The sequence below is a fragment of the Oncorhynchus masou genome, chromosome 28 (assembly GCF_036934945.1).
Source record: "Oncorhynchus masou masou isolate Uvic2021 chromosome 28, UVic_Omas_1.1, whole genome shotgun sequence".
Classification (NCBI taxonomy): domain Eukaryota; kingdom Metazoa; phylum Chordata; class Actinopteri; order Salmoniformes; family Salmonidae; genus Oncorhynchus; species Oncorhynchus masou.
In genome coordinates this window covers 39,015,983-39,088,071 of record NC_088239.1, presented here as the reverse complement: position 1 = coordinate 39,088,071, position 72,089 = coordinate 39,015,983, and the positions used below count along the sequence as shown (strand labels likewise).

At 41.3% G+C, this 72,089-nt stretch overlaps 2 protein-coding genes and 1 long non-coding RNA gene across 3 annotated transcripts; all 3 read left to right on the top strand.

Moving 5' to 3' along the window:
* Positions 1-23,953: 23,953 nt before the first annotated feature.
* Positions 23,954-34,368, top strand: psmd5 (proteasome 26S subunit, non-ATPase 5). The gene is made up of 10 exons (XM_064941973.1): positions 23,954-24,153; positions 25,258-25,402; positions 28,956-29,069; positions 29,156-29,284; positions 29,632-29,741; positions 29,875-30,017; positions 31,823-32,014; positions 32,144-32,253; positions 33,388-33,528; positions 33,874-34,368. Exons 1-10 carry the CDS (start codon positions 23,981-23,983, stop codon positions 34,129-34,131), a joined length of 1,515 nt encoding a protein of 504 aa, XP_064798045.1. The 5' UTR covers positions 23,954-23,980; the 3' UTR covers positions 34,132-34,368.
* An 8,668-nt stretch (positions 34,369-43,036) lies between these two features.
* On the top strand, positions 43,037-44,635 carry LOC135516983 (beta-1,3-galactosyltransferase 9). Its single transcript, XM_064941033.1, has 3 exons — positions 43,037-43,042; positions 43,229-43,935; positions 44,251-44,635. The coding sequence occupies exons 1-3, from the start codon at positions 43,037-43,039 to the stop codon at positions 44,633-44,635; spliced, it is 1,098 nt and encodes a 365-aa protein (XP_064797105.1).
* A 16,732-nt stretch (positions 44,636-61,367) lies between these two features.
* On the top strand, positions 61,368-71,785 carry LOC135517561 (uncharacterized). Its single transcript, XR_010452050.1, has 3 exons — positions 61,368-61,457; positions 61,584-61,643; positions 67,888-71,785. It is a non-coding gene; the product is annotated as an uncharacterized LOC135517561 (long non-coding RNA).
* Positions 71,786-72,089: the final 304 nt, after the last annotated feature.

Below are 72,089 nucleotides of genomic sequence, written 5' to 3'. Positions count from 1 at the left end.
CTCGGAGTGTGGTGTCAGGAAAATAACCTCACACTCAACGTCAACAAAACAAAGGAGATGATTGTGGACTTCAGGAAACAGCAGAGGGAGCCCCCCCTATCCACATCGATGGGACAGTAGTGGAGAGGGAAGGAAGTTTTAAGTTCCTCGGCGTACACATCACGGGCAAACTGAATTGGTCCACCCACACAGACAGCATCGTGAAGAAGGCGCAGCAGCGCCTCTTCAACCTCAGGAGGCTGAAGAAATTTGGCTTGTCACCAAAAGCACTCACAAACTACAGATGCACAATCGAGAGCATTCTGTCGGGCTGTATCACCGCCTGGTACGGCAACTGCTCCGCCTACAACCGTAAGGCTATATAACATATAACATTATAACATACATAACTAACCACCATGCTATTCCTAGGATTTCAGCTTCTTCAACTTGTTCAATGGTCTCACTCTTTATGAACAACTCCAGTTGAGGTTTGGGTCTAAGAGAATGCTTTGAACCAAATACAATGCTTTTGGTTTTAGATATATTTAAGGCCAGTTTATTGTTAATGACCCATTCCAACACTGACTGTAACTCAATGATAAGAGTCTCAGTGAGCTTATGTGTAGAGTGAGTAACCGTCAGCATACAAAGTCATTTTACATTTGCGTAAGACAAGTGGCAAATAATTTGTAAAAATAGAGTAACAGCCTAAGGGAACTGCCCTGAGGGATACCTCAATGTACATATCTGATGTTAGAGAAGATTCCATTGAAGAACACTCTCTGAGTTCTATTGGATAAGTAATTCTTCAACCATGTGATGGCAGGTGATGTAAAGCCATACCAATAACATCAAAGGCTGCACTGAAATCTGACAATGCAGCTCCAACTATCATCTTATTATCCATTTATTTCAGCCAATCATCAGTCATCTGGGTCAGTGCAGTACAAGTTAAGTGCCCTTTCGTATATGCATGCTGAAACTCAGTTAACTTGTTCTTTAAAAATTTCTCTATCAGTTTACTTAGAAAAGTAATATTAACAGCAGTAGCAGCTGCGTATGTGGTGAGTGTGAAAGTATGTGTGTGAGTGTCATCAGTTTGCATGCGTGTGCATATTGTGTGCGTGTGCGTGTGCGTGTGTGTGTGTGTGTGAGAGAGAGTTAGTTCAAAAAGGGTCAATGGAAGTAGTTCGGGTGGCCATTTGATGAGCTATTTAGCTGCCTAGTTTAGCAGTCATATGGCTTGGGGGTAGGAGCTGTTCAGGGTCCTGTTGGATCCATACTTGGTGCACTGGTACCACTTGCCATGTGATAGCAGAGAGAACAGTCTATGGATCTTAATTTGATCACTATTTTTTGTGAGGAAATGCACATTTGTAGTGTATTTGAGTTTTGAAAAGGATCTAAAGTTTGTAATTTCCACTTTGAAATGTCAGACTTTATTTGCCTAATGAAAATGCATCAAACCTTACAAAAATATCCATGAACTATAATCTACATAATATTGGCCATTTCCTGTTGCTGCATGATTATTTTCCTGCTGTAGCAATCTGGCTATAGTATAACTCGAAAGAATGGCAATGTAGACATGCATTCACTCTAGCCTTTTGGGGGATCCTAGCAACCCTTACGACACCTCACCCCACCTCACGACACTTGCTTATGAATATTTCTATACATATACAGTGGGGAGAACAAGTATTTGATACACTGCCGATTTTGCAGGTTGTCCCTACTTACAAATTATGTAGAGGTCTGTAATTTTTTATCATAGGTACACTTCAACTGTGAGAGACGGAATCTAAAACAAAAATCCAGAAAATCACATGGTATGATTTTGAAGTAATTTGTTTTCATTTTATTGCATGACATTAGTATTTGATCACCTACCAACCAGTAAGAATTCTGGCTCTCACAGACCTGTTAGTTTTTCTTTAAGAAGCCCTCCTGTTCTCCACTCATTACCTGTATTAACTGCACCGGTTTGAACTCATTACCTGTATAAAAGACACCTGTCCACACACTCAATCAAACAGACTCCAACCTCTCCACAATGGCCAAGACCAGAGAGCTGTGTAAGGACATCAGGGATAAAATTGTAGACCTGCACAAGGCTGGGATGGGCTACAGGACAATAGGCAAGCAGCTTAGTGAGAAGGCAACAGCTGTTGGTGCAATTATTAGAAAATGGAAGAAGTTCAAGATGACGGTCAATCACCCTCGGTCTGAGGCTCCATGCAAGATCTCACCTCGTGGGGCATCAATGATCATGAGGAAGGTGAGGGATCAGCCCAGAACTACACGGCAGGACCTGGTCAATGACCTGAATAGAGCTGGGACCACAGTCTCAAAGAAAACCATTAGTAACACATAACGCCGTCATGGATTAAAATCCTGCAGCTCACGCAAGGTCCCCCTGCTCAAGCCGGCGCATGTCCAGGCCCTTCTGAAGTTTGCCAATGACCATCTGGATGATCCAGAGGAGGAATGGGAGAAGTTCATGTAGTCTGATAAGACAAAAAATATAGTTTTTTGGTCTACACTCCACTCGCCATGTTTGGAGGAAGAAGAAGGATCAGTACAACCCCAAGAACACCATCCCAACCGTGAAGCATGGAGGTGGAAACATCATTCTTTGGGGATGCTTTTCTGCAAAGGGGACAGGATGACTGCACCGTATTGAGGGGAGGATGGATGGGGCCATGTATCGCGAGATCTTGGCAAACAACCTCCTTCCCTCAGTAAGAGTATTGAAGATGGGTCGTGGCTGGGTCTTCCAGCATGACAATGACCCGAAACACACAGCCAGGGCAACTAAGGAGTGGCTCCGTAAGAAGCATCTCAAGGTCCTGGAGTGGCCTAGCCAGTCTCCAGACCTCAACCCAATAGAAAATCTTTGGAGGGAGCTGAAAGTCCGTATTGCCCAGCAACAGCCCCGAAACCTGAAGGATCTGGATAAGGTCTGTATGGAGGAGTCGGCCAAAATCCCTGCTGCAGTGTGTGCAAACCTGGTCAAGAACAACAGGAAACGTATGATCTCTGTAATTGCAAACAAAGATTTCTGTACCAAATATTAAGTTCTGCTTTTCTGATGTATCAAATACTTATGTCATGTAATAAAATGCAAATTAATTACTTAAAAATCATACAATGTGATTTTCTGGATTTTTGTTTTAGATTCCGTCTCTCACAGTTGAAGTGTACCTATGATAAAAATTACAGACATGCTTTGTAAGTAGGAAAACCTGCAAAATCGGCAGTGTATCAAATACTTGTTCTCCCCACTGTATATGAACACCATTTGGAAGTGGACATCAGTGGACACCATTTGGAAGTGCTTGTTTCTCACTGGGGCTCTGAGTCCTGTACTGATGTTTTTGTGAACAGGCCCACTGAGATTCTGAAACCGCACCATAGCCTACATCAGTGATTAATTGCTGAAATTCTGACTAAGATTCTGGTGTAGTTATTTAGGCACTAAACCTGGGTCAGTGATGTTTTATTGTTTTCTCATTTATCAGACTGGGTGCGGCAAACTAACAAATAGTGAAAGTTATTTGGTTCAATGTTATTCAGTAATGTAATGTAAACAAACTGGACAAATGGTAGCTGCTGATGTCAGTCTTTCTCACACATATATGCGTATGCACCTCTGAAGATAATCTGCACGTTGCTCTTTTCACATGACATCTCCCGGAGGTGAGTTGGCAGTTTGTGTATGAAACCACCTGGACGTCACCTTGATGGTCTTTATTTTAAGTCTCAAGATTTGGTCAGGAAATTGAAACAGGCAGACACACACAAACACACAAGGTGTGACCCCACCTACTGCATTCCACTGATACACACCACCCGTCCCTCTCCCTCCAGTACAGCTGCTCATCAAAATAATGTTCTCTTCTCACTATTCTCCCAAATTTGAGACTGTTTTTGTGTTCATTTCTCTCTCTCTCTGTCCCTCCCTCCCCCTCTCTCACTCTCTCTCACCATGTGGCTTGATTATATAGGTCGCAGTTGTAAATGAGAACTTGTTCTCAACGAGCCTACCTGGTTAAATAAATGTGAAATAAAAAAATAAAAAAAATCACTGGTCAGTTCTCTGGATAGTGTGATTGAGCCTAGACTGAATGACTGTATTGAAGATGAGATGGCTCTTTCCAGTGCTCATGAACTCTGGTGTGAAAGAATTTCCCTGCTGAATATAGCTGCTTGTTTAAGGACCACTGATTATGCCAGCTGGACCATCTCTCTCTCCTATGCAGTCACAGCAGGCAGGTCTTTTAGTATAGAACCCCAATGGAAATGTATTACTATTAATACAAACAAATGTCTCTGGTTCTCTGGAATTACAACAATAGTGAATTCCCAGACACTGTTGTCACTGGATACAAGTGGCTCTTAAGTGGTTTCTTACGACACAAAATCATAGGGCAAGCTGTCACAACCTGATCTGTTTCACCTTTCTTGTGCTTGTCTTCACCCCCCACCAGGTGTCTCCCATTTTCCCACATTATCTCCTGTGGACTTATACCTGCGTTTTCTGTTTCTGTTGTCAATTTTCCCGCATTGCTAGTTTCTGTTTCTAGTCCCCCCGGTTCTGACCATTCTGCCTGCCATTCTGTCCCTGATTGATGCTGCCTTGGATTACTGACCTCTACCTGCCCTTGACCTGCCATTTGACTGCACCCTGTTATGTAATAAACATCTGAGATTTTTTATGATGGAAGTAATTACAACAAATGTGCAATTGAGAGCATTTAGAGTAAATATGAGCACATTAAAGGCATTCCTCCAATGCAGTATGGTCTGCAGATTTGTTTGAGTTATACAAACCATTGACAGTTGAGTTTACTAATTATTAAAATTGCTTCTTTCTACTAGGTGGAATTAGACTGGAGTGGCACTACAATAAACAGTGCAGTCCTCTGGCTGCTAAGCCTGCACCATCCACCCCTAAACAAACAACCCGGCCCACCTCAGTAATAGCTGAAGTGTGCCATGAGCTTAGTAAGCAGCTTCAGTAGACTCAGTAGGCCTTTTTACACCACAGACACAGACATGAAGTGACAGTAGGGGTGACACAGGTGGAAAAATAGAACATGGTCAAATCCTAGACCCATCCCTTGCTGCTATCCCTTGGCAGGCTGTTCTTATATTGCTGACCTACCCTGTCCAAAATATAACTTTTTTGAGATAAGGCATTAAAGGAAGCCAAATAATATTAATCATGAGGTAGTTCTGACTAATTAAACAAACACCACCTTCAATCTCCCAAATCCTACCGCAATGGCATTCCTGGCCCATAACTGTCCCTCTCCTAGCCGGATTTTAACTCTCTATCCTTGAACCATCTACTGCTTACTATCTCTAACTTACCATCTCTAGCAACCCCCATAAACAATACATCTCTGTCTCTATCCCACTTCCTTCAGTCCAGACACTCTAAAGGACAGGTCGTTATGGAGAGGGGCCAAATTAGATGAATCAGGGCACTGGACCAGACAATATGGATCCACACCCAGCATTCCTCACATATTGGCTGACCCTCCAGCAGTGAGGCTGGCCACAGCCTTTTCCAGCTTTCTCAGAGGCATTCCACCTGGAGCCATGTGAGCGAGTGATTGAGAGCAAGTGAATAATAGTGACTGATGACACTGTTCTACCTAACATTATAAAAGTGACCAAAAAAAGACAAAACATAATGGTCGTCATGCCAGTCTGCTGGTATTTCATCCAACAAACAGTAAACTGTGTTACTAGGGCTTGTATAATTCAGTCCAGCATGTAATGAGAGCAGTCATTACAGAGGAGCTGCTTCTTCTCTTCAGACAATCAGCCATGACCATTGTAGTCTAATTTAGTCTCAATTATAGCTTTCTCTTCAGTTTGGAATCCAATGTTGCCTTTCAAGAGAAAGTAACCACCATTAAATAATTTAGGTAAATGGAAAATCATATTCACTTGTGTCACTGAAGATCCAGGTAGAAAGGTTTCACAAGAATTTCAACTGTATAGGTTGAAACAACTGTTTCAGGTTCAGGCTGCTCCTGTGAACTCCTTACAGAAGGGAAAGCAGCATATTGCTGCTTGTCTCGCTCCTAGCTGCTTGAAAGGGCCCTGAAAGAACTTAATTCAGGTCTGATGAAGATCACATTCTGAAGGACAATGAGAGCACTGATCTTGGTCCAGCTGAAAAGAGAAGATTGTTTCTCTGACCCACAGACTGCAAAACACTTCAACTTAATTTAATAATTGTAGGCCAAACGGAAGACATGACACTTTCTATAGCCTAATCTTATCCAGGACACACATACTAACCCCATCTGACATACACACAGTCTAGAATAGGCTATCTCAAACATTCCTCTTATTCTCGATCACACTTTTTCTTAACATATAAGAGATATTTTATGGGACGAGACCTTAATATCACTTATGAAATGATTATCACTGTAAACCATGCCATTATTGCTCTCCGCTCACTGAGATGAGTCAAACAGCTGCTTGTTATTTGTTGTTTATGCTGTAAGGGGCTGCCAGCAGCAAGAGACACATATCTGTTCTCCACAGGTCTAAGCTACGGCCTACTGGACAATTGAACTCCCGTAGTCTAAATTGTAAACACATTTAAACATGGCTCTGTATTTAGGGGCCAGTGGCTGACCTGTCTGCCTGTGCTCCATGTGTCGCGGGGGTGTCCCACAGCCTCAGTGACTGGAGAGTGTATCTCTGCTTGATTTTCTGGAGGTGTCGACGCAGCCAGGCCTTTCCTGAAGGTGCTGAGTGAAGGCTCTTAATAAGCCATCACAAAACTCCAGTGGTGGTAGAAGTTGCACTTAGGTACAGACCTAATATCAGCTTACGATCCCCAATTCCTAACTTTAATGTTGTGGGGGATGCAAAACTGACCTTAGATCAGTGTCTTGTGGAAGCTCCTTTCTTGAGGGAAACTGGAAGTACTTATGTAGGACTCCTGAAAAGAAACGTTTTAATGAGATCAGTTGCATAATGAGGTCGCTTTAATGGTCAACCTTGCTTTGTAATTACTGGCAGATTTTTTTCTCTCCAGCAGTTTTCTATTTTGTCTCTGCTGGACTCCCCACCTTCCCTAGCCAACTGAATTGATTAAAGGACAGTGGTTACAGTCACTCCCTCTGTACTGGGATAGCTACATATCAAATAAAATAAATGCAAATCGTTTGGGCGGCCATTTTGATTAATTGTTCAGCCATCTCATGACTTGGGGGTAGAAGCTGTTAAGGAACATTTTGGACCTAGGCTTGGTGCTCCGGTACGCTTGCTGCGGTAGAGAGCAGTCTATTGACTTGGGTGACAGTCTATTGACTTGACTATTTTTTTGCCTTCCTCTGACACCACCTGGTGTAGAGGTCCTGGATGGCAGGAAGCTTGGCCCCAGTGATGTACTGGGCTGTACGCACTACCATCTGTAGCGCCTTAAGGTTGGATGCCAGAGCAGTTGCCACACCAGACAGTGATGCCTGTACAGGGAGTACAGGAGGGGAATGAGCACACATTTTGAGAGAACCATGTGTTGAGGATAAGCGTGGCAGATGTGTTGTTGCCTACCCTTGCAACCTAGGAGCGGTCTGTCAGGCAGAACAGGATCCAGTTACAGAGGGAGGTATTTAGTCCCAGGGTCTTTAGCTTAGTGATGAGCTTTGTGGGCACTATGGTGTTGAACACAGAGCTGTAGTCAATGAACAGCATTCACACATAGGTGTTCCTTTTGTCCAAGTGGGAAAGGGCAGAGTGGAGTGCAATGTGAGATTGCATCATCTGTGGATCTGTTGGGGAAGTATGTGAATTGGAGTGGGTCAAGGGTTTCCAGAATGATGGTGTTGATGTGAGCCATGACCAGCCTTTCAAAGCACATCATGGCTACCGAGGTGAATGCTGTGGGGCGGTAGTCATTTAGGTAGGTTACCTTTGTGTTCTTGGGCACAGGGACTATGGTGGTCTGCTTGAAACGTAGGTATTACAGACTCGGTCAGGGAGAGGTTGAAAATGTCAGTGAAGGCAATTAACAGTTGGTACACATACTGGTAATCCGTCTGAACGCGCGGCCTTGTGAATGTTGACCTGTTTAAAGGTCTTGCTGACTACGGAGAGCATGATGACACAGTTGTCTGGAACAGCTGGTGCTCTTGTGCATGCTTCAGTGTTGCTTGCCACGAAGCAAGCATAAATTATATTTAGCCCGTCTGGTAGAATTGTGTCACTGGGCAGCTTGCAGCTAGGTTTCCCTTTGTAGTCTGTAATAGTTTGCAAGCCCTGCCACATCCTACAAGCTTCAGGGCCCGTGTAGTAGGATTAAATCTGTCCTGTATTGATGCTTTGGTTAATCTGAGGCCCTAGCTGCATTTCTTATAAACGTCCGGATTAGTGTCTCACTCCTTGAAAGTGGCGGCTCTAGCCTTTATCTCGGTGCAGATGTAGTCTGTAATCCATGGCTTCTGGTTTGGATATGTACGTATGGTCACTGTGGGGATGATGTCGTCGATGCACTTATTGATAAAGCCGGTGACTGAGGTGGTATAGTCCTCAATGCCATCGGATGAGTAACGGGAACATATTCCAGTCGGTGCTAACAAAACTGTCCTGTAGCATAGCATCCGTGTCATCTGACCACTGCCATATTGAGTGAGTCACTGGTACTTTCTGCTTTATTTTTTGCTTGTAAGCAGGAATCAGGAGGATAATATTATGGTCAGATTTGCCAAATGCAGGGTGAGCTTGTACAGGTCTCTGTGTTAAGTAAAGGTAGTCTAGAGTTTTTTTTCCCTCTGGTTGCACATGTGACATGCTGGTAGAAATGAGGTAAAACAGATTTAAGTTTGCCTGCATTAACTTCTTGGCACACCCATCCTGTTAGCGGGATCATTTTCGTCAACATCTGCTGAATTGCAGAGCGCCAAATTCAAATTTAATTACTAAAAATATTTAATTTTCATGAAATCACAAGTGCAATATAGCAAAACACAGCTTAGCTTGTTGTTAATCCACCTGGCATGTCAGATTTCAAAAAAGCTTTACAGAAAAAGCTATCCAAGCGTTTATGTTACGACATCTCTCTCAGCAGTCAAAACATTACAAACAGCTAGCAGCAAAGTAGATTGGTCACAAAAGTCAGAAAAGCAATGAAATGAATCGCATACCTTTAATGATCTTCGGATGTTTGCACTCACGAATTCACATTTTTCCGGCTTAACGTACAGATGGCTGTCCAGGAGGCGTTTGAGTACTTGTCTGACATGCTTAGTGTGTTCTTGAAAAAAAGATGAGGATGTCATCCAAGTAAACGAACACAAATATGTTAAGCATATCCCTAAGCACATCGTTTATGAAACACCGCTGGGGCGTTGGTCAGGCCGAAGGGCATCACCAAGTATTCATAGTGACCAGTAGGCGTGTTGAAAGCGGTCTTCCACTTGTCACCAGGTCTGATCCGCACAAGATGGTATGCGTTCCGCAGGTCAAGCTTAGTGAAAACAACTGCTTCCTGGAGCAGCTCGAAATAAGGGGTAGCGGGTAACGGTTACGGACGGTTATGGCATTGAGTCCCCGGTAGTCGATGCAGAGGACGTAATCCACCGTCTTTCTTGGCCAAAAGAAAAACCCTGCTCCCGCCGGGGAGGTGGATGGACGCATGAGGCCTGCTTCCAGAGCGTCCTTGATGTAATCCATAGCAGCTTCTATAAAAAGATCCGACCCCTGGGGGCAAGTGCCCGGAAGCAGGTCGATGGGGCAATCGTAAGGTCTATGGGGTGGTAGCATGGTGGCCCTCTGTTTGCTAAACACCAGTTTGAGGTCATGGTAACACTCGGGAACTCGGGTCAGGTCGATGGATTCTAAAGACTCGGGAGTAGAACTCGGGGAATTCTGGAAAATACAAGTAGCTTGGCACGTAGGACCCCACTGCTTGATAGGGCCCACAGACCAGTCGATGTGAGGGTTATGGCTGTGAAGCCAGGGGTATCCAAGGACGAGAGGGAACTCGTAACAGGAGATCAAATGAAAGTTCATCAATTCCTGGTGTTGTGAAACTGAAAGTTGCAAGGAGGTAGTGACATGAGTGACAAGTCCAGATCCCAAAGGGCTTCCATCCAATGTAGTGACCCTTGGGTTCACTTAGAGGTTCAGAGGGAACGCCATTCTCCTTCGCCCAGACACCATCCATGAAGTTACCTGCGGCTCCAGAGTCTACCAAGGCTTGAAGGTGAAGCTTGTGGTTGTCCCAGGAGAGGGTGACTGGAATGAGCAGACGGGAGTTGGACGGATGGGAGGAGGTTATGTTTCCCGTTACAGTTCCCCCGGTCTGTACGGGACAGAGCGTTTCCCTGGAGCCCGGGACACGTGGAACGGAAATGGCCCGGTTTGCCGCAATATAGACAGCGTCGCTCCCTCATCCGGCGGTCTCTCTCAGCCTGGGAGATGCGTCCAATCTGCATGGGTTCCGATGGAGCCAGCGAGGATAAAGGTGGGGACTCGGAGCTGGGACTGATAGGGGCTAGAGGTCTACGGTTGAGTTCTCTCTTTCTCAGACGCTGGTCAATGCGTGAGGCCAACTTGATCAGGGACTCGAGATTGTCCGGTGGTTCCCGAGTGGCCAATCTTGGATAGTGTCGGAAAGGCCTTTCAGAAAGCACACCGTGAGCGTCTCGTTGTTCCATCCACTTTCTGCTGCCACCGAACTGGATGGCATAGTCCGTCACGCTGCGCCAACCTTGGTGGAGAGTCAGGAGCTGTTTGGCTGAGTCAGAATCACTGCTTGGGCCTTGAAACACTGTTTGAATTCCTCAGCAAAGGCAGAGTAGCTGGCACAGCAGGAACTATGGGCATCCCACACAGCAGTAGCCCAGGCCAGGGCTTTTTTCCGACAGCAGGGTGATGATATAAGCGATCTTAGACCGGTCGGTGGGAAACGACGAGGGTTGTAGCTCAAAGGAGAGAGAACATTGGGTGAGAAACCCTTTACAAGCACTTGGATCACCTGAGAACCGTTGGGGAGGTGGAAGACGAGGTTCAGCCAGGGGGTTAACTGCCATGGGTACGTGAATCTGAGGTACTGGGACGGGAACTGTTGCCGGGGTAAGACGATCAGATATTTGCTTAATGGAAGTCAGCATCTCCGACAGAAGATGAGAATGTCTAGCCATTAAGGCCTCTTGCTGAACCAGGGCGGCTTCGTGGCGTTGGACAGTCTCCTGGTGGTGGGACAGCATGGCAAAAAGGTCCTGGGAACTGGCTGCCTCTGGGTTCATTTATGGCTCTGTGTTTCTGTCAGGACCCGGTTACGAACCTGGGTCTCCGGAGTGAGAAACAGTCACTTAACCAACTGAGCCACGAATAGTCAGCAGAACCCAGAAGATGAGGCAGACACAGCAGTACTTAAGACGGTGTATTTAATAAAGTAAAAAGGAGAAATCCTTCAATACAAAAATGGTAAATCCAAAAGGTGGTAGGAATAGCACAAAAAAGCCTTAAGAGATACTCAAAAACAAAAACAGAATTCCACAAGAGCATCCACCGGAATCGACAAGAATACACAGAACACTAGGGCTGGGTGCTAACATACAAACACAGAGCACAGAACTGAGGGAAACTAAGGGTTTAAATACAATCAGGGGAAATGAGGCACAGGTGCAAATAATAATGGGGAACAAGGGAAAAAACATAAGGTCAAAAAGCACAATGGGGGCATCTAGTGACCAAAACCCCGAACAACCCTGGCCAAATCCTGACAGAGAGATAAAGAAATGTTTGCTCCAAGCTCATTTTTCAGAATAAAAGGCTGAAACTATGTCTAAAGACTGTTCGCACCATGTGGAAGTTGATATCCCTTTAAATGGAGGGAAGGCATGCAATGGAACAGGGAGCTTTCCAAATAAGAGGCACTTCCTAGTTGGATTATCCTCAGGTTTTCGCCTGCAATATCAGTTCTGTTATACTCACAGACAATATTATGACAGTTTTGGAAACGTTAGAGTGTTTCCTACTGCTTATCATGAGGTACTCTACCTCAGTCGAGCAATACATCGAAACTTACTTAATATTAGACATCGCTCATCAGCTGTTGACAAATAGACACACACCACCACCCCTCCACCGGAGGAAGCTGTTCTGTCTTGTCGATGCACGGGAAAACCCTGTCTATTATCCACATTGTTTTTCAGCCACGACTCGGTGAAACATAAGATATCACATTTTTTCCCCCCGTTGGTACAATAGTCTTGAACGGAGCTCATACAGTTCATTCTCTAGTGATTGCACATTGGTCAATAGAACAGATGGTAGAGGCGGGTTACCCACTCGCCAACCAATAATCACAAGGCATCCCATGCATCTCTGTCTTTTCTTATGCGAATGACAGGGATTTGGGCCTGGTCCGGGAGCAACATGATATATTCTTCACATCTGAATCATTAAATAAAACATCCTTGTCCAGTTCGAGGTGAGTAAGCGCTGTTTGATATCCAGCAGCTATTTTCGCTCATGAGAGAGGGTAGCAGAAGCATTATGTACAAAATAAGTTACAAACAATGCGAGAACACTCAAAATAACACAATTGTTTAAGAGCACATAAAATGGCAGCCAATCCCTCCTGGGCCATTCTCAGGTATTCATTAACCTGGTGACTAATATGGACACCGTTTGTATTTCTAGCATATAAAACACTTCCACCTGACAGTGACATAGATGACCCATCAAACATAAAATGACTCTGCTAGTGTTATTTAGAGCATTCTTGAACCCTCCCTCTTAGAATTAGCATGCAACTGTTCTCATATCATCAGACATGTTAAAGACAGTCACTTTAGTCAGAGCACTGTAACTGTACTGATTGATGAGCACAGTGAGCCAGACCTCAGTGCTACAATAACAGTGGGAACCCAATCCATAGTGAGTAAGTGTTCAACGGCCAAAGTCATGATGTGATAAATGGGCTTTCTAATGTCCAAACCTTGGTACAACTCAAAAAATAGGCAGCCACATGTTATCTGGGCAGAGCCGAGAGAGGTGCACAACCAGCTGTCGCATCATCTTCCATCTGAGTTGTGGAATCATGGAACCAAACAGAAACAGATTACCATTTAAAATGTGTGATATAAAGGTTATAACTAAAACAGAAGTCAATGGCCCCAAAGCCATGCTACTGGGGAACAAGATATAAATCCTCTGAGATGTTAAGTTCCCTAGATGGGTGATCTGTTCTGGATTGACTGACATTTTGGTGTATAAAGTGCTCCGTGAATGCCTCAGGCTCCTGTGCCTTATTAAAACCCAATCTGTCTGCTCTCCCTTTTCACTCTCTTAACTGACTTGAAGTGTCAGGTTTCAAAGCCCACATTTGCAAAGGGAGTGATGTGTCACATTTCCTGGACTATCTAGACAAGTTAATCAGTTTGCTTTTCCTCTGAGTGAGCCCAGCCTGTGAGATGGCATACAGTATGAACGGTGTCAGTCTAGCGAGTCCAGCCATTGTGGTTTCATCTTGCTGTGATATTCTCAGCCGGATTTAGAGCTCTCAACATGAAAAAGTACTAAATTATTTCATATAATTGAACCCATACGACTTTCTCTTGGTCACAGACTGACCAAATCCCTTCGTGCTTAAAGCTGAAGTTGTAACGAGTCTGCACATATTTGAATACAGTCTCTAGGCCGCTCAGGGTATGTTTAGGAGAAAATGATTTGTCAGAAGTTATATGAAATAGTGCCAATATTGTACTGTCACTAAGTGTGATACTATTTTACAGTTATAAGAAATTTGAAATCTTAAGTAATTTACAATTGGATTATATATTTAGAAAGCATTTCAGTCATTTCAAGCCCTATTGCCCCGCTTTTGAATAATTGGAAAACATTCATATGGTTTTTCATATTTTCCTCAAAAGTGAGTACAACTCAGCATTTATTTATTACCAGAAAGGTGAGTTCCACACCTTTCTAAAACAATGCAACATTACCAATTATTGTTTATAGCTATCTCATGAAAAATAATTACGTTTGGGAATGTCTATTTAGGCGGAGATCAAAATGTTACCCTATGATTCATTTGAATGGAAACCAAGCAAGGATATTTGTAAGTTAGAAAACAAATTCATTTAATAACACTTTTACACTGTTCAAACACTTTAACTCACAGATACTTAGCTTGGGTTCATTTGAGGGTAAGAGGTCCTAAGAGAGGCAGTGCTGATTTAAAATGATAAACAAATGGTTTTGTTTTTCGAGAATTTAATTTTTTTGCGGTCAGATAAATGTCTGATGGTCATTTAACATTCTGATATAATGGAGAACAGGTGTCTCATTCAGGTAGCCTAGTGGTTAGAGAGTTGGACAACTAACCGGAAAGGTTGCAAGATCAAATCCTCAAGCTGACAAGGTAAAAAGCTGTTGTTCTGCCCCTGAACAACGCAGTTGACCCACTGTTCCTACTGTTCCTGTTTTTAACTGACTTGCCTAGTTAAATAAAGGTAATAAATTAATAGAAATCATGTAAAATACTCACATGGTGGTGTTTATGGGGGCAACAGTACCTTTATCTGCAGCAAAACATGAGTTACAAAATGTGTAGAATTGCAGGAAATTGGCTTTAATGTGTAGAAAAGCATTATAAAACTGCTGAGGGATACAGTAGGGTGCAATGGTATAAAGTACTATTTCAGTAGTTTTTGGGGTATCTGCACTTTATTATTTATATATTTGTCAACTTTTACTTTTACTCCACTACATTCCTTAAGAAAATAATGTACTTTTTACTCCATGCATTTCCCCTGACTCCCAAATGTACAAGTAACATTTAGAATGTTTAGCAGGACAGAACATTTTTTCAATTCACCCACTTATCGAGAGAACATCCCTCATCATCCCTACTGCCTCTGATCTCGCGGACTCACTAAACACAACTGATTAATTTGTAAACTATGTCTGAGTGTTGGAGTGTGGCCCTAGCTATCCGTAAAATAAGAAAACAAGAAATTGTGCTGTTCGGTTTGCTTAATATAAGGAATGTGAAATGATTCATACTTTTTAAGCATATTGTTTTGGATTTTATATATATATATAGTGTTTACTTTTGATACTTAAGTATATTTAAAACCAAATACTTTTAGACATTTACTCAAGCAGTATTTTACTGGGTGACTTTCACTTTTACTGGAGTTATTTTGACAACTGGGTACTTTTTCCGCCACTGGTAGTGTGTAATTGATATTCAGACTAGTTGGCCAAATGTTTACTTTTACACAGTAGACATGCATTTACATTTCATGGAAACTTCCAAACCTAATAGATTTTAAAAGCTTCTGTGCACACACAGTAAAGACAGCCAAAAGCTATAGAATAAACCATCAACATAGAAATAATCTGCAGGTACTGTTTGAGCTGGATTGCTTAAAATAAATGTTTAGCATGGTAACCAAATTACAAATGAAAGACTAATGAGTTTGTAAAAAAAGGAAAAATGAAAACCACAGTTGTCATCAAGAAGAGATGGGTTTACTTCTGAGGTTACCTCCTGTACTTAAGGGGGCAGGAGGGCCAAATGAATAGTGAGCTTCAGCTCCACCTCCCTGGGAACTTATAGAGAACACTCACGCACACACACAGCCCACAATGAACCCCCCAACAAGATGAAAACCACAGAAAAGAACAGCTCTAATCAGTCCAGTCATTGATTGCCACTGGCACTGCCCCAAATCACAGGCAATTCAGCCCCATCGTCCCTGTCGGCAGAGCAAACAGAGCCTAAATAAAACGGTGTTTGTCTTGTTTTGATGTGTCGTCTCTCTCTCTCTTTTCTCTGCACACATGCAGCTCTCTGAGTGGAGTCATTCATTAGAGACCCTGAGCTCTGCACCACCCACATTCAGTTTACTGACCCCTAGACCTCACATTAACAAGCCCAGCAGGCGGTGAGGGTCTGGGGGCCTACAGGTTTTCCTCTAATCCCTTCTCTCTCTGCTTTCTCTTGGACAATCCAAACATCTTCTTTTAAAACATTTTTATTTCACCTTTATTTAACCAGGTAAGCTAGTTGAGAACAAGTTCTCATTTGCAACCGACCTGACCAAGATAAAGCATAACAGTTTGACACATACAACAACACAGAGTTACACATGGAATGAACCAAACATACAGTCAATAAAACAGTAGAAAAAAAGAAAACAAAGTCTATATACAGTGAGCACAAATTAGGTCAAAAAAGGGAGTTAAGGCAATAAATAGGCCATGGTGGCGAAGTAATTACAATATGGCAATTAAACACTAGAATGGTATATGATACTGTGGTGCAAAAGGAGCTAAATAAATAAATACAATATGGGAATGAGGTAGATAGATAGGCTGTATACAGATGGGCTATGAACAGGTGCAGTGATCTGTGAGCTGCTCTGACAGCTGGTTCTTAAAGCTAGTGAGGGAGATGGGAATCTCCAGCTTCAGTGATTTTTGCAGTTTGTTCCAGTCGGTGGCAGCAGAGAACTGGAAGGAAAGGCGACCAAAAGAGGAATTGGTTTTGGGGGTGACCAGTGAGATACTGTAAATCTGCTATAATTTGACCAGACTGACCCATTTTATAATGACCTATAGGATCTGCTGGAAACTCTGCTATTTTGCTGAGCCATGGGAATAAAACAGATCTTTCAAAGCTTTCACTGAAGTGATCAATGTTCTAAGACTCCTACACCATACAGTAAGGCAGTGAAATTCAGGTTATTCTAATCACGTAATCATTCTTCGCTCTGGCACAACTCCATGGTTTGGTTGGTATCCATAGCAAAACATTGCTAGACCACGGGATGAGAACCAAGCCGCTTCGCACCCTGTTTGCTGAGCTGTTGACAGACTTCCTAGGTGGCTTCTCCTTAGTGGAAAATATGTGAGCCCAACAGCCAAATAGAGTCTGCAAATGTAAACTGCTGTTCATGGAGAGGGATCCTCAGTACCTCTGCTGCAACGGTAGGTGTTCAGCGCTTGTTTCTCCCTGCAATTCATGTCATATATTGGCTAGTGAGGACACACATACACCTGGTTAGAAAGCAAGGGCAATAACTGGCAGACACTTCTCCCATTGAGGATCAAAAGTTGTGCACCCCTGATGATTATCTACTCTATCTGCACTTGACGACTGTGGGGGCCAGTTTGAGCCTGAAACTTTAGAACTCATCACATTGAGTGAGAAAACTGTCACAACATGACATTGACCTAATGCTGAAGTTCCAGTCGAGTTGGTCTGGACTGCTGCGGACGAGGGGCTGAAGAGCGTGCCGTGTCAAGGCCACGAATGATGGGTGTTAATCCAAATTATGCCAAATGAATCCTAGGGAATGATCCGAGTGCACACTGATAGCATGCCAGCCACATTTTTGGGCTAATTGGTCAGGGGCCAGGATGTATAGGCACGCACAACCCTTGTATTCTGCGTAACCAGTATTGATGTGGGGCAGGCTTTACCCACATGCTGGGCTGGGGCCAAGAGGGAATTTAATGAAAACTGTGACAGAATCTCTGGCAGAGAAGCAAGCAAGAAGAAAGGGAATGATATTTGTTTAAGCAGATCTTGGTTGAATCAACGTTGTTTCTACGTTATTTCAATGAAATGACGTTGAACCAACGCAGAATAGACATTGAATTGATGTCTGTGCCCAGTGGGTAGTGTCGACATGTGTTTTTGCCAAGTATATTCTATTACAGACACCTTAATGCATATTTTGAAATTATATTATGTGAACCGAACAAAATCATTAAAAAATATTTTTTAAATAAATTCTTTACTTTAGAATTTTTAGAGAGTACTAATGTTACTGTCCCCACTACAACCAACAAATACTTAACTGCATGTAATTTTGTCCTTGAAATATTATATTGAAATACTGTAGAATTACATTCATTGCTATAGATCGGGCAAGAGTTCTACCAAAACCCTGGGGTACTGTTACGCCTTTCCCCGCTCCCCCTCTCTGGTGCTCGAGGGTGCCAGACTGCCCATCATTACGCACACCTGTCACCATCGTTACGCGCATCAGCGCTTCATTGGACTCACCTGAACTCCTTCACTTTATTGATGGCCTCCACTGTGTGTATTGGTTCCTGACTTCCCTGAAAAGTTGCATATCGCAGGGACTATTCAATGCTAGTGCAGTACGTCACAGAATGTTTTTGTGCTGGTCGAGGGCAGTCAGGTCTGGAGTGAACCAAGGGCTATATCTGTTCTTAGTTCTACTTTTTTTGAAAGGGGCATGCTTATTTAAGATGGTAAGGAAAATACTTTTAAAGAACAATGAGGCATCCTCTACTGACGGGATGAGGTCAATATCCTTCCAGGATACCCCGGCCAGGTCGATTAGAAAGGCCTGCTCGCAGAAGTGTTTTAAGGAGCGTTTTACAGTGATGAGGGGTGGTCGTTTGACCGCGGACCAATAACGGATGCAGGAAATGAGGCAGTAATCGCTGAGATCCTGATTGAAAACAGCAGAGGTGTATTTGCATTATGCATGTAATGCTTTTATTATAAAGGTGCATTGTTATGATGAAAATAATTTCCACCAAACTTGAAACTCACGCACTGCTTATGTATGCCAGTTAGGCTCTACACCTCTTGTAAAGCGGATTAATATGCTTAATTGTAAGAAGTTATTTGGCAACTTCAGTTGTGATACTAACCTCATCAAAACATAGAGACCTACAGTATGGGCCAGGCTACATTAGGTGTACGACTATGATTTGAAAAATTCATTCAAATAAAAGGCAAAAGGTTTCTTGTCATAAACTTGGCAACTTTCACACATCGGAGGGGCTGTTGTCCGGACCTCTGGCAGTCTCTATGGGGGTACCACAGGGTTCAATTCTCGGCCGACTCTTTTCTCTGTATATATCAACGATGTCGCTCTTGCTGCGGGTGATTCCCTGATCCACCTCTACGCAGACGACAGCATTCTGTATACTTCTGGCCCTTCTTTGGACACTGTGTTAACTAACCTCCAAACGAGCTTCAATGCCATACAACTCTCCTTCCGTGGCCTCCAACTGCTCTTAAATGCAAGTAAAACTAAATGCATGCTCTTCAACCAATCGATGCCCACACCCGCCCACCCGACTAGCATCACTACTCTGGATGGTTCTGACTATATATGAATATGTGGACAACTACAAATACCTAGGGGTCTGGTTAGACTGTAAACTCTCCTTCCAGACTCATATTAAGCATCTTCAATCCAAAATTAAATCTAGAATCACCTTCCTATTTCGCAACAAAGCCTCCTTCACTCGCAGCCAAACATACCCTCGTAAAACTGACTATCCTACCGATCCTCGACTTCGGCGATTTCATTTACAAAATACCCTCCAACACTCTATGTAGCAAACTGGATGCAGTCTATCACATTGCCATCCATTTTGTCACGAATGCCCCATATGCCATCCACCACTGCGACCTGTATGCTCTCTACGGCTGGGCCTTGCTACATATTCGTCGCCAAACCCACTGGCTCCAGGTCATCTATAAGTCTTTGCTAGGTAAAGCTACGCCTTATCTCAGCTCACTGGTCACTAAAGCAAAACCCACCCGTAGCACGTGCTCCAGCAGTTATATCTCACTGGTCATCCCCAAAGCCAACACCTCCTTTGGCCACCATTCCTCCCAGTTCTCTGCTGCCAATGACTGGAATGAATTGCAAAAATTGCAGAAGTTGGAGACATATTTCCCTCACTAACTTTAAAAGCATCAGCTATCTGAGCAGCTTACCGATCGCTGCAGCTCTACACAGCCCATTGTAAAATAGCCCATCCAACTACTTACCTCGTCCCCATATTGTTTTTATTTTCAATTTTTTGCTCTTTTCCACACCAGTATTTCTACTTGCACATCATGTGCTGTAACGCTTGTCGTCATGCAGCCTTAAAATGTATTAAATATAAAAACACATAGCCCAATGTTTGTAGAACAACTTAAGTTACATTAATAACTCTAAATTAAGCATATAGGAGTACCTATTTCTTTTTTAACCGCTCAACACAGAATAGCCGCATGTGCGCACTCTCTCAGATCACTTGGAAAAATATACTTTCTATATTATTCAGCTTTGTTCAATTGCATTATTTATACTATAAAATAATATAAAATGCCATGGAATTCTCAGCAAATCTTGATTGCTAAATTAACTATTGTAGCCCACAAACATTTTGCATCGCCAGATCAGGACCTCATATAAGGACCACTCAGAGTATGCAATTCTGTTCTGAAATAGAATAGATTTTCTTCATATCATGTTTCTTTAGACCTGTCTAAAATAAATAATGGATTTATTGTGAAGGTGTAGGCTATATTACATGGATTTATTCAACTTGATTTAATATACAGTGGGGAGAACAAGTATTTGATACACTGCCGATTTTGCAGGTTTTCCTACTTACAAAGCATGTAGAGGTGTGTAATTTTTATCATAGATACACTTCAACTGTGAGAGCCGGAATCTAAAACAAAAATCCTGAAAATCACGTTGTATGATTTTTAAGTAATTCATTAGCATTTTAATTGCATGACATAAGTATTTGATACATCAGAAAAGCAGAACTTAATATTTGGTACAGAAACCTTTGTTTGCAATTACAGAGATCATACGTTTCCTGTAGTTCTTGACCAGGTTCGCACACACTGCAGCAGGGATTTAGCGCCCACTACTCTATACAAACCTTCTCCAGATCCTTCAGATTTCGGGGCTGTCGCTGGGCAATACAGACTTTCAGCTCCCTCCAAAGATTTTCTATTGAGTTCAGGTCTGGAGACAGGCTAGGCCACTCCAGGACCTTGAGATGCTTCTTACGGAGCCACTCCTTAGTTGTCCTGGCTGTGTGTTTCGGGTCGTTGTCATGCTGGAAGACCCAGCCACGACCCATCTTCAATGCTCTTACTGAGGGAAGGAGGTTGTTGGCCAAGATCTCGCGATACATGGCCCCATCCATCCTCCCCTCAATAGGGTGCAGTCGTCCTGTCCCCTTTGCAGAAAAGCATCCCCAAAGAATGATGTTTCCACCTCCATGCTTCACGGTTGGGATGGTGTTCTTGGGGTTGTACTCATCCTTCTTCTTCCTCCAAATACGGCGAGTGGAGTTTAGACCAAAAAGCTCTATTTTTGTCTCATCAGACCACATGACCTTCTCCCATTCCTCCTCTGGATCATCCAGATGGTCATTGGCAAACTTCAGATGGGCCTGGACATGCACTGGCTTGAGCAGGGGGACCTTGCGTGCGCTGCAGAATTTTAATCCATGACGGCGTAGTGTGTTACTAATGGTTTTCTTTGAGACTGTGGTCCCAGGTCTCTTCAGGTCATTGACCAGGTCCTGCCGTGTAGTTCTGGGCCGATTCCTCACCTTCCTCATGATCATTGATGCCCCACGAGGTGAGATCTTGCATGGATACCCAGACGGGGGGTGATTGACCGTCATCTTGAACTTCTTCCATTTTCTAATAATTGCTCCAACAGTTGTTGCCTTCTCACCAAGCTGCTTGCCTGTTGTCCTGTAGCCCATCCCAGCCTTGTGCAGGTCTACAATTTATCCCTGATGTCCTTATACAGCACTCTGGTCCTTGCCATTGTGGAGAGGTTGGAGTCTGTTTGATTGAGTGTGTGGACAGGTGTCTTTTATACAGGTAACGAGTTCAAACAGGTGCAGTTAATACAGGTAATGAGTGGAGAACAGGAGGGCTTCTTAAAGAAAAACTAACAGGTCTGTGAGAGCCATAATTCTTACTGGTTGGTAGGTGATCACATACTTATGCAATAAAATGAAAATAAAATTAATTTCTTAAAATACATACAATGTGATTTTCTGGATTTTTGTTTTAGATTCCATCTCTCACAGTTGAAGTGTACCTATGATAAGAATTACAGACCTCGACATGCTTTGTAAGTAGGAAAACCTGCAAAATCGACAGTGTTTCAAATACTTGTTCTCCCCACTGTAGATGATCCAAAGGTCTGCATCAGTGGCTTGTAGGCTATGTGTGTGTCACGAACCAGCTCAAAGCCCGTAACAAAAGGGAGACAATGTGGAGATAAGGAGTAACAAAACATATATTTATTAAATAAAGTAAACTAAGTACAATATACAATGGTGTGTGTAATCAGTAATAAGTAGTGTAAGTGAGTGTTTTGCATGAATTAATGTGATAATGCAGGGTGTTGAAAGGTGCCAAATCAAACAACCAAAAACCACCAAGATATACAACAAAACTTTTAAAGGTGTCTGCATGGAGAGAGTCTCCTCCATGAATGGGGAAGTGGTGTATTTGTCCTGGGACACACCGGGCCCAGGTGTTTCCCATGTAGCTGATGACCCTCCCAACTCCGCCCACCGGCATCCTAATAAGGAAACAAGAACAAAGAGAGAATACGCCAGACAGAGTGGGAGGGTCGTCACATGTGGAAGCCAGGAGATGCTAAATGTGTTTATGTTAATTAACAGTCAATTACCGTGAGACCGACAGTTATTTGCTTCACAATCACAGACTGACAAAATTTTGTGACCGCCACATCCCTATGTGGTGTTTTGAGAAGTGTTTTGAGAAGTTGAGATGGGGGAAGCAGAAGTGTTGTTTGAAGATGAAAGCGCGGTGAATACAGTTAGATATTACTGCATGGTCGGAACTAGAAGCACAAGCATTTCGCTACACTCGCATTAACACCTGCTAACCATGTGTATGTGACAAATACAATTTGATTTAGTAAGAAAGATGAGTGGATAACAAGAATGGAACAAAAAGGGATAAAATTGTTGTGGAAAATGAGTCTGATGAATTGTTTCTTGTTGGAGTACGTTTTGGATAAGGATGTTAATTTGGGAAAACCTTTTGAAGTCACAAGGATGGCGAAGATAGCGTTGGGAAAAGTGGGCGCAGTCAAAGTAAGCTGGAGTGGTATGTTGATGATATGTGTATCCAAAAAGTAAAATGAGCATGAATTGTGGCTCACGAAATTATGGACGCATGAAGTAGACAGCTTTGATTTTCAGAGCAGGGCACTGGTAAAATGTGTTAACTATGGCATCCCGTTGGACATTGATAATTAATATCTTAGGAAAAAAATATACAGGAGTAGTTAATGCACGTGGCTTGACCCGAAAGAAGAATTGGAGAGTGTATTTGTATTATTGATGTTCGATGAAGAGTATACACCACCCTATGTAAAGCTAGGATATATAAGATATGCCATAAGAGCGTTCGTGCAAAACCCAATGTAATGAAAGAAGTGTAAAAATGTTGGCCACATGTCAAGTGTTTGCAGACAGAAGGAATATGTTAAGAAGGAGTCTGTGGATGTAAAATGTTGTAACTGTGGTAGGGAATTTATTCCTGAATTCCCTGAGTGCCTTGTTAGGGTGAAAGAGGTTGTAGTGTCAAGGATCAGGTGCAGCAAATCTCCTATCTGGAGGTGGTGAAGAGAGTTGAAGAGGCAAGAGGCCACAGTTCTGAAGAAGATATGGCGCTGGATGCACAGCAACCAGTTGCAGTGTTATACGTCAATCAAGTGATCTGGATACACTTATTGTGAAGAAAGTGGATTTTGTAGCATTTATAGCCACAGTTATTAATTGTACAGCACAAGTGTCCAAGAAGCCCACGTAGCTGGACATCATTATATCTGCAGCCGAGAAGTTTTTGGGGATTCCAAGACTTAACGACAGTAGCACTGCATGGACTAATGTCATCAGAAAATCAGACCTCATAGGATCTTTCTGAAGGTGTTTAGGGACCTGATTAGAACAGAAAAGCGGGCTAATATAGTAAAATGTAAACTTCGTTATTGATAGTTTGTATGATTTATTTTTATAAACTGTATATATGTATTATTTTTACTGCATTTTTTTTCTATTTGGTTATTTGTATTATTCACCTGTACAGTAGGTGGCGGAATGCACACATAATTGTTGCGAACGCCATTATACCAAAGAGGAAGAAGGTTGCAAGAGCAAAATGGCAGCCTCAATTGAGAGTTTGTTCGTTGAAATAGCAAGCCTTGAAGAGCCTATTGAAGAGCTGCAAACTTTAAAAACGGCCGTTTTATCAATACCTGTAAGCGCCCTTAGGGATACAGTGAGTGGACTCCGACTTGAAGTGATTTTCTCTCTTTTGAACACAAATGACAGGTCTGTAACCGCTGCACTGCTGAGTCAAGCCTTAATACTAACATTAGCTAGCTATTTAGCATGGCAACAAACTCAAACTGTTAGTTAGCGAACGTTAGCTTGGACAGCTTCCTTGCAAAATAGACAGCACGTTCATGCAATTTAACTTAGCTAGATAAGTATAGCTACATACCTAAACTACGGTCGCTGACTTGGGTATGAATGCTAACGTTACTCTTGACTAGCTGGCCTTTTCTTAGCTAGCGCCTTGCAAAGATACACAGCGCCTTTATTAATGCAATGTAAGTAGCTAGATAAGCTAACGTTACTGGCCATTTCTTAGGTAGCTAGCTGTGTTGTCAATGGTTTAAAGCTGCAATCCTAGTTGCTCCATCCATTTTATGACTTATATATGAATCTTATATATATCCATCCGTCCGTTCATTCTTGAAGAATATATTGTAACGACACTGGGTTTATAAGCGCGGATATCGACTGCAGCTTGAGCATGCTTTTGCAGCACAGTCGATAGCACGCTGGACTTCGGGCTAGAAGGTCGAGGGTTCGAGACTTGCTCCCTGCCTGTTTCATTACAATATCTTTTAAATGCTTCATGAGCTTAGTTAAATTGTCGTAGTTACCCCATCAGATCCTAGAAAATACAAGCTTGTTTTACTCCAATGTTTGTAAAAGTAAACAAACACTGTGTAGCCTCCAAATATAGTGTGCATTCAGGAGGATGCAGCATTTTGGAACGTTTAGGTAGAAATATGCTATGTAGAACAAATATGCCCCAGTCTCCGACATGTAGAATAATGAATCACGTCGGCTCTATTCTCTGCATTTCTATCTGGAACCGTAAGAACATTTTGCAACTGAATGTGGCCCAGGTTAAAACTATAATTTTGATGTCATGGATGGTAAGTTCTTGCATCCATAGCTCTCTGAATGTGAGTGGTTACATTTCTCCAAGCCCTTCCCTCAGCTTTTTACCAAAACACAGGCTTTGTTTCAATTAACGATTCTAGCTTTAATGCAAAGTGCGTTCATGTAGCTGACAGGTGAGATGTGAGTATGAGTCGTGCATGAAAGATTTTCAATGACGAAGTCTCATTAATTTCACAGAGAGAAAATTGAGCTATGCGTGGACATCCTTGGTCGAATCCTGCTCGCCCTCAGCCCTGTCCACCTGGCCCAAAACTGCAGAGTGGAACTTCAGGCTGGACTGAAACATCCTGATGACACAGTCAAAATACTGGCATTGACACAAGTATGTTACAGCTGTCATGTATTAATTTTTTTATTTCACCTTTATTTAACCAGGTAGGCTAGTTGAGAACAAGTTCTCATTTACAACTGCGACCTGGCCAAGATAAAGCATAGCAGTGTGAACAGACAACACAGAGTTACACATGGAGTAAACAATAAACAAGTCAAAAACACAGTAGAAAAAAGTCTATATACATTGTGTGCAAAAGGCATGAGGAGGTAGGCAAATAATTACAATTTTACAGATTAACACTGGAGTGATAAATGAACAGATGGTCATGTGCAGGTAGAGATACTGGTGTGCAAAAGAGCAGAAAAGTAAATAAATAAAACAGTATGGGGATGAAGTAGGTAAATTGGGTGGGCTATTTACCGATGGACTATGTACAGCTGCAGCGATCGGTTAGCTGCTCAGATAGCAGATATTTGATGGCGCACCGTAGGAAACGGTTGACTCAAACAGTGCAGCTTAAAAGCTGAGTTCCGTTTTGTTATTAAATAGGCTTGTCTCTGCTGCCCTGGGTCAAAATAATAAACTACAACTTCCATATAAAGGTCGTTCCACCTTTGGTGTGCCCTTTGAGAAGTGTAATTTGGTAATAATAAAAAAACTTTCCCACAGAGGTTAAATAAAAAACAATGCCTATAAGTGTCTTAGTGCCAAATATAGTAACAGGGTTGACCTAAGTCAGCCATAAATTTCCCCCAGGGGGAATGTAAGCTTGTTTTTTGCAACAAGGAGTGGCAATTGAATGCAAGCTTCACCCAAAAAATGAAATTGTTAAACAAATTATGGGTAACAGAGTTGATTTGTTATGATCGAGCCGCTCAGTGTCCCACCACAAAACCCCAGAAAATTGCCAGCAGTAGTGCCAACCCAGTTCAAACTACTAGCACTATGCATACCCCACAAGACATTCCACCAAAGATCTCTTCACAATCCCCAAGTCAAGATCAGACTGGGAGGCGCACAGTACTACAGAGCCATGACTACATGGAACTCTATTCCACATCAGATAACTGATGCAGCAGTAGAATCAGATTTTTTTTTTTAAAGAAAAAAAATACACCTCAGAACAGTCGGGACTGTGAAGTAACATAAATGTAGGCACAGACTAGAGGTTGACCGATTAATCTGAATGGCCGATTAATTGGGGCCGATTTCAAGTTTTGATGGTATTTTTGGGTGCCGATTTGCCTTTAAAAAAAATATATATTGTCTTTAATTATTATTATAATAAAAATGTTTAAATACCTTTTAACTAGGCAAGTCAGTTTAGAACACATTCTTATTTTCAATGGCGGCCTAGGAATGATGGGTTAACTGCCTTGTTCAGGGGCAGATTAAACAAACATTCAGATAGGATGATGGGGACAATTTCAGTGAAAAATATAAGAGGGCAACAGTCTTTTTTATATTATGACATTTCAGCTAGATTTTCAGCTAGATTTACTGTCTCTATATTATGACAGACCAGCTGTATCTACCGTCTCCATTTCACTTTGGCCATTGTTGTGGGCCTGCCCTCCCCTCAACAGCCTCAAATAGGCTATTTCATGTGGGTTGGGGTGGGGCGGCAGACACATTTCATCACTTTTCATTACATAAATTTCATCACATTACATTTTTATATATTGCTTCTAAAATTAAAAAAAATCACAAATAATATTTTATGTGATTAATTTCAAACAAGGGCATTAGCATGAGAAGAACTTACCAGTCCAAAACGGTGACATTGTTCCTCTTCTGCAGGCACCATTACAGATTATACACAGTGGCTACAACGGTGTCCTCTCCGCTCAAAAAAATATTCCTCCACTTGGGAATCGCTAAATGAATCTTCCTACAACAATCTCGGTCTCACTTTTGTGTGTACATCTATATATCTAGACTTAGATTTAGCTTTCCCTGACTTAGTCGCCATACTGATTGATGTATAAACAGCTGAATCTGAGCGTTTACCAAAACAACGCTGTGCGTAAAATGCGTAGCTCCTTCCGGAATAAAACTTCAATAGCGAATGACTCCTTACGCCGGAGTTTACGACATGAGTTGGTCTTCCAACACACAACCATTGCATATTGCCGTTTACTTCAGCTCATTGGCTATCTACCCAGCTAGATTTCAAGACGATCAGTGGTCATTGGGTTAAAATACAGTCAATCAACGAAACAGTGGTCATATCATTGGTGCACAGTGATGTCATTACTTGTTGTCTTCAAATCGTTTTCCTTCAGTCAATACGTCCCACGAAATGGCCCATCAGGTTTGATTGTGTTATAAACAAACCAGTTGATTGCAATGAAACCAAACATGACTGGAAATGTCACGTTTTGTGTGGGTTATTTACCTGGAATGTGTCGTCGAAAATGGAATGAGACGGAATTCACGACACAAGCGGTTCACAAAATGTTTCGTGTTAGGCTATAAAAAATGGATTTTATCAAACAAAAGATCATTCATTGTGTAACAATGAGCATTGGGATTGCAAACAGACGAAGATGTATGTGATTTTGTTACACCTGTGCTGGGTGAATTTTTATTTTTATTTTTTATGGGGCTCTATGCTCAAATAATCGCATCGTATTCTTTCGCAGTAAATCCTTTTTTAAATCTGACAACGCAGTTGGATTAACAAGATTCTAGCCTTTCGATACATGTGAGACGTGTATTTTCATGAATCTTTAATATGACTATTTATGTTGCGATCACCGTATGTTGTGGAATTTCAGCCCGCTACCGGGTTCCGTGCTCAGAGGTTAACTACACATGGTTGATATCATCTAGCGGAAGCTATACTGTTACACTGGCAATACTAAAGTGCCTATAAGATCATCCAATACTCAAAGGTTAATGAAATACAAATGGTATAGAGGGAAATAGTCCTATAATTCCTATAATAACTACTACAACCTAAAACCTCTTACCTTGGAATATTGAAGACTCATGTTGAAAGGAACCACCAGCTTTCATATGTTCTCATGTTCTGAGCAACTTAAATGTTAGTTTTTTTACATGGCATATATTGCACTTTTACTTTCTTCTCCAACACTTTGTTTTTGCATTATTTAAACCAAATTGAACATGTTTCATTATTTGAGACTAAATTGACTTTATTGATGTATTATATTAAGTTAAAATAAGTGTTCATTGTTCATTCAGTATTGTTGTAATTGTCATTATTACATATCATTCGATTAATCGGTGTCTGCTTTTTTTGGTCCTCCAATAATCTGTATCGCCGTTGAAAAATCATAATCGGTCGACCTCTAGTGTTCACAGTAATCGCACACTGGAAGTTCCACAGAATTTTCACAATGTTCAAGTTTGCACTCAGCAGACCTGAAATGTGCTCAATGCCAACACTTTTTTTTTTTTAGAGAGAGAAACATTGGGAGGGACCTACCTGAATTTGTTTCAAAATGTTTTGCTATTTTCTGCTATTAATGAATACACCCCTGGTCTGTCTGAGCCGAGAGCTGTTCACTCTCGCTGTCATAACTTAATACAAAGATCAGGCAGCCATAATCAATAACATTTTCATTTTCTGCAGATTGGTAGAATGGTATTGAACCATGAGGCAGTAACAGAAATTCAGAACAACCAAGACATACTTCGGGAAGTGATCCACTGCATCAAAGGAGAGAAGATGACAGTGGCCAAAGAGGTTGGCATAAAGATGATACATTTTTGTAACCACATGTTACATTTCAAAACCACTTGTTGCTCAAGACCAGTTAATCAATTTCACAGGCAATACGAGCTCTTGCCAAACTTAGCCACTCCAAAGCTGGGTTAGATGCTCTATTCAGGAGCGACTTGCTGAAAGACCTCAAGGATGTGATGGCTACAAGTGATATTGTCAGATACAGAGTATATGAGGTACGCCCATTGCCACACATGTTTGTCTGTTTCCTAATATGTCTAATCTCTTGGAAATATTCTTACCCATATGAGTGTTTGAAAATAGAATTGCATAGTGATAAGCATCAGTTAAACATATTGTAACCTTATCATGAAGTTGCTCATACATCTGAATATTGCAGTAACTACTCCAGTAACAATATTTTTACGAAGTACAAATTCCAAAAAGCACAGTAATGGAAAGAAGTGTTTTTCTTAGTATAAATATGGTACAAATAGCACACCAAATATGGCTGCTGGTACCTATGCCTTGAATGGGAATGTCAATTCTTTTGTTCAATATTGACTTGTCTCTCCTGTTGCAGCTGATAGTGGACATATCGTCGGTCTCTCCTGTCTCCCTGGGTTACTGTGCCAACAGCAGCTTTATTTCCCAGCTACTGGGAGAGCTGACAGGAGATGATGTACTGGTCAGGTAAAACATGGATAACCCACACCAAACAGACAGACAATCTCTTGCTCCTACTCTCTGTCACTGGCCACACAGACAAACACACCAACTCCCCCTCCCATTTCCCTTTTATGATATGTAGTGACCTCTGTTTCAGGGCTACAGCCATTGAGATGGTGACCACACTTTCCAACAGTCAGCATGGGCGCCAGTACCTGGCACAGCAAGGCATCATGGATAAGATATCCAACATGATCACTGGAGCAAAATCAGACCCCTTCTCTAGTTTCTACCTGCCAGGTGAGGAAGTTATGAGTTCATCTCACATTTGCATTTTAGTAATTTAGCGGATGCTCTTATCCAGAGTATAGTGTACAGTATACAGTGCCTTGTGAAAGTATTCGGCCCCCTTGAACTTTGCGACCTTTTGCCACATTTCAGGCTTCAAACATAAAGATATAAAACTGTACATTTTTGTGAAGAATCAACAAGTGGGACACAATCATGAAGTGGAACGACATTTATTGGATATTTCAAACTTTTTTTAACAAATCAAAAACTGAAATTGGGCGTACAAAATTATTCAGCCCCCTTAAGTTAATACTTTGTAGCGCCAACTTTTGCTGCGATTACAGCTGTAAGTCGCTTGGGGTATGTCTCTATCAGTTTTGCACATCGAGAGACTGAATTTTTTTCCCATTCCTCCTTGCAAAACAGCTCGAGCTCAGTGAGGTTGGATGGAGAGCATTTGTGAACAGCAGTTTTCAGTTCTTTCCACAGATTCTCGATTGGATTCAGGTCTGGACTTTGACTTGGCCATTCTAACACCTGGATATGTTTATTTTTGAACCATTCCATTGTAGATTTTGCTTTATGTTTTGGATCATTGTCTTGTTGGAAGACAAATCTCCGTCCCAGTCTCAGGTCTTTTGCAGACTCCATCAGGTTTTCTTCCAGAATGGTCCTGTATTTGGCTCCATCCATCTTCCCATCAATTTTAACCATCTTCCCTGTCCCTGCTGAAGAAAAGCAGGCCCAAACCATGATGCTGCCACCACCATGTTTGACAGTGGGTATGGTGTGTTCAGGGTGATGTGCTGTGTTGCTTTTACGCCAAACATAACGTTTTGCATTGTTGCCAAAAAGTTCAATTTTGGTTTCATCTGACCAGAGCACCTTCTTCCACATGTTTGGTGTCTCCCAGGTGGCTTGTGGCAAAGTTTAAACAACACTTTTTATGGATATCTTTAAGAAATGGCTTTCTTCTTGCCACTCTTCCATAAAGGCCAGATTTGTGCAATATACGACTGATTGTTGTCCTATGGACAGTCTCCCACCTCAGCTGTAGATCTCTGCAGTTCATCCAGAGTGATCATGGGCCTCTTGGCTGCATCTCTGATCAGTCTTCTCCTTGTATGAGCTGAAAGTTTAGAGGGACGGCCAGGTCTTGGTAGATTTGCAGTGGTCTGATACTCCTTCCATTTCAATATTATCGCTTGCACAGTGCTCCTTGGGATGTTTAAAGCTTGGGAAATCTTTTTGTATCCAAATCCGGCTTTAAACTTCTTCACAACAGTATCTCGGACCTGCCTGGTGTGTTCCTTGTTCTTCATGATGCTCTCTGCGCTTTTAACAGACCTCTGAGACTATCACAGTGCAGGTGCATTTAAATGGAGACTTGATTACACACAGGTGGATTGTATTTATCATCATTAGTCATTTAGGTCAACATTGGATCATTCAGAGATCCTCACTGAACTTCTGGAGAGAGTTTGCTGCACTGAAAGTAAAGGGGGCTGAATAATTTTGCACGCCCAATTTTTCAGTTTTTGATTTGTTAAAGTTTGAAATATCCAGTAAATGTCGTTCCACTTCATGATTGTGTCCCACTTGTTGTTGATTCTTCACAAAAAAATAGTTTTATATCTTTGTTTGAAGCCTGAAATGTGGCAAAAGGTCGCAAAGTTCAAGGGGGCCAAATACTTTCACAAGGCACTGTACATGTTCATACTGGGCCCCAATGGGAATCAAACCCACAACCCTGGTGTTGCAATCACCACGCTCTATCAACTGAGCCAGATGGGACCATGATGTCTCCCACACAGGGCTGGTGAAGTTCTTTGGGAACCTGACCATCATGGACAGTCCCCAGCACGTGTGTGAGACCTACCCAGCTTTCCAGAACAAGGTGTTTGAGATGGCCATCGACCCAGACCCTGTTATGACTGGAGTGGCTCTGGACACACTGGGGGTCCTGGGCTCCACTGTGGAGGGGAAACAAGTCCTGCAGAAAACAGGTTTTTATTTTGTATGTTGGTTTGTTTGTGTTTTGTGTCACTGCATTAATTCCTTATTACATAAACAATTTAGTAACTGCAGTAGATAACAATTACTCACTTTCTGTTTTGGTTTGTGCGTGTGTTCAGGTGAGAAGTTCAATGCTGTGCTGAAGAGAATGAGCCAGCTGGCCAGCGGTGGAGCCACCGAGCTGCGAGTGCGCTGTCTGGAGGCCATCTCACTCCTAATCACTCTGCAGGTCTGTCTGTGTCTCTGTATCTCAGTGGTGTGTGTGTGTTACCAGAAAAAAAAATGGGGGACACGTTAATTATTTTATTTTTTTACAATTTTCTACATTGTAGAATACTAGTGAAGACATCAAAACTATGTAATAACCATAAAATATTAAACAAATCAATAGTACCTGCAAAACAAGAGGCGACTCCGGGATGCTGGCCTTCTAGGCAGAGTTGCAAAGAAAAAGCCATATCTCAGACTTGCCAGATAAGCAAAAGAACACACACTGGACAGAGGAACTCGGTCTAGAAGGCCAGCATCCCGGAGTCACCTCTTCACTGCTGACATTGAGACTAGTGTTTTGCCGGTACTATTTAATGAAGCTGCCAGTTGAGGACATGTGAGGTGTCGTTTTAGACACTAGACACTCTAATGTACTTGTCCTCTTGCTCAGTTGTGCACCGGGGCCTCCCACTCCTCTTCCTATTCTGGTTGGAGCCAGTTTGCGCTGTTCTGTGAAGGGAGTAGTACACAGCATTGTAGAAGCTCTTCAGTTTCTTGCATGGGATAGCCTTCATTTCTCATAACAAGAATAGACGGATGAGTTTCAGAAGAAAGGTCTTTGTTTCTGGCCATTTTGAGCCTGTAATAGAACCCACAAATGCTGATGCTCCAGATACTCAACTAGTCTAAAGAAGGCCAGTTTTATTGCTTCTTTAATGAGCACACGTTTTCAGCTGTGCTAACAATTGCAAAAGGGTTTTCTAATGATCAATGACTTAAAATTATAAACTTGGATTAGCTAACACAACGTGCATTGGAACACAGGAGTGATGGTTGCTGATAATGACCCTCTGTATGCCTATGTAGATATTCTATTAAATTAGCTGTTCCCAACTACAATAGTCATTTACAACATTAACCATGTCTACACTGTATTTCTGATCAATTTGATGATATTTTAATGGACAGAATGTGCTTTTCTTTTTAAAAAAATTCTACGTGACCCCAAACTTTTGAACATTAGTGTTTCTAACTTGTTTTCAATGAGAATGACAGATCTACAAGTTGCATTTGTTTCTGAAATGAGTCAGGTCATACATAAAACGACATAATGGACCTTGTGTAAAGAATGCTGTGTCTGTGTGCGTACCAGGCTGAACAGCAGACAGAGGACCTGCTGGTTCTAACAGAGTCCTGGTTCCATCTGCTGTCTAACCAGCCTATGGAGATGATCCGGAACATCAGCACCCAGCCCTTCCCTGAGCTCCACTGTTGTGCTCTACGCATATTCACTGTGAGTGGTTGGTCAGGAATTAGTGTACACATTACTGAATTTTTTTTTCTTAAAAACGGAACAAAGTATCTACGGATATGTTTCAGCACCATACTACATATTTTTTTTGTATAGAATCTGATGTAAGAATTCAAACTCATAAAATGGTTGCTTCCATCTGTTTTTGATTATATCAGTGGTACCTTTTTATGAACCCTTTGTGATTTTGGCCCACTGTTGTAAAAGACCAAGTGTCATTGAGTCGGAGGTGATTTCATGAAAACATAGGAATTGTTTGATCATCAATTATTGCCTCACTGGCTAAAACTAGAGAATTTTGTCTATGGTGTCTTTGTTGTGTTGCAGGCCATCGCTCCCCAGCCATGGGGTCAAAGGTTAATGATTGGCACGCCAGGGTTCATGGAGTTCATTGTTGACCGTTCGACTGGTCCGACCAAGGAAGCGAAGGATGCTAAGTTTGAGCTTGTGGGTGCGCTGGTGAGCTCTTCCACAGCAGCGGACATCTTGGGTAGCCAGCACTACTTACGCCTGCGGTCCTACCTCCGAGAGGGAGCGTACTATGTGACCGCTGTGGCAACGGTGACCACAGAGGGAGCGGACTGAGAGAAATGGGGAAAATTTCAAATTACACGCTATTCCCAATATAGTACACTACCTTAGGCCCTACTCAAAAGTAGTCAGCTGTATGGATAGTAGGTTTAACTTGAGACTGCTACCAGACCAGGACCAACGAGACTCAATTCTTGTTATTTTATTAGATCGCCTGAGATGCATTTACTGTTACTTTTTCTAAGTGGAATATTTGCCCTTATTAAAGAGGAAGCATATTGAAAATGTCAATCCAATAGTTTTATGATTTTTATATCACACACTTGCATAAGACAGACTTTCCAAAACATTAGGAACACCTTTTGTACTCAGACCAAACTCAATTCGTTGGCATGGATTCCACAAAGTGTCAAGTGTTCCACAGGGATGTTGACTCCAGTGCTTCCCACAGTCGTCAAGTTGGCTGGATCTCCTTTGGTTGATACGCACGAGAAACCTTTGAGTGTGAAAAACCCAGCAGCATTGCAGTTCTTGACACTCAAACTGGTGTGCCTGACACCTACTACCATACACCATTCAAAGGCACATATTTTTCCTTGCCCATTTACTCTCTGAATGGCACAAAAACACAATCCATGTCTCTGGCTCCAGACTTAAATCCTTTAACCGCCTGTGTACTCTTTCATCTACACTGATTTAAAGTGCATTTAACAATAAGGGTTCATTGCTTTCACCTGGTCAGTCTGTCGTTGAAAGAGCAGGTGTTCCTAATGTTTTGTATACTCAGTGTACCTACAGGCCTTTTCTCAACTTCTGTATCCCAGAAACCGATGTGGTCACCATATGTATGTGTGAATTAATAGGTGAACGGAGGCATTTCCTCTCCTCGATTGCCGCCTCCAGCGGAGGATACACCTGAGCATCCTAACGCGGAAGAATTTTCAAAATCAGCCTGTGGTGTGTATTTGTTTTTCTTGGAGATCCCCATTAGCTGCTGCCATGGACAGACCAGACTTCTCCCTATCTTAGCTACTATTGATTCAACATGTTTTGACCATAAGTTTACAGTCCAGTGTTACTCCAAGTAGTTTAGTCACCTCATATTACTCAATTTCCACAGTCTTACAATATTTAGTTGAGGTTTAGTGAATGTTTTTCCAATATGTAGGACAAACTTATTCCTTGCCATGGATTCTGAAAATATCTGCAGCTCTTAAGTGCTCCAGTTGCTGTAGTAGCTGATGTGTATAGTGTTGATTCATCCGCATACATATACATTTTCTCAAAGCCAGTTTATATATATATATGGGCCTAGACAGCTGCCCTGGGGAATTTCTGATTCTACCTGGATTATGTTGGAGAGGCTTCCATTCAAGAACCCCCTCTGTGTTCTGTTACAAGTAATTATTTTATCCAGAATATAGCAGGGGGGGTAAGGCTATAACACTTTTTTTCAACGGCAGACTATGATCGATAACGTCAAAAGCTGCAATGATACCCCTTTTAAATAGCTGTTGGAAGTTGCATTGGAGAAAAAGTCACTATACGCTACTTATCATTTTCTCTCTACAAATGCATAGCACAACTATACTGAACAGAAATATAAATGCAACATGTAAAGTGTTTGCTTCATGAGCTGAAATAAAAGATCCCAGAAATATTCCATACTCACAATTTCTCAATTTGGTGAACGCATTTGTTTCCATCCCTGTTAGTGAGCATTTCTTCTTTGCCAAGAATCTTTCCATCTGACAGGTGTGGCATATCAAGAAGCTGTTTAAACAGCATGGTCATTATACAGGTGAACCACTCTAAAATGTGCAGTTTTGTTGCCTGAAATTTCTCAAGTTGATGGAGTGTGTAATTGGCACGCTGAATGCAGGAATGTCCACCAGAAAATGAGTTATTTAATTTATCCTCTAAACTGCCTCCATCGTTTTAGAGAATTTGGCAGTACGTCCAACCAGCCTCAACCGCAGACCACGTGTAACCACGGGAACCCAGGATGTCCACATCTGGCTTCTTCAGCTGCGGGATTGTCTGAGACCAGCCACCTGGACAGCTGATGAAACAGTATTTCTGTATGTAGTAAAGCCCTTTTGTGTGGAAAAACTCCTTCTGATTGGCTGGGCCTGGCTCCCCAGTCGTAAAATCTGTAGATTAGGGCGAAGTATTTTTTTCAATTGACTTATTTCCTTATATGAACTGTAATGCCGTAAAAATGTTGCATACATATTTTTGTTCGTGAGGTATTGATTGGAGTCCACCTGTGGTAAATTCAATTGATTGGACATGATTTGGAAAGGGGCACACCTATATAAGGTTCCAGAGTTGACCGAGCAAAAACCAAGCCATGAGTTCGAAGGAATTGTCTAAAGCTCAGAAACAAGATTGTGTTGAGGCACAGATCGGTGGAAGGGTCCCAAAAAATGTCTGCAGCATTTAAGTTCCCCAAGAACGCAGTGGCCTCCCATTTTAAATTGAAGAAGTTTGGAACCACCAAGACTTCCTAGAGCTGGCCGCCCGGCCAAACTGAGCAGTTGGGGGAGAAGTGCCTTGGTCATGGAGGTGACCAAGAACCCAATGGTCGCTCTGACAGAGCTCCAGAGTTCCTCTGGAGATGGGAGAACCTTCCAGAAGGACAACCATCTCTGCAGCAATCAGGCTTTGATGATAGTGTGGCCAGAAGGAAATCACTCCTCAGTATAAAAATAATGTCCAGTCAATTGAATTTACCACAGGTGGACTCCAATCAAGTTCTACAAACATCTCAAGGATGATCAATGGAAACAGGATGCACCCGAGCTCAATTTTGTCTGAGCAAAGGGTCTGAATACTTAAGAAATCTTTTTTTTTTTTAATGTCTAAAAACCTGTTTTTGCTTTTTCATTATGGGGTATTGTGTGTATATTGTGAAGGATGATTTTTTTAAAGTCAATTTTAAAATAAGGCTGTAACGAAACGTGGAAAAAGTCAAGGGGTCTAAATATTTTATGAAATAACTTTTTTTTAATGGGAAAAGTGAGGAGACTATCAAAATGTGTTGTTTCTTTTATACCTGAAAAAACTAAACTGTTCATGTTCGATATTATTATTAGGTTTATTTTGTTAGTGAATTGACAGCTCCTGTCAAGATGTTATGGGTGTAAGATGGGACGTTGCTGCCATCTTTTGGTAAATGTGAATTGCTGCATCAGTGTTTTTGCAAGCATGGTTGATATACCCGGATGCATTGCAATTTGCTAAACAAGCATCAATGACTCTGCTTGCGTCCAAACACTTTAAAAGACACACCCTCGTCCACTTACTCTCACCTTATGCCCTTGGGAGAATCCCCGTCACCATCTTGGCAGGTGGTCCAAATGATTTCGCCAAGCAAGGGAAGTTTGCAACGTAAGCCCTTCAGCCATAATTTATAGTCAGCTTTGCGAGTGTACAATTATGTTCACTCAAGGGCCTGAAACTCCCCATAATTCAATTCGCTACGATATTTACTTTTTACGTAGTAGAAAAATGTATAACTTATTTGCATTTGTTTTTACTTACTACTCCATTGATGTTGTCTTTAAGTTTTCGTGGACTTTTCTTAGTGATGTACAGTTTTGTTTTGGAAATTGTAGAAATAAAACATTTTCCTTCTTCAGAAGTTCCCAGCTAGGCAGGCTAACATTAGTCAGCTAATTGATTTACTAGCTATCATACAGTAGGTGTATATTAATAATTATATATTTAATATAAGTAGACATGCACTGATAATTGAATGTAGCGCATATAAAGCACCAACAATCCACCGGTGGCTGAAAACAATCATCGCGGCATTAACAAGTGATACATTTCCAGCCAATCGTGGTTCCTTTAAAAATCATTCCTTCCTCACATCCCTTTTTTATTTATTAACAACAAATCAATACATAAAGCACATAGGGAACACAAGCATACATAGATTACAAACAATGGACAATCGAGCTAGGGGGTACAATATCACATTACAAGTACACAAGGACGTTAAGGGTCATCCCTTGCCCTGCAAGTGTATACTCGTCAAACGTCATGAAACGTCATCAGAAGTGTCCACTTAATTTGAGGGCTGAGGGGATAGGGTGTGTCTTAAGTGTTTGGACCGCAAATGTGTCTCGTCATTTAACATCCAAACAGGAACTGCACCCGCTGCTTTGGGCTTGTATTTTGGCTTGCTCATCGATAAATGCTGGTGGTGTGTATCTGCTGTGGTGGTTGTGTTGTGTTGTTTTTTTTGTTTGTGTTTATAAATAAAATGGGGGAAAAAAAAATATAAATTCTGGCGGCCATGACAGAAGCCAAATGTGAGTTGGCTTGGGGGTGTGGTTTGATGTGGGTGTGTCCTTGCCACCACCAAGACATACTCCTCCATCAGAACTTTCATAGTTTTGATGTCTTGCTATTATTATGCAATATAGAAAATAGTAAACATCAAGAAAAACCTTGGAATGTTTAGGTGTGTCCAAATGTTTGACTGGTACTGTATGTATCAATTCTTGAAGAATAATAAGTGTGTTTTTCTCCAATGTTTGTGAACATTTTAAATGTAAACAAACACTGTATAGCCTCATAACATGGTTAAAACAATAATTCTGATATAATGGAGGGTCGGTCCTTTTATCCATAGCTCTGTCTAATAATCTGAGAGTGGTTACATTTCAGAGGCTGGGCAAAGATTTTGTTATTGTTTCATTAAAGGATTTTCCCTTTAAACAGCTGCATATGATCAAGATATCAGTGTCATCAACAAAAAGGCAAACAATAGGTCTATAGCAAATTAAGCATATGGCATTCATTTTTCACATGAAAATAGCACTTTTCAGTAATGCTCAAAGCATGCAAGAGTGCAGCATTTTTTTCCCAACTTGAGTCAATGAGCCCAATCAGTCCTCCATGACAACAAAATCATAAACAACAGAGTAGGGCTGGCTAATAAGTCATTTGTTTTGTGGTTATGCTCAGGTAAAACAATTTGGCTAATCTACACTTCCATATTTCCAAGTCCTATTCTTGAAGATCAAGTGGCATAACATTATTTGAAATTACTGGAATTCTGATAGACTTTTTTTTTTTAATGTAAAGATATAATCATACTATTTTATGTAGTAGAAAGTGATGGGTTAGAAGAAGCCTACATAACCAACCCATAAAGCAAAATTTAACATCCATATATGGCCAGCTATGTAAACTTCAACATTTATTTATCCTGCAATAGGTGTTGTTCAATTGGTAACATACATTTTTGTCTTCTTCTAATGCCTCTTAAGGGGAAAGTAATCTAAAAGTAACTGAATGTAACCAGATTACGTTATTAATTGCAATTTTGGTAACTAGTAACTAATAGATTACATTTGGTAACATACCCAACTCGGTCAGTAGTTGTGTGGTTCAGCAGTTGTGTGGTTGTGGTCAGCTAGTGGACATTAGAAATCTTCTCTGTATTGTTCCTGAGGTGTGTTCATCCAGACTTCCATTTACGAATGCTCCCAGTTTGTTTTCAACAGAGTTTGTTGAATTTTTTTCAACACGAACATTCCATTCCCTTCCATTAGTTTTAGCTATTCTTTCTGGTAAAACGATCGATAGACCACCTAAAATGTAATAATCTATGACTTTTTAGAACCTGGTACTGATTTTAGTGTGTCTATTGACAAGAAAAAGTGAACAGCCGATTGGAAGACTCAAGGGTTCTGTGGAAGTCATGCCTCGGTACAACGACTTTGACTTTTAGAATGAGCCGAGAAACTTTTCAGGTAATTTGCATTTTTTATGGTCTCCGTGTTTTGATTAAGGAGCATTTTGCTCTGAGAATGTCTTTGGGCATTGTCTTCTTTGGTCTGCAGTTGGGGCATCCTGGAGGGTTGTGCGTGTCGGTGAACTGGTTTTCAGGATGTGGTGTTGTCAACAGGGAGCCAGTGGTCTCAAGATGTTGCAGAATGCTGATGCATCGTAGGGCTTATGGATTTTTGGTTTGGGACTGGGTTGCTGGCTGCATTCTGGCATTGTACCGGCAGTGGATTCAGTGGGGAGGGTGACATTTGAGGATGTTTTTTAAGTAAAATGAAACCTGTTCTTTTTAAGTTCTTCTCTGATTTTTGTTATATGTTGTGTCGTGTCTCATGTATGAATAACCTGTATCCTACACCTTATCTTTCTGAACTTATAATGTGAGTGGGATATAAGGACGGGTGTGGTTTTGTAACAATGACCACACCCACATGAAAAAATATGATAGTGTACTATCATATAAATACTATAGTATTTACTGTAGTGCTTTTGTAGACTTTACTGTAGTGTATTTGGGGACTAAAGTCTGCAGACCTCTGTAGTATTTACTGCAGTTTACTATTGCATTTACAGTTAACTATAATATAAATATTGTAGTAAAATAACTATTATATACTATAGTAATTAATGTAGTGTTTCTGCGTTCATTACTATAGTATTTACAGTAGTGGTTTAGTTTTATTATCTTTGACATAGAAGTGGAGACTTTTTCCTTCAGGAAACATACTGGAGAAATACTAAAATAGCCAATTTTCCATAACCTGTACATGGGTAGGACTGGGGTCAAAAAAAGAGAGAGTTCAGAACTTCTGCTTAGTTCTATAACTTACACTCAATATGGTCTATACTTGACATGTAGGTTTTTCACTTGTGTGGCACAAAATACAATATGGGGGAGGGGAATGGGCAGGGTATATGTAAATTGTATACTGTAGTAAAAAAAAAAATAGTAGTGTTTTTGCAGTTAAATGTAGCATTCTACAGTATACCAGCACATTCTATATTAAGTTCTACATATGATCGAGGGTGTAACGGTTTTCTTCCTGTGAAGGAGAGGAGGACCAAAATGCAGCGTGGTTATGGTTGAACATCTTTAATAAAGATGATAACGTGAACAATATACATATACAAAAATAAGAAAATGTGGAAAAACCGAAACAGTCCTAACTGGTGCAAAACACAGAGGCAGGAAACAATCACCCACAAAATACCCAAAGAATATGGCTGAAAAAACACCTGCCTCTGATTGAGAACCACTCTAGGCAACCATAGACTTACCTAGAATACTACACTGAACACAACCCCATCGATCTACAAAACCCCTAGACAAGTAAAACACATCATCACCGATGTCACACCATGGCCTAACCAAAATAATAAAGAAAACACTGAATACTAAGGCCAGGGCATGACAGAGGGATACTACAGTGTGTAGTATAGTATTCTACAGTATACTATAGTAAACTGTAGTATTTCTTCATGTAGGCAAGATTATCTGCTCACCGATTTGACAGCGCCAACGCAGTTACACCTCTGACATCTCCTTATCAAAAGCAATGATAATGCTATGGGTTTGCCGGTTATTGTGGGTTAACACTGATCTGATTGAAACCTGGCCTAAATGGGACCCTTTACACTCGTACCTGTATACCATTTCAAATGGCAGATTTGGGCACTGATAAATGGCTAAATTGGAATACAGTAGCTCTACAGTAACATGCTACAGTATACATGATGTCAGAGCTCTGGCGCTGCGATTCACAGTGCTGTAATGGGGTTTTGACTAATAGCTGTTCTGAACTTGAGCACCTTGTGTGACAAGAAGTTAGTCCCTCCTGCTAATTGGGCAACTTTTGCAAAAATGTTGTTGTCTGAGTGAGGGAAATGCTGTAAATTAAGTGGACTCTATGTATTTTGAAAGATGAGACGTTGAGGATTATAATAAATACCTCTTTGATGTCATATACCCTTATACCATATACCCAAACACCCTTGAGACCAAAAGTGCACTTCACATTTCCATATTATGTCATATACATTTTCAACATTTATTATACCTATGTTTTATGTACAGCTACAAGATGACATGGTATCATACCCAGTGTTGTTCTGAACAGAATGAGCCTGTTTGTCTATTTGTGAAGAAAATTTGCATTGTGAAAGCCTAACCTTGTAATATCATATTTTATAACTTAGCTGGTCATGTTGGCAATAGAACAAGCTTTCAAATGATGCCCACTTGACCCAGATTGCGATTTCTAATGGACCGTTTTGAGATTGTGTAAAGAATAACAGTAATTGTGTGATTGCGGAGATACAGGTTCGTGTTCTAAACAAAACAACTACAAGTGTGCTTGTGCGAGTTCCTCAATGACACAGCTAAGACAGCTCAAAAAGCAACTTGTATTTGAAGACTTCTTTGAGTCATAAAAGTGTGTGCACACTTTGGAGAGGTGTGTAGCCACTAGGAAACACCAGTTAGTCCTCTCTTCAAACCTTGTCTAATGTTGCACCTACCCCACATTTTCAAGAATATACTTATCATGTTACTGAATGTATCCAGACTACATTTTCAAGAAATATTCTTATCATGTTACTGAATGTATCCAGAGTATTTTAAAATCTCGTGGCAAATGTGGCAAAAAGTACAATAAATGTAAAATGCACATAAAATCAACAGTGTAATGTTTGGATTCAGTCTTGTGTCAGGTGAGCTCACCCCACAATCTTCAAACTGTTCCCTTTCAATTACCACCATGGCTATGCATATGCTTTTCATATTTCTTCTGTAAGAAACATTTCAATTTAACCCTATCCATATAGGCCAATTACCACAAGTGTAAAGGGTTAAAGGACAGTAAACAATCGGTTTACTTGGTTTGTTTACCTGGGTTGTTGTTTCTCATACAGTGCATTAATCCAGTCTCTCTGCAGGCCATTACTATATGTATGATAGAGGATACTTTCCTTGTGAATAGCCAGCCATCTGACCCTGTGGAAGAGTGTAGTGTTACTGTTACCTGGTGGTAGAGTTACCAGGTGGTGGAAAGACCTCTACAAACTAGATTCATACTAGTCTATTCATTCAGCCAGAGTGACCAAGTTACTCAGGGCTTTACTGTTTCAGAGGAGCAGTTCTTTATGAGCAGACATCATGCAGGTGAGCATATTTAGTTCCCTCAAAGACATTAGCATGAAACTGACCTTTTTTATTTCTAACTGGAAACTCCCAACCATGTCTGTGGATTTTCTAAATGAAGATTAGGAACAGCTGAGCATTGTGATCAGGGTTGTTTTGTGTGTTAATGTGTTACATCAGTACGTTTGAATCTCTCTCTCTCTGCAGTTCTCTCTGTGCAGGTTGCGTACCCACCAGTGGTGTTTCCTGCTCTTCAATGTGCTTCTGTTCCATGCCCTGTTGTTTGGGGCTGACTTTGTAGAGGAGTACATTCTCCAGCCCACCCCAGGGGTATACACAGATGGAACAGTGCTGGACGTGAGGGAGAGGGCCCGTAAACTAGACCTGAGTGGGACCAGGGGAAATGAGTCCCAGTATTACCCCATTACAAATCCAAATGTCTGCCTGAACAGTGACCTCTTCCTCCTCACCATCGTCTTCAGTTCCCCAAGCAATCACACCCAGAGGAATGCGGTAAGGGCCACTTGGGCCAACCAAACACGGGTCCAGAGTTTTGCCGTGAGAACACTCTTCTTCCTGGGATTGTCTCCCTCCACCGCCACCCAGGAGACTGTTATGACGGAGTCCGGTCGCCATGGCGACATGGTCCAAGGATACGTGAATGACTCCCCTCATGGTCAGGCCGAGAGGGAGCTGTTGGCGTTACGGTGGGTGGTGGCTTTCTGCCCCGTAGCCAGGTTCGTCCTGATCACAGAGGACTCTGTGTTTGTCAACCTCCCTGCATTAGGGGGTTACCTACTGGGGCTAAGAAGGCACCCTGAGGACCTCTACTTGGGGAGGGTGATGCACAAAGACACCCCCGACCGAGACCCCTCCAGTCCCAGCTACTTATCTCCAGCCCTCTATCCAGACAGGTACTGTACCTGGATATACATAGGAGAGTTATTCATCCACTCTTGGAGGGCATTGTAAACCGTAGGAACATACTTATGGAAACAGTAGGAAACTACACATGGAAACAATAGGACAATACTTTATATTATTAAGAAACAATGTGTTAATTGTACTGAATTTAAAACGTTTAGTTTTAGTTTAGAAATAAATAATAATCAGCTTCCATTGTCCTTCAAAAGGCTGAATAACTCCCATGTATCCTGCTTGCTCCTTAATATGCACCCAGGTATGACCTAAATTATACTAACAGTGTACATTTTACTGTGCCCTAACAGGTATCTCCCAGACTACTGTGCCAGAACTGCCTCTGTCCTCTCCCAGGATGTGGTCAGGAAGGTGTATGTGGCGTCAGCTGGGGTCCGTGCCGCCCTTCCAGCTGATGTGTTTGTGGGCCTGTGTGCCTGGAAGGCCGGGGTGGTACCCACCCACAGTGCACGCTTCTCAGGGGAGAAACACATTCATTATAATGACTGCTGTTATCGCTACCTGTTCAACACCCCAGGGATGGGGAGTGAGGAGCTTGGGACAGTGTGGGCAGATCTGGGCCAGGAGGATGGAGGATGTTCCCTTCTAGAGACCTACTATGGCCTGGTGGCTTGCAAGGCTCTCACTTACCTGGACAAACTGTCCTTCTTCAACTCAAAGGGACAGGAAGACTGAATCCAAATCTACATACACATGATTATCAGATGGTATTATGAGTGTAGTGAAATGCTTATGCTTCTAGATCTGACAGTGCAGCAGTATCTAACGGGTAATATCTAACAATTCCACAACTAAACCGAATATCGAACTAATTCCACAACAAAACCTAATACACACAATCTAGTAAAGGAATGGGATAAGTACATATAAATATTAAATGAGGAACGCTTCTCTCTACCTAAAGCCTGCCTTGGTTAAGAGACAATGGATGAGCAGTGAGAGCGGCTAAGATGCAATAGATACTGTATCCTACACTATATACATATAAGTGTGTCCGTACCTGTGTGTGTGTGTGTGTGTGTGTGTGTGTGTGTGTGTGTGTGTGTATAAGTTTGAATATGAGTCTCAGTATTGCATTTCAGTTTTTATTTCAGGAAACAATTCTCTACTTTATTTGATCATGTAAATAATAAGCAGATTAAATCTTGATACTCCCCATCCCGGATCCGGGATCGTGAATAAAGCCTCAGGCTCATTAGCATAACGCAACGTTAACGATTTCTGAAAATCGCAAATAAAATGAAAATAATGCGCCTGCTCTCAAGCTTAGCCTTTTCTTAACAACACTGTCATCTCAGATTTTCAAAATATGCTTTTGAACCATAGCAAATCACTAATTTGTGTAAGAGTATGCTAAGCTAACTTAGCATTTTGAGTAGCATTTAGCACGCAACATTTTCACAAAAACCAGATAACCAAATAAATAAAATCGTTTACCTTTGAAGAGCTTCGGATGTTTTCAATAAGGAGACTCTCAGTTACATAGCAAATGTTCAGTTTTTCCTGAAAGAATCTTTGTGTAGGAGAAATCGCTCCGTTTTGTACATCACATTTGGCTACCGAAACGAACCGAAAATTCAGTCACCAACAACGTCAAACTTTTTCCGAATTAACTCCATAATATCGACCGAAACATGGCAAACGTTGTTTGGAATCAATCCTCAAGGTGTTTTTTCCACATATCTCTTCATTGATATGCAGTTCGTGGAAGCCTGCTTTCCCCTCAGAATCGCATGGAAAAAAACCAGCAGCTGAAAAAGACGCACCAATTTCGACAGAGGACACCGGGTGGACACCTGGAAAATGTAGTCTCTTATGGTCAATCTTCCAATGATATGCCTACAAATACGTCACAATGCTGCAGACACATTGGGGAAACGACAGAAAGGGCAGGCTCATTCCTCTCGCATTCACAGCCATATAAGGAGACAATGGAAAACGCAGCCTCAAAAATCCTGCTGGTTTCCTTTGCAGTTCTGGAAAATTCAGAGTGTTTTCTTTCCAAAGCTATCAATTATATGCATAGTCGAGCATCTTTTTGTGACAAAATATCTTGTTTAAAACGTGAACGTTTTTCATCCAAAAATGAAATTGCGCCCCTAGAGTTTCAAGAGGATAATTGAAGAGTTGCAGTTAAAGGGATTTGATTGCAAAAAGCCAGATTGTTTTGCAGAAGAAGCCAGATATTGTTGCTGTGGGGGGAGGTGCTGATCTTGGAATGTAACCATACTTTATAAATTATATATCATCAATAATACTATTTAGGCCTTGTATAGCATTTGTGAAGTCATCATCAGGTGTTGTTTCAATCCAACCCAGGGCTCACATATTGTGAATGGATCAGCTTGCCCGAAGCGCCCTAACACAGGCGGGAGGCATAAAATGAACAGACCAGAGGCAGTGGCTGTAGTTCCTATTACTGTAGCTGTGGTTCCGTTTACTAAACAGGGAACGGCCAACGCTGAAACACCAGTGTAGCAAAACAAATAAACATAATCTAAGCCGTTGACCAAATGCCGTGGCCAAAAAGGGAAAGCAAAACAACAAACAGCTACTCCTGTCTTAGACTATCATCTACACATAAGTAACGCTTCTCTCTACCTAAAGCCTGCCTTGATTAAGCGACAAGGTGCCCAGTCACAGACGCTTTCTCTGAGGTAGGAAAACCCGACTTCCTCACAGGTCCCCATCTCTACTCCCAATCTTTCTCTAACTCCTCTCCTGGCACACCTATATAGAGGAAGACACAAAGCAACTTGTGGCCCCAGCTGTGTACTAATTGGCTTTGCAGTGAGTATCTATCCCCTGAGGAGGGTGTTGTTGTGCTGTCTACCTCCGGCTGGTCACTGAACACTCACAATATGGTTTCAAGCTTTGGTTGATTATAATTGTAATCTTCAATTTAGTTATTCATATGTCAGATTAACGTATCCATCTCAGGCCAAATTTTATCTTGAGCGGATGGACAAGGGGCCACAAAATAATTACAAATAATTTGTAGACTGCAAATTGACTGCAAGAAGCCCAAACAGATATAACTTCACGTTATCACAGGTGACAGTTTTAATTCTTATCACTGGATCCTGTGTCAAAAGTCTCGTAGATCACGTTTAGCTTAAAAAGCTCTATTACAAGCCTCTGACCTACCTCACGGTTAAAATGTTAAAATATGAGACACCAAACACGTTCACAGGGATAGTTAACTCTCGAGGTTCCATCCCGATCTATGTTAATCCATCTTCAGTTTTACTGCCCCCATTTTTGGAATAGCCTACAAAACGCCCTACATCTTGACTCTCTGGTGCCTCTAGCGCAGTTTAGGACTTTAATTGTTGAATGAATTTAATGAGAATTGCAACTGCTTGGATTTGTGGTGTTTGAAGCTGTAGTGTTAATTCTGTAATTGTAGTTCAGTCAGTACCTCAGGGTACCATTGTATATGAGTCCCTGGTCTCAATGGTTTCTTTGAGTAAATACAAGTTAAATAAAAAGAACATTGACCAAAATATAATAATTTCAAACTTTGCTTACATTTGTATACGATTACATACAGTACCAGTCAAACATTTAGACACACTGACTTATTCTTTATTTTTAATATTTTCTACGTTGTAGAATAATAGTGAAGACATCACAACTATGAAATAACACATATGGAATCATGCAGTAACCAAAAAAAGTGTTAAACAAATCCAAATATATTAGCTATTTTAGAAAAGTAGCTGTCATTTGCTACCAAAAGTAGCTGTCATTTGCATTGATGACAGCTTTGCACACTCTTGGCATTCTCTCAACCAGCTTCACCTGGAATGCTTTTAACTATGACCACTTTAACATATGCATGGTTTCTTTCTATAAAATCCATGAAGTTGGTTCAACACAGTCCCACGACTTCCGAATTGGAGGATTCAAATTTAGCAAGGGCACTATCATGTAATTTGCTATTCTCGTGTTTGCAGCATTTCTTGTGAGTTTCCAGTTTTTAAATCCATCTCTTATAAATCTGAATTCGACATTTGCCATATTGCCAAACAAAACTTACAATAAATTACATCTTTTGCTTTACTATACTCAGTCGACAGAAACTGTTCATACCACCTTGAAGAGAAGCAGTGTGATTTGCTATTTATCATACTTGAAGGGAACTTTGCTAGCTTTGATTGAAAGGCTGGTTCATCAACGGCAGACAAATCTGCAGGTTCACCCCCACCCGAAGCATCAAGAATGAGAGGAGACGGTGGGGTAGGCAAGCATGCCTGACTCAACGTGGCATTGGCAGTTGTGATGGCAATTGCGGTTGTTTCTATCCTGGCGCCACCTGTTAATGTCTCATTATTGAAGCTATCGGTAGCGTGATCAAAATTATTTCCTGGTACACACTCCTTTTCCTCCAGACATCTTTTTTTTCAAAAACCTAGCGATCAACATTTGGTTTGCCATTGCTAGAACAACTAAATTACCTTAGCTGGTGAGTCAATTTGAGTAAACTAGCGTGGTAGAGCTTGCTAGCTTATGCGCTACAAAGTTTAGTCATGTGACATTGCCAGGTTGTTGAGGTAAACCACGGTATGATTTTTTTGTTTAAATTAACCAGTAGTCGGAAGCCAGCTTGATTGTCGCAGACTATTTCGTTGTTACATTATAATAAAATGACCCATAGAAAATAAATCTCACATCTTTTAAAAATGTAATAAAATAAAACACCAATTTATATTTCATCATTTTTGGGAAATGTTTTGGGTAGGTATCCATGGCTACACCGCTGCTGTATGCCAATCAGACCTGGGTGTGTGGGGTGAAATACATGTGTTAAATACTCTCAAATATTTGAGGTGCACTTGATTTAGGCTAGCTTAATAAACAGTGTGTAGGGTGGGCAGGTTTTTCACCTTTATGACTTTCATTTATTTTATTGTACCAGTCAAGCTAAAACAATTCATTTGTTTGACCCAGGTCTGATGTCAATGTGTTTATGTGATGGACAGAGTAGCAATTTTCTTCATATTTTTGTAGGTTTTCATTGAATTCCTTCACCATATGGACAACGGTAGAGCAAATTTCACGTGCTCTATGGAGTCTCGGCCAGGTTACTGTAAAGCACTTTATGATAACTGTTGATATAAAAAAGCTATACATCAATAAATCAAATGTATTTATATGTCAAATGTTGTAGAAGTATGACCCTACGATGCAGAGGCCATACACATTTAAAGATTTCCTCCTACGGCCAAGAAGGTCAGTTTCAGTCTACCAACAAAGGTAACATGGACACACAGACACACACACGGTAGGGAACAATGTCCACCTGTCCTTTCTCAGGAGCATGTTAATCCATGTGAGACTCAGTTAGGTGTCATGGAAACTACAGGCTTAGGTCATTATGGTATTTGGTTCAAAGGAACTTCAATGTAATCCGTTGTTAGCTAAAAATGGTGTCATTCCCCTAAAACTAACTGCCATTTTGGTATCTACTCTTCTGTCTCTAGCCTCAAGTATCTATGGCTAAAGATGGCATTCCTGCCAAAGAATGATAGTCCGGAGAAGGAGACAACAGGGGGGTTGACCAGGGAAGAAGCAGAGATAAGAAGACAGGGACACACAAACACTCATGCAGACACACATGCATGCAGGCTTGAACACACATGTAGGCATGCTTGCACATACACATACGCGAGCACACACACACACACACACACACACACACACACACACACACACACACACACACACACACACACACACACACACACACACACACACACACACACACACACACACACACACACACACACACACACACACACACACACACACACACACACACACACACACACACACACAGGGAGTCTGGTTTGGCCTTGTTCTCTGCAAACACCATTCACTCACTCACTTCCCTTCATTTTCACAAATCTGATCTTTTGGTATGTGTTTGGTGTGTGAGTGTGCATGCATGTGTGTGTATGACTCTATACTGAGTGCACAAAACATTATGAGCACCTCTTTGCCATGACATAAACTGACCTGGTGGATCCAGGTGAAAGATTTTTTAAAGAATGATTTTTTTAAGCCTTGAGATAATTGAGACATGGATGTGTGCCATTCAGAGGGTAAATGGTCAAGACAAAAAAGATTCAAGTGCCTTTGAACGGGGTATGGTAATAGTTGCCAGATGCACCGTTTTGTGTCAATAACTGCAATGTTGCTGGATTTTTCATGCCCAACAGTTTCCTGTGTGTATCAAGAAGGGTCCACCACCCAAGGGACATCCTGCACAACTGTGGGAAGCTTTGGAGTCAACATAGGCCAGCATCCCTGGGTGGTTGCAATTCAATATTAGGAAGGTGTTCTTCATGTTTTGTGCACTCTGTGTATGTGTGTCTGCGTCAATCTGAGTAAGAGAGATAGAGAGAGCAAGAGTGAGAGAGTGCAGCGTCGTAAGTGTTCGTCATTTTTAATGAAAAGACACTGAACACGAAAATACAAATAACAAAGTGAAAGAACGAAACGAAAACGGAACAGTTCTGTATGGTGAAGACATAGAAAACAATCACCCACAACTCAAGTGGGAAAAACAGGCTGCCTAAGTATGGTTCTCAATCAGAGACAACGAACGACACCTGCCTATGATTGAGAACCATACCAGGCCAAATACATAAATACCACATAGAAAAAGGAACATAGACTACCCACCCCAACTGACGCCCTGACCGAACTAACACAAAGACATAATAAAGGAACTAAGGTCAGAACGTGACAAGATGGCTCATAGTTTTTCACAAAATACAATACTGCCTAGGTAAGGTGATATTTAGCAGGACAAAGGTTTTTCTCCTGACTGTCCAGTGTCTCTCTCTGTGACTGTATCTTTGAGCGCTCTTTCCTCCTGTGCCTGTGTGTTTCTCAGGGATGGGAGGTGAACGACTCGGCCGACCCTAGCGTCCAGAGGTCCCAGGCGGTCCAGCCCCCGTTGCCAGGGTGGAAGGAGAAGGTGGACAACCTAGGCAGAACCTACTACATCAACCACAACAATAGATCTACACAGTGGAAATGACCCATCATACCCTCTCCACCATACCCTCTCAGGACTGGGTGTTTCAGGCTCTGCATTGTTCAGGATTGCATCCTACCTGACAAGTCGCTCCTACCAGGTGACGTGGAGGGGATCTGTGTCTACACCATGTGGTCTCACAACTGATGCTGCCCAGGGCCCTATTCTAGGTCCTCTAGTGTCCCCCATGGCTCAGTACCATGTCCTCTGGCGTCCCTCAGGGCTCAGTAGTAGGTCTTCTGGTGTCCCCCATGGCTCGGTACTAGGTCCTCTATTGTTTTCTCTAACATGTGTGTAAATGTAATTTATTCTACTCCAGGGATGTTGTTTCAGAGGTGGAGAATTACAATCAACAGCGTGCAAACAACATCCAGGCCCACAGAGGGTTCTGCTCCAGACGACACATCTCTGAGGACCTCGAGAACGAACACGTCGAACCCAGGGACATGGATGACATGAGTGTTACCTTTGATTTCCGGATGCAGGGTCTGTCTGGACTCAGGGAAGACTGTAGAACACCCTGGAATGCTATGTAATTAAATCCTTATGTGAAAAGTTAGTGCTTCTTGGAAGCTGCAAAATACAGGAAATTAAAATTAGCTAGATAGCCAGCTATCTATAGTGTCCAAATTTGCCAGTGTTGACCATGTCATTAGCCTGACCATTACCAGAGGTCCCAGTACTTTGAGAATCTTGCATCTCTGTCTACAGTCATGGGATCCAATCACAGAAGAGAGTCCAGACAACCTGCTTCCAGGCCACTCCTCCATCACGTTGATACCCACCCCCCATCAGCCGCTCCCCCGCTCCACAAGGAGTTTTCAGAGAAGATCAACCTGAACCTGTCCCTCACCTCGACTCCTGGCCCCAGCCTCCACGTACCCCCGCCTGACATCAACGGAGAGGTGGCCGGACCCAGCCATACCTCTGCTGTGGTGAGAACAGTTTGAATCTAGTGTTAATATAAGGTAATCTAAGGCAGCTGCTGAATATGGAAAATGTGTGGAAACTGAGGTTTCACTTTGCTAACTCCCTCACTTTTATTCTTCCATGTCTTCCATGTCCTCTCCCCCTCCTTTCCTCCTCCTCTTTCTCTCTCCCGACCTCCCTCCCCCTGTCTCTCTTTTCTCCCTCTCCTCAGCAGTGTCATCTCTCTTCCAGACTGCGTTCCTCCAGTATGACAGATGGGGTCAGTATTCCTCCTCTCTTCTTCCTGTCTCTTTTTTTCTTCCACCTCCTTACTTCCTTTTTCAAATCAAATCACATTTTATTTGTCACATGCTTCGTGAACAACTAGTGTAGACTAACAGTGAAATGCTTACGGGTCCTTCTCAAACAATGTAAAAGCTAAAGATAAAGATAAAAAATATGAAATAATGACCTGAATAAATACACAGTGAATAACAATAATGAGGAAAAATAACAATGTATTTATCATCATTAGTCATTTAGGTCAACATTGGATCATTTAGAGATCCTCACTGAACTTCTGGAGAGAGTTTGCTGCACTGAAAGTAAAGGGGCTGAATAATTTGCACGCCCAATTTTTCAGTTTTTGAATTGTTAAAAGTTTGAAATATCCAATAAATGTCGTTCCACTTCATGATTGTGTCCCACTTGTTGTTGATTCTTCACAAAAAATACAGTTTTATATCTTTATGTTTGAAGCCTGAAATGTGGCAAAAGGTCGCAAAGTTCAAGGGGGCGAATACTTTCGCAAGGAACTGTATATCAGGTGGTTAACAACACTGTCATCTCAGATTTTCAAAATATGCTTTTCAACCATAGCTAAACAAGCATTTGTGTAAGAGTGTTGATAGCTAGCATAGCTATAAGCCTAGAATTCAGCCAGCAACATTTTCACAAAAACAGGAAAATCATTCAAATAAAATCATTTACCTTTGAAGAACTTCAGATGTTTTCAATGAGGAGATTCTCAGTTAGATAGCAAATGTTCAGTTTTTCAAAAAATATTATTTGTGTAGGACAAATCGCTCCGTTTTGTTCACGTTTGGCTATGAAAAAAACCTGTATCCAGTTATAGCCTCAAGCTCATTAGCATAACGTAACGTTAACTATTTATGAAAATCGCAAATGAAATGAAATGAATGTGCTAGCTCTCAAGCTTAGCCTTATCTTAACAACACTGTCATCTCAGATTTTCAAAATATGCTTTTGAACCATAGCAAAACAAGCATTTGTGATAGCTAGCGTAGCATTTAGCGTAGCATTTAGCGGGCAACATTTGCCCAAAAAACAGAAATGGATTCAAATAAAATCCTTTCCCTTTGAAGAACTTTGGATGTTTTCAATGAGGAGACTCAGTTACATTTACATTTACATTTACGTCATTTAGCAGACGCTCTTATCCAGAGCGACTTACAAATTGGACAGTTACATAGCAAATGTTCAGTTTTTCCTGAAAGATTCTTTGTGTAGTAGAAATCGCTCCGTTTTGTACATCACGTTTGGGTACCAAAAAAATAAATAAATTCAGTCATCAAAACGGCGAACTGTTTTCCAAATTAACTCCATAATATCGACTGAAACACGGCAAACGCTGTTTAGAATCAATCCTCAATGTGTTTTCACATATCTCTTCATTGATATATTGTTCGTTGTAGTCTCCTTTCTCCGGTGAATCGCTTGGAAAAAGACGTGCAGTTGAAGATGATGCACCAATTTCGATGGAAGACACCGGGTGGACACCTGGCAAATGTAGTCTCTTATGGTCAATCTTCCAATGATATGCCTACAAATACGTCACAATGCTGCAGACACCTTGGGGAAACGATAGATAGGGCAGGCTCATTCCTGTCGCATTCACAGCCATATAAGGAGACAATGAAAAACAGAGCCTCAAAAATCCTGCTCATTTCCTGGTTGCAGTTTCATCTTGGTTTTGCCTGTAGCTTCTGTTCTGGGGCACTCACAGACAATATCTTTGCAGTTCTGGAAACATCAGTGTTTTCTTTCCAAAGCTATCAATTATATACATAGTCGAGCATCTTTTTGTGACAAAATATTGCGCTTAAAACGGGCACGTCTTTTTATCCAAAAATGAAATAGCGCCCCCATAGATTTAACAGGTTAATAAATGCATCGACGACATTGTCCCCATACATACTCAAACCAGAACCCATGGATTATAGGCAACATCTCTTCGCATTATGTTTTCTTACAGAAAGCTGTACCAACCTATCCCTGTACCATTCAAACGTGTTCTGCTTTTTGTATAGTTCGTTATCGGGGAATTTATGAAACAAACATCTAAAATGGAAATTTATATAAGGTACATATCGTCTCCGGCATCATTTAAATGATTTTGCAAGAATATATTATTGCAAAGTCATTTAAATGATGGCCGATTCATAATGTACAAAAATTGTGCTTAAAAAAAGAGGCACAAACCATCTAGCTTCTATCCATCCTCCTCAGGCCTCTTTTACTGCACACACATTTATGAAGCTAGTGACGTATGTGGTAAACTTCAATGTTATTGGATAAATCTCGGAACATATTCCAATCTGTGCTATCGAAACAGTCCTGTAGCTTAGCATCAGCTTCGTCGGACCACTTCCGTATTGAGCACGGCACTGGTAAGCAGGAAGCAGGAGAATAGAGTTGTGGCCTGATTTGCCAATGGAAGGACGAGGGAGGGCCTTGAATGCATTTCTGTGAGAGGAAAAAAGGTGATCTAGAGTTTTGTCACCGTTTTGTCTCGTCGCATGGGTGACATGCTGGTAAAAAAATGATGTAAAACGGATTTCAGTTTCCCTGCGTTAAAATCACCGTCTATGCGAAACGGCACCTCTGAATGTGCATAGTGCCAGCACTAGGTTTGTGGTGGTAAATAGACAGCTAAGTAAACAAATAGATGAAAGACGGCTGTTATCCACTGCATAAACCTTCCTCCCCTCCTTCCTTCCTCCTCAGTCCTCTTATCTCACACGCAGGCAGTACCTCGTCTCCTCCTGTCCTCTCACTTTTTCCTCCTCATGCTGCCTTTACTGCACTGCCTTTAAGGCATTCTTACCACTTCTCCTCCTCCTCTCCTCTATATGCTCACTGATTCTTGCCTTGTGGTGATTCCTTCTGCTCTGTCAGCCCTCTGCTCTGTCCACTGCGTTTCTCTAACAGTGGCAGTAACTCCTAATCAAACATCCCAGACCTTAGTCACAGTAGCCCAGTAGAGCAGGGAGCCAGGGCTTCTAAAGAGAAAAGTATAGGTACGGATGTCAGCCTTTTCTCTGCTGACTTGAATGAGTGGATAAGTTAAATGAGTGGGTTGCAGGGGTAACAGTAGCATAATTAGACATTTACTGGACTGGAAGTGTTCCATCCAGAAGAGAGATCCAATAACCACGTTGCTGCTTTAGCTGCAGTTTGAAACACTTTACGGGAAGCTGTAGGTTGCAGATCACCTGTCTTGTGCTTGTCTCCCCCCCTGTCAACCAGGTATGTGCCCGGGTTGGACACAAGGGGTCATCCCTAGAGGGGGGGTACTGTCACACCCTGATCTGTTTCACCTGTCTTGTGCTTGTCTCCACTCCCCACCAGGTGTCTCCTATTTGTCCCCATTATCGCCTGTGTATTTATGCCTGTATTTTCTGTTTGTCTGTTGCCAGTTCGTCTTGTCCCATCAAGTTTTACCAGCTCGTTTTTCCCCATTTTCATGTTTCTATAATTGTTGGTTTCTATTCCTCCCTGTTTTGACCATTCTGCCTGCCCTGACCCTGCCTTTTTGTTCTGTACCTTACGGACACTGCCCTGGATTACTGACCTCTGCCTGCCCCCTGTTTTGTAATAAATATCTGTGATTCGATCTGTCTGCATCTGGGTCTATTCCGGAGTCCTGATACTATCGTGATAATATCGTGCCCGCCGTGTCTCATACACCGACGCCTCTCACCTGTACAAGCTATACACCTTCGCCCGCTTCAAGGAAAACAACATTGAGCCGCCGACGTGGGCCTCCACTGCTCACAAGGACTGTGTGCTCTTGTAATCCGTGGCCGACGTGATTAAGTCATTTCAGCATGTTAACCCTCGACTGTCGGCCCAGACGGCATCCCAAGCCATCTCCTCAGAGCATGTTTACAGACATCAATCTCTCCATATCCCTGAGCTGTTTCCTTCCTCTCCCAAACCGGAGTTATGCCTCTTGCTTTTAGTGAATGGTGTATTGACATACCATCCAAAGTGTAATTAATAACTTCACCATTCTAAAAGTGTGCTTTTTCTGCTCTTTTTATTTTGACCCATCTACCAATAGCTGCCCTTCGTTGCAAGGCATGGAAAACCTCCCTGGTCTTTGTGGTTGAATCTGTGTTTGAAATGAGCTGCTCGACCGAAGGAGCTTACAGATACAGTTGAAGTCGGAAGTTTACATACACTTAGGTTGGAGTCATTAAAACTCAATTTCCGGGCGATTTCTCAGCCAAACGTGAAGAACAAATGGAACTATTTCGCCTACAAAAATAATATTTTTGGAAAAAAGGAACATTGGCTATCTAACTGGGAGTCTCGTGAGTGAAAACATCCGAAGCTCATCAAAGGTAAACGATTTAATTTGATTGCTTTTCTGATTTCCGTGACCAATTTACCTGCTGCTAGCTGGACAAAATGCTATGCTAGGCTATCGATAAACTTACACAAATGCTTGTCTAGCTTTGGCTGTAAATCGGAGATGACAGGGTGATTAACAAAAGGCTAAGCTGTGTCTCAATATATTTCACTTGTGATTTTCATGGAATATAAATAGGAATATTTTCTAGGAATATTTATGTCCATTGCGTTATGCTAATTAGTGTCAGTCGATGATTACGCTCCCTCATGTGGGATGGGGAGTCACTAGAGGTTTTAACAAAGTTTAGCGGTAACTTTTTGGATTCCTTTCTCTGCATGTTAAACGAGTGGTTACTCAAATCGATGGCACCAACTAAACTGACTTTTTGGGATATAAAGGAGGATTTTATCTAACAAAACAACACTACAAGATGTAGCTGGGACCCTTTGGATGACAAATCAGAGGAAGATTTTCAAAAAGTATGTGAATTTCTAATCGCAATTTGTGAATTTATGAAACCTGTGTCGGTGGAAAAATATTTTGATGTGGGGCACCGTCTTCAAACAATCACATGGCATGCTTTTGCTGTAAAGCCTACTGTAAATCAGACAGTGCAGTTAGATTAAAACCTCTTAGGGATAGTGAGACGCTAGCGTCTCAAGTGGCCAATAGCCTCGGGAAATGCATAGCGCCAAATTCAAATAAAACGCGCTAAAACTCAAACTTTCATTAAATCACGCATGCAGGGTACTCAATTAAAGCTACACTAGTTGTAAATCCAGCCAACATGTCAGATTTTAAAAATGCTTTTCGGCGAAAGCATGAGAAGCTATAATCTGATAACATGCACCCACCTGAACCAGTTGTAAACAAATGAGCTAGCATAGCAGGCGCTACACAAAACGCTGAAATAAAATATAAAACATGCATTACCTTTGACGAGCTTCTTTGTTGGCACTCCAATATGTCCCATAAACATCACAATTGGTTCTTTTTTTCAATTAATTCCATCCATGTATACCCAAAATGTCCATTTATAAAGCAGGTTTGATCCGGAAAAAAACAGCTTTCCAAAACACAACGTCACTACAAAACGTTTCAAAAGTTGCCTATAAACTTTGCCAAAATATTTCAAACTACTTTTGTAATACAACTTTAGGTATTTTTAAACGTTAATAATCGATCAAATTGTAGACGGGGCAATCTGTATTCAATATAGCAAGTAAACAAAACATGCACCATTTCCCTCTTGCGTAACTATCAACAGTGTAACGTTGTTCCAGTATGTGCCTCTTCTTCGTTTCACCAATGATTAACTTCAACCTAATTCCAAAGACTGGTGACATCCTGTGGAAGTCGTAGGAACTGTAAAATGGGCGCTATCTAATTTCCCTTGGCAAAGACAACTGATGGAACGGTCAGAGGAAAACATTTTTTTTATTCTGAACAGTTTGTCCTTGGGGTTTTGCCTGCTACATAAGTTCTGTTATAGTCACAGACATGATTGAACCAGTTTTAGAAACTTCAGAGTGGTTTCTATCCACACCTACTAATCATATGCATATAATATATTCCTGGCATGAGTAGCAGGAAGTTGAAATTGTGCACGCTATTTATCCAAAAGTGAAAATGCTGCCCCCTATCTCTAAGAAGTCAATAATTTAAGCTTTTATCCTCTTGAAACTAGGGGGCACTATTTTCATTTTTGGAAAAATAACGTTCCCAAAGTAAACAGGATATTTTGTCAGGACAAGATGCTAGAATATGCATATAATTGACAGCTTAGGATAGAGAACACTCTAAAGTTTCCATAACTGTCAAAATATTCTCTGTGAGTATAACAGAACTGATATTGCAGGCGAAAGCCTGAGAAAAATCCAATCCGGAAGCGACTCATGTTTTGAATGCTCTGCATTCCGATGCGTCCCTATTGAGCAGTGAATGGGCTATCAACCAGATGACTTTTTCTATGTATTCCCCAAGGTGTCTACAGCATTGTGACGTGGTTTCACGCCTTTATGTTGAAGAATAAGCGTAAGCAGCTATATTGCGCAAGCGGAAACCTGATGGCTCTCAGAGTAATTCTTGCGTAAAATACAGAGGTAGCCATTTTTCCTCTCGCTCCTACTGAAAAACCAATTGTCCCGGTGGATATATTATCGAATAGATATTTGAAAAACACCTTGAGGATTGATTATAAACAATGTTTGCCATGTTTCTGTAGATATTATGGAGATATTTTGGCTACAAAAATATTTTTTGGGGAAAAAAATGAACATTTGCTATCTAACTGGGAGTCTTGTGAGTGAAAACATCCGAAGCTCATCAAAGGTAAACGATTTAAATAGATTGCTTTTCTGATTTTTGTGACCAGGTTGCCTGCTGCTAGCTAGGCACAATGCTATGCTAGGCTATCGATAAACTTACACAAATGCTAGTCTTGCTTTGGCTGTAAAGCATATTTTCAAAATCTGAGTGACAGGGTGATCAACAAAAGGCTAAGCTGTGTTTCAATATATTTCACTTGTGATTTCATGAATATGAATATTTTCTAGTAATATTTATGTCCGTTGCTTTATGCTAATTAGTGTCAGTTGATGACAACGCTCCCGGATCCGGTATGGTAAGTTACAAGAGGTTTTAACCGATAAGACACTTGTATGTATCTAAATGTTTAATATCCATAATTTTTCAGATTATTTATTTGAATTGTGCTCCCTCCAGTTTCACCGGAAGTTGTCCCGCTAGCAGGACCCCTAGCCTTAAAATAAGTATTAAATGTGATGCCCTATAATTTAGTTACATCCCTTGGGGTATTGCAATAATCTGGTTCAAGACTCAATATTCTATTGTATTTGAAATTTGTTGATATTAAAAATACATGCTTTTGAATTCTTTGTAGATAATGGCTATGTTATGATATGATAATACTCCATTGGTACAGTATGTCAACTATTATATAAGCGTAAGCAGCTATATTGCGCAAGCGAAACCTGATGGCTCTCAGAGTAATTCTTGCGTAAAATACAGAGGTAGCCATTTTTCCTCTCGCTCCTACTGAAAAACCAATTGTCCCGGTGGATATATTATCGAATAGATATTTGAAAAACACCTTGAGGATTGATTATAAACAATGTTTGCCATGTTTCTGTAGATATTATGGAGCTATTTCGGCTACAAAAATATTTTGGGGGGAAAAAATGAACATTTGCTATCTAACTGGGAGTCTTGTGAGTGAAAACATCCGAAGCTCATCAAAGGTAAACGATTTAAATAGATTGCTTTTCTGATTTTTGTGACCAGGTTGCCTGCTGCTAGCTAGGCACAATGCTATGCTAGGCTATCGATAAACTTACACAAATGCTAGTCTTGCTTTGGCTGTAAAGCATATTTTCAAAATCTGAGATGACAGGGTGATCAACAAAAGGCTAAGCTGTGTTTCAATATATTTCACTTGTGATTTCATGAATATGAATATTTTCTAGTAATATTTATGTCCGTTGCTTTATGCTAATTAGTGTCAGTTGATGACAACGCTCCCGGATCCGGTATGGTAAGTTACAAGAGGTTTTAACCGATAAGACACTTGTATGTATCTAAATGTTTAATATCCATAATTTTTCAGATTATTTATTTGAATTGTGCTCCCTCCAGTTTCACCGGAAGTTGTCCCGCTAGCAGGACCCCTAGCCTTAAAATAAGTATTAAATGTGACGCCCTATAATTTAGTTACATCCCTTGGGGTATTGCAATAATCTGGTTCAAGACTCAATATTCTATTGTATTTGAAATTTGTTGATATTAAAAATACATGCTTTTGAATTCTTTGTAGATAATGGCTATGTTATGATATGATAATACTCCATTGGTACAGTATGTCAACTATTATATAGGTTTGCACTAATTATATGTTCTGCTTCCTAACAGCCTTGTCATCTAGTGGCGGTTTGTAAACCGGGTTCAGAAACAGTTGAACGCCTTCTTGGAGGTCATTGTGTGGTATCATAGAGATGGGCTCCCTAGTGACATCGCAGTGCTACAGGCGTCACTACAGACCCTGGTTCCCGGGTTGTATCACAACCGGCCGTGATCGGAAGTCCCATAGGGCTGCGTACAAGTGGCCCAGCTTCGTCTGGGTTAGGGGAGGGTTTGGCCGGGGTAGGCCGTAATTGTACATAATAATTTGATCTTAACGGACTTGCCTAGTTAAATAAAGGTAAAAAAATACATTTAAAAAAGATACGTCGTATTTGTTTTATTTTATGGCAGTAACAACCATGGCCATTTGGGGGCAGTAAAGCACAAGTTTTCAGCCCATCTTAGAAAGACTTTCATTTGTTTTTGGGGTTTATATACCCATCTTACAGTAGATAACTTCAAGACACCAATTTTTTGTTCAACAGAAATTTAGCAGCTGAGAAGTTGAGAAAATCTTGCCTATAATGACTCAAATAGTTGATCAACATTGGGTAGTACAGGTAACTGCCAAAATAATAGAAACACTTGAGTAAATTAGGGCTACAACATAGATTGAAAGCAGGTGATTTCATACAGGTGTGGTTCCTGAGTTAATTAATTAAAATTAAGCACTTATTAACATCCCGTCATGCTTAGGGTCATGTACAAAACTGATGGCAGGACATTACTTTGTCTACCATGGTTATGCCTCTATAGGATGACAATGACCCCATCCACAGGGCATGAGTGGTCACTGAATGGTTGCGCATGAAAATTATATAAACCATATGACATGGCCTACTCAGTCGCAGGATCGCAACCCCAAATGAACACTGATGGGAGATTCTGGAGTGACGCCTGAGACAGCTTTTTCCAACACCCTTTCTTGTAGAGTTCCAGACACTTGTAGAAATGATCACAAGGTGCATTTAAGCTGTTCTGGCTCATAGTGGCCCAACGCCCTAGACTTTTCATGTTAGTGTTTCCTTTATTTTGGCAGTTACCTGCATGTGATTACTGATTTTATTTCCCCCTCTTTTGTTCAACAGGGATTCACTGAACTCATTCTCATCGACCTCATCAAGATATTTGATGATAACAAGCTAGAGGTACAGTATTGTTCATAAAAATGTTCACTGTTAACTGGTAGATCTGAAAACACATGTTCTAATATTTTCACACCAATGAATAGATTGGGAGTGCCTGTAGGACATATATTATTGCTGTAACAAAAAAATGAAGGTGGCAATACTACATGTTTGAGTTTAACCTACACATTCCTGCTCTAATCTGTGTCTATGGCATATAAAGCACACACTTGTTTCAGTGTGTCTGTAGGCGACGTTTCTGTCTGTCTGTGTCTAAGGCTAAGGGAGCCATGGGTTTCGTTTTCTCTGTCTGTTGTCTAAGGGTTGTTTTTGGATGTTAAGGATGTTGATTATTAATCCTTAACCAACACTACCTGTCAATAGTTTTACAATATCTACTCATTCAAGGGTTTTTCTTTATTTTTGACTATTTTCTATATTGTAGAATAATAGTGAAGACATCAAAACTATGAAGTAACACATGGAATTATGTAGTAACCAAAAAAAGTGTTAACCTCTTTGAACTCTAGGGGAAGTATTTCATTTTTGGATAAAAAAATGTTCCCGTTTTAAACAAGATATTTTGTCACGAAAAGATGCTCGACTATACATATAATTGACAGCTTTGGAAAGAAAACACTCTGACGTTTCCAAAACTGCAAAGATATTTTCTGTGAGTGCCACAGAACTGATGCTACAGGCGAAACCAAGATGAAACTTCAAACAGGAAATGAGCAACATTTTTGAAGCGCTGTTTTCCAATGTCTCCTTATATGGCTGTGAATGCGCAAGGAGAGAGCCCACAATTTCTGCCGTTTCCCCAAGGTGTCTGCAGCATTGTGACGTATTTGTAGGCATATCATTGGAAGATTGACCATAAGAGACCACATTTACCAGGTGTCCACCCAGTGTCCTGCGTCGAAAGTGGTGTGTAAACCTCAGCTGCAAGTATTTTCCCATTTAATTCAGAGAAGAAAGCAGACTTCCACGAACGATATATCAATGAAGGATTGATTATAAACAACGTTTGCCATGTTTCAGTCGATATTATGGAGTTAATTTGGAAAAAAGTTTGGCGTTTTGGTGACTGAATTTTCGTTTTTTTTTTTGGTAGCCAAAAGTGATATACAAAACGGAGCATTTTTCTCCCACACAAAGAATCTTTCAGGAAAAACTGAACATTTGCTATCTAACTGAGAGTCTCCTCATTGAAAACATCCGAAGTTCTTCAAAGGTAAATGATTTTATTTGAATGCTTTTCTGTTTTTTTTGTGAAAATGTTGCCCGCTAAATGCTACGCTAAATGCTACGCTAGCTATCAATACTCTTACACAAATGCTTGTTTTGCTATGGTTGAAAAGCATATTTTGAAAATCTGAGATGACAGTGTTGTTAAGAAAAGGCTAAGCTTGAGAGATAGCATATTTATTTCATTTCATTTGCGATTTTCATAAATAGTTATCGTTACGTTATGCTAATGAGCTTGAGGCTATAACTGGATACAGGTTTTTTTCATAGCCAAACGTGAACAAAACGGAGCGATTTGTCCTACACAAATAATATTTTTTGAAAAACTGAACATTTGCTATCTAACTGAGAGTCTCCTCATTGAAAACATCTGAAGTTCTTCAAAGGTATATTATTTTATTTGAATGCTTTTCTTGTTTTTGTGAAAATGTTGCTGGCTGAATTCTAGGCTTATAGCTATGCTAGCTGTCAATACTCTTACACAAATGCTTGTTTAGCTATGGTTGAAAAGCATATTTTGAAAATCTGAGATGACAGTGGTGTTAACAAAAGTCTAAGCTTGAGAGCAAATATATTTATTTCATTTCATTTGCGATTTTCATGAATAGTTAACATTGCGTTATGCTAATGAGCTTGAGGCTATAAATAGGATCCCGGATCCGGGATTGCTCGACGCAAGAAGTTAACAAATCAAAATATATTTTTTATTGGAGATTCTTCAGCCACCCTTTGCCTTGATGACAACTTTGCACACTCTTGGCATTCTCTCAATCAGCCTAACCTGCAATGCTTTTCCAACAGTCTTGAAGGAGTTCCCACATATGCTGAGCACTTGTTGGCTGCTTTTCCTTCACTCTGCGGTCCGACTCATCCCAAACCATCTAATTTGGTTGAGGTCGGGGGATTGTGGAGACCAGGTCATCTGATGCAGCACTCCATCACTCTCCTTCTTGATAAAATAGCCCTTACACAGCCTGGAGGTGTGTTGGTCATTGTCCTATAGAAAAACAAATGATAGTCCCACTAAGCCCAAACCCGATCGGATGGCGTATTGTTGCAGAATGCTGTGGTAGCCAGGCTGGTTAAGTGAATTCTAAATAAATCCCAGACTGTGTCACCAGTAAAGCACCCCCACACTATAACACATCCCCCTCCATGTTTACAATGGGAAATACACATGCGGAGATCAGTCGTTCACCCACACCGCATCTCACAAAGACACTGAGATTGGAACCAAAAATCTCCAATTTGGACTCCAGACCAAAGGACATATTTCCACCGGTCTAAGGTCCATTGCTCGTGTTTCTTGGCCCAAGCAAGTCTCTTCTTCTTATTGGTGTCCATTAGTAGTAGTTTCTTTGCAGCAATTCGACCATGAAGGCCTGATTCACGCAGTCTCCTCTAAACAGTTGATGTTGAGATGTGTCTGTTACTTGAACTCTGTAAAGCCTTTGAGACAACCTGGATTCGGTCTTATGTAGTAACATTTGAAATTGTGTTTCTTTACATTAGATAAAAGTAGAGACCTGGAGCTACAAAATGGTATATCAAACACTTCATTTCAGGAACAATGGGAAAGTAATTCTGCTTTGAAAGTTGATCAACTTGTAAACTCACCTTTGAGAAAATCGCATTTGAATGTTTTGCTATCTAGTGAAGAGCTCTTCTTTGTCTAAACCCATTCAGCATAGTTTACACCCTAAGCCTTAGCTCCACCCATCTCGTTTCGCTCTCGAAGCGCACACTTGATGCTCTGGCCAATGATTTGTTAGCCTCTTGATAACATGAAAACAGCCTAACCAGCTCTTCTGTCAAAAATGTAATCAAACTTTTTTGCGGATGTTTACTGACACCGGCCATATTCAATAGTGTTGTACACACGTCACATAACGTTAGCTAACGAGACAGCCAGCCAACATTAGCTAGTTAAACAACAACGAACAGTGCCAGCAACGCCACAGTGCTGGGAGCTAACCACCCATGTTCAATGTTAGCTAACATTAGGCTCTAACTAGAACAGCACATGGCTCTGGGAAACAAATAATGTCAGCTAGGCAGCCAGCCAGCTAACGTTAGCTAGCTAGCTATCAGTACAGTTAAGCTTGAAATGAAACCACTTTCTGTCAAAATTTGAAAACGTGTAATGAACCACAGGAAACTAAGGCTAGTATCCCGGAGTCCTATCTTCACTGCTGACATTGAGCCTGGTGTTTTGCGGGTACTATTTAATGAAGCTGCCAGTTGTGGACTTGTCTGTTTCTCAAACTAGACACTCTGATGTACTTGCTAAGTTGTGCACCGGGACCTCCCACTCCTCTTTCTATTCTGGTTAGAGACAGTTTGCTCTGTTCTGTGAAGGGAGTAGAACACAGCTTTGTATGAGATCTTCAGTTGTTTGGCAATTTCTCGCATGGAATAGCCTTAATTTCTCAGAACAAGAATAGACTGACGAGTTTAAGAAGAAATATCTTTGTTTCTGGTCATTTTGAGCCTGTAATCAAACCCACAAATGCTGATGCTCCAGATACTCAACTAGTCTAAAGGCCAGTTTTATTGCTTCTTTAACCAGCACAACTGTTTTCAGCTGTGCTAACATAATTGCAAAAGGGTTTTCTAATGACCAGTTAGCCTTTTTAAAATGATAAACTTGGATTAGCTAACACAACGTGCCATTGGAACACAGGAGTGATGGTTGCTGATAACAGGCTTCTATACGCCTATGTAGATATTCCAAGTAAAATCAGCCGATTCCAGCTACAATAGTAATTTACAACATTATTTGATGTTATTTTAATGGACAAACATTTGATTTTCTTTCAAAATCAAGGACATTTCTAACTGACCCCAAACTTTTGAACGATAGTGTATTTTATTTATTATATTTTAAAGGTAAGATTAAATCAATAATAGTGTAATTTGGTGAAAATATTAGCCTATCACTTGTGAATTACAGTGCATTCGGAAAGTATTCAGACCCATTGACTTTTTCCACATTTTGTTACTTTACAGACTTATTCTAAAATTGATTGAATAATTGTTTTCCTTCATCAATCTTCACACAATACCCCATAACAAAAAAGCAAAAAAAGCGAAATAAAAACCTGAAATATGACATTTAAATAAGTATTCAGCCCCTTTATTCAGTACTTTGGCAGCGATCACAGCCTCGAGTATTCTTGGGTATGACGCTACAAGCTTGGCACACCTGTATTTGGGGAGTTTCTCCCACTCTTCTCTGCAGATCCTCTCAAACTCTGTCAGGTTGGATGGGGAGCATTGCTGCACAGCTATTTTTCAGGTCTCTCCAGAGATGTTCGATCGGGTTCAAGTCCAGGCTCTGGCTGGGCTACTCAAGAACATTCAGAGACTTGTCCCGAAGACATTCATTCCTGTGTTGTCTTGGCTGTGTGCTTCAAATCAAATCAAATTGTATTTGTCATCAGCGCTGAATACAACTGTAAAATGCGTACTTACAAGCCCTTAACCAACAATGCAGTTAAAGAAATATAGTTAATAAAATATTTACTAAATAAACTAAAGTAAAAAAAATGTAATAATAAATTTAAAAAGTAACATTTTTTTTACATAACAATAACAAGACTAAATAGAGGGAGTACCGGTGCCGAGTCAATGTGCTGGGGTACTGGATAGTCGAGGTAATTTGTAAAGTGACTATGATATAATAATAATAAACAGTGAGTAGCAGCAGTGTAAAAACAAAGGGGAGGGGGTGGTTTCAATGTAAATAGTCCGGGTGGCCAATTAATTAGTTGTTCAGCCAGTCTTGACTTGGGGGTAGAAGCTGTTGAGGAGCCTTTTGGTCCTAGACTTGGTGCACTCGTACCGCTTGCCATGTGGTAGCAGAGAAAACAGCCTATGACTGGTGACTGGAGTCTTTTTGACAATTTTTTGGACCTTCCTCTGACACCCTCTATTATATAGGTCCTGAGTGGCAGGAAGCTTGGCCCCAGTGATGTACTGGGCTGTACGCACTACCCTCTGTAGTGCCTTAATTTCAAATACCGAGCAGTTGCCATACCAGGTGGTGACGCAACCGGTCAGGATGCTCTTGATGGTGCACCTGTACAACTTTTTGAGTGTCTGGGAACCCATGCCAGATCTTTTCAGTCTTCTGAGGGGGGAAAGTTTTTATCGTACCCTCTTCACAACTGTCTTGGTGTGTTTGGACCATGATAGTTTGTCGGTGATATGGACACCAAGGAATTTGAAGCTCTCAACCCGCTCCACTTCAGTCCCATCGATATTAATGGGGGCCTGTTTGGCCCTCCTTTTCATGTAGTCCACAATCAGCTTGTTTGTCTTGCTCATATTGAGAGTTTATTTGTCCTGCCACCACGCTGCCAGGCCTCTGACCTCCTCCCTACAGGCTGCCTCATTGTTGACGGTGATCAGGCCTACCACTGTTGTGTCGTCAGCAAACGTAATGATGGTGTTGGAGTTGTGCTTGGCCACGCAGTCATGGGTGAACAGGGAATACAGGAGGGAACTAAGCAAGCACCCCTGAGGGTCCTCAGTGTTGAGGATCAGCATGGCAGATGTGTTGTTGCTTACCCTTACCACCTGGAGGTGGCTTGTCAGGAAGTCCAGTATCCAGTTGCAGAGGGATGTGTTTAATCCCAGTGATTAAATTTTTGGGCACTATGCCGTTGAAAGTTGAGCTGTAGTCAATGAACTATACTCAGCCTTGTCTCAGGATGGTAAGTTGGTGGTTGAAGATATCCCTCTAGCGGTGTGGGGGCTGTGCTTTGGCAAAGTGGGTGGGGTTTATCCTTCCTGTTTGGCCCTGTCCGGGGTGTCCTCGGATGGGGCCACAGTGTCTCCTGACCCCTCCTGTCTCAGCCTCCAGTATTTATGCTGCAGTAGTTTATGTGTCGGGGGGCTAGGGTCAGTTTGTTATATCTGGAGTACTTCTCCTGTCCTATTCGGTGTCCTGTGTGAATCTAAGTGTGCGTTCTCTAATTCTCTCCTTCTCTCTTTCTTTCTCTCTCTCTCGGAGGACCTGAGCCCTAGGACCATGCCCCAGGACTACCTGACATGATGACTCCTTGCTGTCCCCAGTCCACCTGGCCGTGCTGCTGCTCCAGTTTCAACTGTTCTGCCTTATTATTATTCGACCATGCTGGTCATTTATGAACATTTGAACATCTTGGCCATGTTCTGTTATAATCTCCACCCGGCACAGCCAGAAGAGGACTGGCCACCCCACATAGCCTGGTTCCTCTCATGGCCTAATAGTTTATAAGCATTTTACGCTGAACTTTCTGATCTGTTCTGTCAGCCACATTCTGTCCGCCACATTTTTTTGATGCTAGTGGCTGTAATAATTTGTGATCTATTGCACCCCACATCTGTCCCAGACTATGATTGGAATATTTATTTCTCGCATAGAATAGGTCAGCTTTTGTACTATGGGGGATAGTAGATTGACATAAGCTAGTGCTTTTGCTGTTCTTTAGTCCATTGTGTTGGCTGACAAAGTAAATGTGGACAGTTTTTCCAATCTTCAATATGCACCTCGGATTTGAAAGGACGAGCTATCATGTTTCAGGTTAGACCCAGATGCAGACAATGTCGAAGTATCAATAGTTTATTAATCAAACAGGGGCAGGCAAAAATCAGGTCAAGGGCAGGCACAGATCGGTGATCCAGATAGGTGGGGCAAAGGTACAGGACGGCAGGCAGGCTCAGGGTCAGGGCAGGCAGAATGGTCAACACCAAGAAAACTAGGAAACAGGAACAATCAAGAGAGAGGAGCAGAGGGGAAAATGCTGGTAGGCTTGACGAAACAAAACAAACTGGCAACAGACAAACAGAGAACACAAGTATAAATACACAAGGGATAATGGGGAAGATGGGCGACAACTGGAAGGGTGTGGAGACCATCACAAAGACAGATGAAACAGATCAGGGAGTGACGCGCGCTGTTGCATCTCCGATGTGTCTTTCTTCACTTGTAGCCTGTGATGGAGAGCCATGTAAGTGAGAGGCGCTTTGGATTGAGTAGCACTCAGCGAGAAGTGCACAAGCCAGCACTCTGGGCCTCAAAATGCATGCATTTCTTTAGTGTGCATTACGACCACAAAGGGGATGCCGCCGTTAAATTCAATGCATTATCAACTGCTTGTCAAATTGTGAATGAGAGACTATTGGAGTGTGTACAGCCTGCTCAAAAAACTAAGCAGTGCTCATGGCTTTCAAATGTCTTTCTTCAAATCATTTTTAGAGTCTCATCATGCAGCCTTACACGGAATCCAAACCGGCTGCGTGCGTGCGCTATCGTGCATAAAATTATTTTGTCCCTCCACAACAAACGCGATCATGACATGCAGGTTATAATATCAAAAAAACTAATTACATTAATTTGGGGACAGGTCGAGAAGCATTAAACATTTCTGGAAATTTAGTTAGCTAGCTTGCACTTGCATGCTAATTTGTTCTATTCAGCTAGCTTGCTGTTGCTAGCTAATTTGTCCTGTGATTTAAACGTTGAGTTGTTATTTTACCTGAAATGCACAAAGTCCTTTACTCTGACAATTAATCCACACATAAAATGGTCAACCGAATTGTTTCTAGTCATCTGTCCTCCTTCCAGGCTTTTTCTTCTTTGAACTTATATGGCGATTGGCATCTAAACTTTCATAGTATTACCACAAAGACCGACAGCTTAGTTTGTCTTTCAATCACCCACGTGGGTATAAACAATGAGGAGATGGAACGTGTGTATCTGCTTCTATAAACCAATAAGGAGATGGGAGAGGCAGGACTTGCAGCGCGATCGATCTGCATCACAAATAGATTTTAGCTCTTGACAACGCAGATGCTTGTTAGCACGTGCGAGCAGTGTGGATACTATACTTTAATAATATACATTTATAATTTATTTTGCAACGCTTTCGCACACAACACGAGCGGTGTAGTCAGGGTATTACAATGTATTAAAAAAAAAGTATAGCCCAACGATTGTAGAAGAACTAAAGTTACATTAATAACTCTAAATTAAGCATATAGAAGTACCTATTTCTTTGTTAACCGCTCAACACAGAATAGCCACATGTGTGCACTCCATGACATCTTTTGGAGAAAATATTTATTTAATTTAACTTTGTTCAATGGTATTCTTCATACTATAAAATATAAAATAATGCCACGCAAATATTGTATTCTTAATGAACTAATGTAGCCCACAGCCATTTGACATAACCACATCAGGACCTAACATAAGGACAACTCATAGTATGCTATTCTTTTCTTCTGAAATGGACTATTTTCTTCATATCATGCTTCTTTAGAGGTGTCTAGAATAGATAATTAATTTATTGTGAAGGTGTAGGCTATATTACATGGATTTATTATACTTTTTTTAATATAGATGATCCAAAGTTATGCATCAGTGGCTTGGTGGCTATGTGTGGTAATCAGAAGATGCTAAATGTGTTTGTTAATTAACGTAATTTCGTGACCGTCACAACCCTAATTATACCACCCATAAAATCATTTAAAGCTGCACTGTCTGTTGTGGATCATCATTCTCCCAAGTCGTCCTATAATAACGTAGCCACATATGCTCCCAGCAGGCCAAATCATTCCGGAAAGCCTTAACGAAATATTTGGAATTTCACTTTTAAAACGTAATACCATTTATGTGTGGCATAAAAACAACCAATCTGATTAGGCTACTTCAAAAGTCTACTGTAGGCTACCCTGTTTGCTTTCATCCCAAATATAATTCCAGCATCCAAACTGCAGCGGCCCCGGGTCAGTAATGGGATTCTTCTGTTGAAGGAGAGGAGGACCAAAATGCAGCGTGGTTGAAATTCTTGTTTGTTTTTTAATAAGAAAACTATACATGAATAAACTACAAAAACAACAAACGTGTAAACCCGAAACAGCCCCGTGTGGCACAAACACTGACACAGGAGACAATCACCCACAAAACCCAACACCAAACAGGCTACCTAAATATGGTTCCCAATCAGAGACAATGACTAACACCTGCCTCTGATTGAGAACCATATCAGGCCAAACACAGAAACAGACAAACTAGACACAACATAGAATGTCCACTCAGATCACACCCTGACCAAACAAAACATATAAACATACAAAGCAAACTATGGTCAGGGTGTGACAGGGTCGGCCCTGGCCCGAGGCATGATTTGGTTTTGTTCCCCGCCCCACCTCACGGGCAAAACATTTTGGTGCCCCCCCATATATACAGAAAAACCTGTTGTTGTAAAGTTAGCATCAAAATGTTGAAAATCTGATTTCCACTTAGCTGATGATTGTCTGCAGCCGGTTCTAAGCAGCCGTCTCTCTCGTAGTGTAATGAAACCTTCTGGCCCTGCGTGGCAACGACTGTGCCACAAAAGCATGAAGAAGTGTCTATGTCCATTTTTTTATAAACACCAGGTCGCTAGAGTTATTGTTATTTGTGGGTAATTCAAATTATTTTGAGATAACATCCTGCAGGAAAAATATTGAACAACTCAGACCACCAGTCGTTGTTCTTGATCATTAATGAGATAAATCATAAAGGAAAATAATGTTCTGTAAATTACATGATTCCACAAACTACATGCAACATAATTTATTGTTCAGTTGGAAGTAAATGATTTTTGGGCAATAACCTGTGCAGCGTTTGAAGATCAAAGTTTGCTTGGCTTAAAACAGAAATGTTTGCTCTGATGAAAGAGTAGGCCAGAGTAGCACTGGCCCTGGTTATCAGCCCTGTCGCTCTCTGTCTGGGGCCAGAAGCACTTTCACCACACACAGACTCACACACTGCACGCGGGTACGCAGGCACAGACACATGCAGAGGCGTGCATGTGCTCACACATACATTAGAATACACATGGGGTCAGATGAGCTGATTCAGAAAAAGAGACTGGATTAAACAGCTTCAGTCTGTCCCTTCTTGGCATGCCCCCCCCCCCCAGGTCCTTCTGAGCTATTGGCACATTAGATTTATTGTCTTTAGAACCATGTTTGTCTCATTTGCTGTTGGAATTCTACCGTCATACACCTATAATAACTACATAGATACAGGGCCATCAGAAAGTATTCATACCTCTTTATTCCACATTGTGTTGTGTTACAGTCTGAAGTCGAAGGGGTTAAACAGTCTTTGTCTCACCCATCTACACCAATCCCCCCTAATGACAAAGTGAAACAAATGTTTTGTCTCACCCATCTACATCA

Bases quoted from the DNA above. Each gene is read 5' to 3' on its own strand.
- LOC135516983 (XM_064941033.1), top strand. The intron at 43,936-44,250 runs GTACTGTACCTG...GTGCCCTAACAG, and splicing joins CCAGCCCTCTATCCAGACAG to GTATCTCCCAGACTACTGTG.
- psmd5 (XM_064941973.1), top strand. From the start codon at position 23,981: ATGGCAGCCTCAATTGAGAGTTTGTTCGTTGAAATAGCAAGCCTTGAA. The intron at 29,285-29,631 runs GTACGCCCATTG...CTCCTGTTGCAG, and splicing joins TCAGATACAGAGTATATGAG to CTGATAGTGGACATATCGTC. The intron at 30,018-31,822 runs GTGAGGAAGTTA...TCTCCCACACAG, and splicing joins CTCTAGTTTCTACCTGCCAG to GGCTGGTGAAGTTCTTTGGG.